Source organism: Mauremys reevesii, linkage group 2, assembly GCF_016161935.1.
Source record: "Mauremys reevesii isolate NIE-2019 linkage group 2, ASM1616193v1, whole genome shotgun sequence".
Lineage (NCBI taxonomy): Eukaryota > Metazoa > Chordata > Testudines > Geoemydidae > Mauremys > Mauremys reevesii.
Window position 1 is genome coordinate 242,570,470 of NC_052624.1, and position 60,948 is coordinate 242,631,417.

General features: G+C 44.9%; 1 protein-coding gene across 7 annotated transcripts; it reads left to right on the forward strand.

The window, feature by feature from the left end:
* Positions 1-19,182: 19,182 nt before the first annotated feature.
* OSGIN2 (oxidative stress induced growth inhibitor family member 2) lies at positions 19,183-60,744 on the forward strand. 7 transcript variants are annotated; one of them, XM_039522322.1, is made up of 8 exons: positions 22,109-22,699; positions 26,712-26,866; positions 33,022-33,158; positions 35,406-35,597; positions 49,727-49,818; positions 54,236-55,086; positions 60,119-60,220; positions 60,622-60,744. In XM_039522322.1, the coding sequence occupies exons 1-8, from the start codon at positions 22,644-22,646 to the stop codon at positions 60,624-60,626; spliced, it is 1,590 nt and encodes a 529-aa protein (XP_039378256.1). In that variant the 5' UTR covers positions 22,109-22,643; the 3' UTR covers positions 60,627-60,744. The 7 variants fall into 7 exon arrangements, with proteins under 7 accessions (XP_039378254.1, XP_039378253.1, XP_039378258.1 ...); XM_039522321.1 differs by having other exon boundaries at positions 22,108-22,699; positions 60,119-60,744; XM_039522320.1 differs by lacking the exons at positions 22,109-22,699; positions 60,119-60,220; positions 60,622-60,744 and adding an exon at positions 19,183-19,201 and having other exon boundaries at positions 54,236-56,103.
* Positions 60,745-60,948: the final 204 nt, after the last annotated feature.

Genomic DNA, 60,948 nt, shown 5'->3' on the forward strand with positions numbered 1-60,948 from the left:
GCGATGGCGCGGAGACGGAGCGATGACGAGGCGAGGGGCCGAGAGACGACCCGACGGACGACAGCCCGGGACCGGGGCCGGTCGGACCGGCGCCTCATTCTGGCCTGTGTTTCTGGCCGGCTGGCGGCCGGCCCGGCCGCCGCCGGTGCCGCCCGGCGGGCCGGCGCGGAGCCGGAGCTCGGCTCGCCGAGCTGCGAAGAATCCGGCCGGGGCGAGACGCCCGGCGCGGACGGCGGCGGGGCGCTCGGCGGGACGGGCGCGGCGCCGCGCGCGGCGCGCTCACGCGGCGCGGCGGCGGCGGCGAGTGGCGTGCACGTGCGGAAGGCGGGCACGGCGCGCGGGGCCGCTGCGCGCAGGCGCAGCGCCGCTCAGCGGCGCCCCGCGCTTGCAGCGCCAGCGTATGCCATGTTCGCCGCGCGTGCCTGTGGTGCGAGGCGTGCGAGAGTCGGCTGTGCTGCGCTGAGCCGAGCGGTGCGGTGCCGTGCGCCGCGTGCGCGCGCGCTGCGCCGCGGGGCGGTGCGGGCGGTGGTGGCTGAGCGACGCCAATCAAGAGCTGCAGCCTGCCGCTTCCCGCTTCTTTTCGAGTGCTTCGAATCTGCAGAGAACACTTAACAGATCTACACCCTTCGCCCAGGCTATGCGCAACGGAGGCAGGCCGGGCGGCAGGCGGTCTCCGGGGGCAGGCCTCCTGGCACGCACACACAGGAAAGCGAAGCCTGCAACTTTTGGCTCAGAGCAGGTGAAGAAAAGGGGAAAAGACCCCTTTTACTTTATTATCTAACTAACTAACTATCTAACTAACTAACTGTAAAAAACTACACTAAACTAACTATGTACACAAACAAGAAGGAGAGAGGGTCGTGGAGGACAAAAAGCACTCCACAGTACCAACTGGCCATCACGTAAGAAAGGAAGGAAGGAGGGGAGGGACAGCTGGGGGTATATATACGCGCCTCGCGGCGGCGCCCACTCCAGGCGCCAGCGCCAGCCCGTGTGTGCTAGGGTAAAAAAGTTCCGAGATGCCGTGCACGCGCGGCGCGCACACCTAACTGGAATGCATAGGAGCAATCACTCGAAGAAGAATAATAGGTGACAATATCTACTGTGTCCATTTTCAGCTTCTTGTTCTCGCCTTCATGAGTCTATCCTCTTTTCTTTTTCTATGACATTCCCTATGCTCCATCATATATGCCAGCCTTGACATGTTTATTTGCTTCTCACTATTCTCTTTGTGCCTTCTTCCACTTTGCCCCCGTGGCATACTGGGGTGCAATCCAGACTAACAAGTAGCTGTGTCACCTCACTCTGTAACCTGGGGTGCCCTTTCCAATGCCTTGCTGCTGTAGCCTCCAACTGGGACTGCTCACGTACAGCCTCCTCCATGTAAGTCACTCTCAGCAATATCTGTGTGTGCTGCAGCTAGCTAGCCACACCTTGGCTCTTACTAGCCTTGGTTATGCTGCAGGGTGACCCCAACACACACACAGTCACAGATCTTCCCTAAAAAATACCTGTGCTGCCTAGCCCTCTCCTGAGCACTACAACTATATTAAGTCCATTATGCCTGTAAGTTAGCCAGACACTTCAGTTTAAACACACTGGATTAGATAAAACAAATTTATTAACTACAAAGATTTTAAGCGAATAGAAGAAATGAGGCATAAAAGTTGGAAATAGGCCCCAAGTCAGAGAGCACCTCTCCATCAAGCATCCTCCTCCAGGTCTTATAGATGGATACTTTGGAGGAGGTTGATGAGTTCTCGCAACTATGTGGGGTCAGAGATAGGGTGTGCATAAATCAGGAGGTACGGGGCAAAGTTCAGCCAGAACCTGAGGAGAAGGTTCTGGAGGAGCTCGAAAAGGGGCTGCAACCTGGTATACACCAGGTAGATGTATGCCAGGGTCTCCCTGATGCTGCAAAAGGGGCAGATGTTGAGGAGAGGAGTGAAACACACCAGGTACACGCCCATGCTCCAGCTGGGAGCAAGGCAACAGGCAGGCTGTGTAGAAGGGAACTCGATGCAGTTTGTTTGCTAAAATGTAGATTTTTGCCCTTGCCTCCTTTCCTGCCAAAGAACGGCCACTCAGTAGGTGATGGTCTGTCAGCCTTGTTTACACCTTGCTGGGGCATCATCTTGCCCTTTGTTTCTGAGGAACTGGTTTGGCCAATCCCCAGACTTATCTGGAAAACATATTTTTAGTCATGATCTCAGCTTATATTTATAACTTCACATATAACACTGCTATGTGCATTGTGCTATATTACCAATCAGCAAATTGAGTTTTTAAATGATACCTTAAAAGGCATACCTTGTACAAACATTATTACAATAGGGTATGAACGTAGAGGTATATTCTGTCACACACCCCTGGAACACCTGAGTCAATTCATAACCTGACCCAGAAAAAGACCCAGGGGGCAAGAAACTGAAGGAGGGGGCACCAGACTGGCTGTGAGCTAATCCCCAGATGGGTGACAAGGAGGCACCACAGCAGTGAGCAGTGAATCCCATGATACCCCCCACCTTTCCTCTCTGGGGTTTTTTTTTTTTGGTTAGGTTAGGTTTCTACCCTGCAAATGTTTATGTATAGGATTAACCTTAAGAACAAGGACCATGTCATCTTTTTTTTTTTTTGGTCTGTGCAGAACCTAGCATATTGTGGGCAATGAGAGAAACAAGTAATACATGTTGATATTATAATAACCTCATTGGTACCATTCTGTAACATTTATAATGAACAGCTCCCCCCCCAAATCCCTGAAATTGACTTTAACATCTCAAGACTTTTTAAAAAAAATAGTTTTTTATTTGCCTTATGATTTTTTGAGCATTTGACGTGCACTTCAGTAACTCTTTCTAGCCTTTCTCAGCAACCATGAGCGCTAGAAACTGAATGTTACTTTTAAATGAAAGCTGAGATTCTCATGTAATCACCGACAAAGAGTCCTGTGGCACCTTATAGACTAACAGAAGTATTGGAGCATAAGCTTTTGTGGGTGAATACCCACCTCGTCAGACGCAGTGAATATTCACCCACAAAAGTTTATGCTTCAATATGTCTGTTAGTCTATAACAGGACTCTTTGTCACTATTTACAGATCCAGACTAACACCGCTACCCCTCTGATACTTGACATCATGTAATCATGTTGTCTCAAGCAGCTGGGGCTTTAAGTAAAACTTCAGGATTCATGATAAAGTAACTGTTGGCAATAGTGGAAAAAGAAGGTCCTGCTGTTAAAAAGATATTCAATTTATAGGACTTGTTTATTTTCAGATAAAAATAACTTTAAAATAGAGGGCCAAATTCTGAAGTCCTTATTCAGACAAAACTCTGAAGTCCACCGGAGGTTAGCCTGAGTAAAAATTTCAGGAATTGGCCCATAAAATAATGTATATTCGTATATTAATGTATAAACTGACACTTCTAGCTATTACTATTTTACTATTAAGGTCTTTTAATTTTTTTACTATTATTATATATTATTAAAGTTAAATGATTGTTCAGAGGACAAGCCCTTTTTCTGCATAAGCAATCAAAGAGATGTGTCAGATGTATAAAATAAGGGCTTTGTCCTTGTTCTATTAAAGTCAAGGGGAATTTTGACATTAACTTCAGGTAGATCAGGATTTGGCTCTTGGGCCCAGATCTGGCACTACACTCTACATGGTGGACCTCTGCACTTGGACAGACTTCCATTGACTCCAGGGAGTTTCCCTGAGGACACATGGTGACACCACTGCAGAGTGAAGATGATTTATGGATTCCTGTTTTTTAAAACTCATGACATTGGCTTATTTTTAATCAGTTCACCACCAAATAAATTGTAAAATGCCAGGTTTACAAAAACAGCAAGATTGTGACGCTTGTAGGTGTAGGCCTTCACCTCAGATGATCCCTCTCTATGAAACTGGAAAACTCAGGAGATCTTATCTCAAGGTCTCGGTCTCACCAAAATGTCTTCAAGTAGTTTATATATAGTAAATACATCTGCCTCTCATTCAACAGCTATTCTTGATCGCTCTCTTGTCTATAGTACATGTACAGTGTGTTCCACTTTGTTCCTAGAGCAGGGATGATACTAAATGACCATCCTTGAGAATCAAGATTTATCAAGATAAAACATGCATTTAATGGGATCGTACCCTAAGAGAATTATAAACTGTCCCAGTTTTAAAAAAGTAGGGAACATGTAACTTGTTACAGTGTGATTCTGTAACAATTACTTTATTATATCCATTATACTGTGACTGGATATAACACAGTTTCTTGCCACACCCTGACAGAAACAGGAGCCCGATCCCACTCCTATTAAAGCAAATATTTTTTGCCAACCCAAGAGTTGCATATTAATAAAACAATATCTTTTAAAATGATACTGCTTATTAGGTTTCTTACTGGCTCAAGATCTATTTAACAGTTAATCTGATTGATTGGCACACATTCTATTGCATGCAATTCATTTTTGTTTCATTTTGGAGAGTGATTGCTGCTAATGTGAAAGAGCTGACCATTAAAGTGTTACTTGCAGCGCTGGTGGAGGCTTTCCAGCGCTGCAATAGTGCAGCGCTGGTGATCCAGCGCTGCTCAGAATTGTCCTCGAGGAATAAGGAGTTATCCCAGAATTCCTGTTCAGCCACTCTGCTCATCAGTTTGCACTCTACTGCTCTTGCCTCAGGTGACCCTCCCTTTAAATGCCAATTTTAAAAATCTCCTTCCTGTTTGCTGCAGCCAGGTGTGTGGAGTGCAATCAGTTAATCTTTCCAGGTGACCATGCCTCGCATGGAGCAATGGCGAGCTGATGGACCTCATCAGTGTTTGGGATATCTTTGAGCAGGTATCAAGGTCCATGCTGGATAGGGGCCATGATTGGGATGCACTACAATGCAGGAATCCCAGGACAACGATGGACACTTCTGAGCAGGCTTGGGGACAGGAGGAGGAGGAGGCGGAGGCGGCTCCTGGGATGGGGAAGACACCCCAGAGTCCCTGGAGGCATGCAGCCAGGCAGCCAGCAGTTGCAGAAGGACAAGCAGAAATGTTTCTGGAGAGGAAGGGGTTATGGCTGCATGCATGCCAGACTAGTAGATAGACATCTTCCAGGATTAACTCCTGTGAAAATGTTGGGAGACTCTTTAGTGAAGAGATAGGAGATAGTGAAGATCACCCTGCAGCTGCATCTTTCAGTGTAACAATTCATGTCTGGAGATAGTGGATACAATGCGACTACTGGACTGAGCAGATGTTCCACAGCACAAAGGCTTCAAAATTTGAGAAAAGAGCAAAGAGGACATGCTGAAAACTGTTCTTCATCACTCTGCTAGAGGCCTTGTGCCCCAATGTCAGCTCAAACCACCATCACCATGCAGTATATGCACCCTGAAGTGCAGGATTCATTAAACAGCACTCCAGACAGGATATATGCAAACTTGTGACTGTACAGTTCACCAACCCACACCCCTGCCCTCTTGTGTTCATGAAATGTTGTGTGTCTGTCTGTCACAATAAAACAATTCTTGGCTTTGAAAACAGTCTTTATTATAGCAGATAGTGAAAGTAAAGAAAGAGGCACTGCAAATCATTTTAGGGATAATAGAATAACAGTGTAAACAGTCATTACTGTTGGCTTTCAGCCTCAAATTCTTCCGAAGCCCTGTGCTGGGCCTCTATTAGCCCTGCTCTCTGGCTGTGCATATTCAGCCTCCAGGACTTGAACTTCACAAATATTATGGAGGCTCAGCCTGTAGTTGAACCGGTCCTTGCTCGTGATCTTCCTGTCTGGGAAAAAGTCCCTGCCTGCATCTTCCTGAACAGGCCACTGTTCCGAAGATGCGTGCATCATGCACCTTTCCAGGCCAGCCTGTGTAAATGTCAATGAAGCGCCTGGAGAACCACTGATGCCAGGTGGGGATCTATCGCCTCCACAGTTAGGAAACCCATTTGTGCAAAGCCATCCACAATGTCCTGCAGTCACGGTCTTTCTTAGCAGGATGCGATTAATTGCCTTGCAAACTTGCATCAAAACGATTCCAACGGTCGACTTTCCCACTCCAAACTGGTTCCCGACCGACCAGTAGCTGTCTGGAGTTGCCAGCTTCCAGATTGCAATAGCCACCCGCTTTTCCACCGTCAAGGCAGCTCTCAATCTTGTGTCCTATGAAAGTGGCTTTGTTCTGCAGCCACTGCTTGTCATCCCAGACTTCCATGACGATGTGATCCCACCAGTCAGTGCTTGTTTCCGGTGCTGAGCATTTCCAGGAGAATGGATATCGATATCATCGTCAGACTCCTCACTGTCACTTTGGAGCTGAAGGAATAGCTCGACTGCCAAACGTGTTGTGCTGGCGACACTCATCAGCACAGTCCTCAGCAGCTCGGGCTCCATTTGCCACAGAAATCGCGATTCACACAGAGAGTAAAACAGAAAGACACTCACAATGGCGCCAAACGTTGCCAGAAAGAGTGAATGCTGGGATGTGAAGCGTTGGCACACAGGAAGCAGAATAACCCGCACACTTCCTTCCCCTTCCCACAATACTCAGCGCCAAAATGGGACGAGGTGCTCTGTGGGATAGCTGCCCACAATGCACCTCTCAATGCAGCGCTGGAAAGTGCTGCAAGTGTGGCCACACTGCAGCGCTGACCCTACACAGCTGCATGACCAGCGCTGTAACTCCCAGCGCTGCAACTTGTAAGTGTAGCCAAGCCCTTACTTTCACCAAAATCAGCACTTCAACAGCTGGTAAAATGAGTTACATTAGTAAGTGCTTCCTTCCCTTAGCCCCCTCCCGTTTACTGTCTCTACATTATTCTTCTTTTTGAGGTTGAGTATGTGTATAGCAGGGGTGAAAGTAAAATTGAGATCTTACTGGTATGGGGCCAGCTCTGCCCTCCCCCCCGCCCGAAGGGGCGGGGCTGGGGTCAGCGTCCCCCAGCCAGACCATCTGCGCTGCCTGGCCCATGCCACCTGGGGCTCCAGTGGCAATTTAAAGGGCCTTTTAAATCGCAGCTCCAGGACAGCTACTTCTTTTTCCTCCCACGTTGGCAGCCGGGAGGGGAGAAGGGGGGGCAAAAGAGGCAGCAACATTAAAGCGCTGCCCCTTCTGTGCCCCCCATTGGCGGCCCTGCAGTGTCATCACTGCCCCTTTTGCACCCCATTGGCAGCCCTGCTGACCCCGGCAGGGCTGCCAATGTGGGGGACGGGGGGGGGCACAAAAGGGGCAGCAACATTAAAGCACTGCCAGGCAGTGCTTTAAGCAGGGTCCTTAAAGCCCTGCCACGGCAGCACTTTAAAATCAGCGGTACGGGATGGTACTGGCACTACTTTTTACTGGTACTACCATCCCATACTGCCTTACTTTCACCCCCGGTGTGTAGATAATTAAAAGATGTAGCTATTTTGTTTTCCCTGTACTATATTTTTAAATATAGGCACCTAGCTGCCTGTCCAGAGAAGCTATAAGGCAACTGCCATCTTGTATTTCAGTTGAGATGCAGAATGTTAGAGTGAATCACTGTCTTTCTCATGCATATTGTATATATATTTCTCCCTTAATCTAAAATAAAAGTAATCTAGAATGAGAAGCACATATGTTGCTCTGTATATATATGAGCAATGAGCTGAATCTATTGTTAGATTTCTCCTACTATGAGAAACCATTAAACAAGACCATATCCTTTATCAACAGTGATGTTAATTATAGCTATATCCTGTGAGGATCCTAGAGTGGGTGGCTAACTGGACAGGGATCTTGCAGTTGTATTAGAGTAATCCAAATACTTAGAGAAATATACTGAACATTCTCTACAAAATATGTATGCTCTATTGCAGAGATTGGCAACCTTTGGCATGTGGCCCATCAGGAAAATCCACTGGCGGGCCGGGATAGTTTGTTTACCTGCAGTGTCTGCAGGTTCGGCCAATTGCAGCTCCCACTGGCCATGGTTCACTGTTCCAGGCCAATGGGGGCTGCGGGAAGCGGCGGCCAGCACATCCCTCAGTGTGCCAAAGGTTGCCGATCCCTGCTCTATTGTATTTCTAAAAAAACCTGAGCATGATGTCAACTGGCATAGTCTGATGGTAGAGCAATGCAGAAAATATAAATTAAAGATACAAAACGGTGTAGTGACTGACATTGTGAACAACACATCATAATGTTTCACAGGATAAACATAAAGGGAAAATCACACAGCATGGGGATATAAAATTATTTAAAATGTATAGGGGCAGACATAGATTTTGAGTGCTCTGATAATCCATTACAAAATACACAAACTCTAACTATTAAGAGACTTACTGGATTTAAACTATACTCCTAATACTGATCAAAAAATGATCTGAAGATAATGTTTATAAACTGACAAAGTCTCTCTGTAGAGCAATTTAATGTAACTGGAGAACTATCCAAGCACACATTTCATAACACAGTTAAATGTTTTTATATTGTTGTTTTGATGCAGATAAAGTATTGAAGGTTCTTTTAAAGGTCATATTGGAAAAGTGCGTAATTACAATACGAAATAAATCTCCCAGACAAAATATATATCTGAAGGCATCATTTGCATATTGTATCTATATTACACATATAACAATCGGTGAGGAGATAACAGTTGAAGAGACAATGTAAGGATATCCAAAACTTATTCATAAAGCAGATTGTAGTTTAGGACAGTGGTTCTCAAAGCTGGTCCACCGCTTGTTCAGGGAAAGCCCCTGGGGGGGCCGGGCTGGTTTGTTTACCTGTCGCGTCTGCAGATTTGGCCAATTGCGGCTCCCACTGGCCGCAGTTCGCCGCTCCAGGCCAATGAGGGCTGCAGGAAGTGGCAGCCAATGCATTCCTTGGCCCGTGCCACTTCCCATAATGAGGATGAGTTTTACATGCTGAAAGGTCCCAAAGCACTTCACAAGTCTAAACTGAAATACAAACTAAGGACAGGGAAAGCTTCCTCCACCACTGAAATGTGGTTACCTTAGGGGCTAAATGAGTATAATGTGAGAATATCACATCCAAAATGTCAGGAGAAATTTCAGTAGACAGACTTCAACTGCATGACCTCTATGCCTCCTTTTTGATCCACCTATTATTTACTGTCTGGAGTCAACTGACGAGCAGACATTTCTAGCTGGGTGGCATACAGGAGATTAAAACTAGAGAGAACGTGAAGCGAAGCTGCCAGGTAAGGAGAAGTGTTCTGAGGAGCTTGTTGGTGTTTGCCATACACATGTGTCACCCTCTATGCATATATCTTTCTTCATGTGAGGGCATGTGTGTACCTAATATAGGCTCTAAATGGATCAGCGTGGGCCTGAGGCAAATTAACATATCACGCTGCACCTGGAGGAAGAGTCAGGCTTCGCTGATCATGAAGCCCATCTCAGCAGGAGCAGGCTGGTTAGTATAATGAGGAAGATTATAGCAGAATGAGAGAGTCTTCAGTCAAGTAAGGTTGAAGGCCAAGGGGGAGAACAAGTCCTGTGATCCTAGAGAAGACTGGCAAGCAGCCAAGGGAGGTATAGAGAAACCAATGGTCATCATCACCACCCTGCCTGCCAGTCAGGTCCTGTAAGCAGGGTGTCATCTTCAACTCAGATTTCTCTCTAGGTCTTGACATCCAAGCCATGTCTAAATCTTGCTGCTTCTTTTTGGGTAGCAGCTCTAAAATACAGCCTTTCTTATCCATCCACACACAGCTAAAATTCTCAGCCAACCTCATCAAGCATTTCAATTACCGCAACATCTCTTTCTCTGGTCAAATGCAGTCTTCCCCAACTCCTATCCATTCAGAATGCTGCTGCAAAATTCATTTCTCTAGCCTCTTGCTTTAACCATATCCTTCTCTTTGCATGCCTCTACTGGCTCCCCTTCTTTATTGCATCAAACATAAGCTGTTTGACTGTGAAGGGCCTTGAAAGTGAACACAATCTCCACTCTATCATCTCTCATTTACTATCAAGCTGTGGATGCTTGCCTTTGATTGGCCCATGATGCTCACTTGTAAATATTACAAGACTACCTAATTATCTACCTTCAAATCCCTTCTCAAAAGTCTCCTTTGCCATGATGACTACAAAAACCTTTACAACAGTTAGGTTGTTGGTGTGCAGCAACGACTACCTATCATGCTGAGCAATATTGTTTTTCTGTACTTTGTCATTAGTCTACATCCATCTGTTGCCATTGCCTTTTATTTAGATTGTAAACTCTTTGGGGGCCGTGATTGTCTTTGTTCTGTGTTTGTGCAGTGTCCAGCCCAATGAGGCCCTGGTCTATGACCAAAGCCCCATGTGTACAGTAATACAAATATTTAATAATATTATTATTTAAAGATATCTTTGGAGCATGTAAAAGAATAGTGGCAGGGTACAGAAGGTTAGAGTATTGAAGGTTGGTTAACTTGCCCCCTCCCCCCCAATCAATCAGTAATTTTCAAGTATGGTTAAAAATAAATTGTGTATCATCAGAGCAACAATCATGATGGGCAAGAAAGTACCTTTACCCACGTATATACAAAAATAAAAATGTCAGTTTTTGTTGTGCCAGACTAATGTAACAAAATAGTTCAGAATTATACAATTAAAGGACTTGAGTTTGCAAATATTCTAGCAGTGAAATGGTGGTTTCAAAATGCAATTAACTATTTTTTTCTTTACAATAAAAGTCTGGTATAAATTTGAGTTCAAATATACTTGTTATTCTACAAAATCAAGACAAATGGTTTATCAGTGTAGTGAATTTCAGGAAATTTTTGGATCTAGTGGAAAAGAAGGAAGCTACAAGCTTACAAAAATATTAACATGAAACTTTCCACTTGCATGAATTCTCTTACTTCATTATTTTTTGCTGTGTTGTTGACTTGTTGATCCCAGTATATGAGAGACAAGGTGGGTGAAGTAATATCTTTCATTTGACCAACTTCTGTTGGTGAGAGAGAAGTTCCTGAGCTCCACAGCTCTCTCACCAACACAAGTTGGTCCAATAAAAGCTTCTAAACTTCTTGTCCCTTTTTGACCTAAGCATCTAGTCAAAGCTTGGGGCCCTGGGCATGTTCCAGTTGAGAGTGGAAAGTGATGATAGTCAAGTATTTCTTTGAGGCAGTTTTTGTTTCGCCTTCCTCTGCAGCGTGGGGCATGGGTCACTTGCTGGAGGATTCTCTGCACCTTGAAGTTTTTAAACCACAAGTTGAAGACTTCAGTAGCTCAGACATAGGTCAGGGATTTGTTACAGGAGTGGGTGGGTGAGATTCTGTGGCCTGTGTTGTGTAGGTGGTCAGACTAGAAGATCATAATGGTCCCTTCTGACCTTAAAGTCTATGAGTCTATGGCCTGGTCCACACTAGGACTTTAATTCGAATTTAGCAGAAAGAATTAACTGCACCCACACCAGGAAGCCATTTAATTCGACCTAGAGGGCTCTTTAGTTCGACTCCACCCCGACGAGGGGAGTAGCGCTAAATTCGACATGGCTATGTCGAATTAGGCTAGGTGTGGATGCAAATCGAACTTACTAGCTCCGGGAGCTATCCCACACTGCACCACTCTGTTGACGCTCTGGACAGCAGTCCGAGCTCGGATGCTCTGACCAGCCACACAGGAAAAGTCCCGGGAAAATTTGAATTCCTTTTCCTGTCTGGACAGTTAGAATCTCATTTCGTGGTTGGACATCGGGGCGAGCTCAGCAGCACCGGCAGCAATGCAGAGCTCTCCAGCAGAGGAGTTCATGTAATCTCTGAATAGAAAGAGGGACCCAGCATAGACTGATCGGGAAGTCTTGGATCTGATCGGTGTGTGGGGCGAGGAGTCTGTGCTTTCGGAGCTGCGCTCCAAAAAACGGAATGTAAAGACCTTCGAGAAGGTCTCCAAAGCCGTGAGAGACAGAGGATACAGCCGTGATGCAACGCAGCGCCGCATGAAAATCAAGGACCCCAGACAAGGCTACCAAAAAATCCAAGCGGCAAACGGACGCTACGGAGCCTGCCACCACTGCCCCACCAGTGACCATGGACTCTGACGATGGGACAGTGTCGACGGCCAGTTCCTCGGCGATGTTCGCGGACGGGGAAGATGAGGAAGGGTTTGTGGAGGACGAGGCAGGCGACAGCGCTTACAACGGTGGTTTCCCCGACAGCCAGGATCTCTTCATCACCCTCACGGAGATCCCCTACCAACCGTCCCCGGCCATTAACCCGGATCCTGAATCAGGGGAAGGAGCAGTCGGTAAGTGCTTTAACCATGTAAACTTTTATTCTTAATATAACAGGAATCTGAAGTATGTGAAAAGGAGGTCTCTCTATATATGGGGATAGAACAGAAATCCTCCTGGGAGATCTCCACGAAGCTCTCCTGGAGGTAATCTAAAAGCCTCCGCAGGAGGTTCCTGAGGAGAGCTGCCTTATTGGGTGCTCCGTGGCAGCACACTTTTCCGCGCGAGGCTTTCATGAGGTACTCAGGGAGCATTGCCTCCCCGAGCACGGCTGCATAGGGCCCTGGTTTGTGCTGGCTTTCACGCAGCATGCGCTCTCTATCTCCTTCAGTGACCGTCCTCAGGGTGATCTCGCTCGGAGACTCCTGCATCTAATTAGGGGAATTACTGTAATGTTACGCCTGGTCCAAAGTATTTTTAAAAAATCTCCGGACAGACGGCATAGCAGAGACTCAGCACGCTGCTGCGTGACGAGCATAACGGAAAGCCAAAGAATCAAATGGACGCTCATGGAGGGAGCGGGGACTGAGGACGCAAGGTATCCCACAGTTCCTGCTGTCTCCGAAAAGCATTTGCATTCTTGGCTGAGCTCCAAATGCTTCTAGGGTCAAAAACAGTGTCCGCGGTGGGTCAGGGCATAGCTAGGCAATTTACGCAGCCCCCCACCCACCCCCAGAAGTGAAAGGGAAAACAATCCTCTCTTGACTCTTTTACATGTCACCGTATCTTTACTGAATGCTGCAGATAGACGCGATGGTGCAGCACTCAACACCAACATCCTTGCTCCCCCCACGCTATGGATGGCTGATGGTACAATATGGCTGGTATCCTTCCTCATCATCAGCCTATTGGCACATGGGGCAGTGCAAAAGGACTGGTAACCATGCCGACTACCATCTGTCAGGTCCCCCAGTGTCAGGTGAACCTAATTTTTCATGGTAGATGGTGCAGTATGGCTGATAACCATCGTCATCATAGCAACAGGGGGCTGAGCTTCATCAGCCCCCACCCTTCATGTGTAAAGAAAAGATTCAATTGCCCCTGGACTAGCAGCAGGATGCTGGGCTCCTCTCCTCCACACTCCTTAATGTCCTATCTGGACTATCATAGAAACTGGAGGCTGCCTTCCACTCATTTCTCACTAACAAGTCACTGTGTCTTATTCCTGCATTCTTTAGTACTTCATCACACAAGTGGGGGGACAATGCTATGGTAGCCTAGGAAGGCCGGGGAAGAATGGAATGAACAGGTGGGGTTGTTGCAGGAGCACCCCCTGTGAATAGCATACAGCTCATAATCTATGCAGGATCTGACACAGAGCAGCTGTGCTCTCTGGTTCTCTGATACAGTGGTTCTCTAGTACACTTGCCCATATTCTAGGCAGGACTGATTCTATTTTTAGATACCAAAAAGGAGGGATTGACTCAGGGAGTCATTCCCAATTTTGGCTTTTGCGCCCCTGGCTAAGAGCAGCCAGGGGCACTTAGGACAGCAGCAAATGGTGCAGTGCAAAAGGACTGGTAACCATGCCCATCTTATTACCAATTTATGGTGTGGTAGATGGTACAATATGGCTGGTAACCATCTCTGCTGTCATGCAAAAGCAAAAGCATGCTGCTGTGTAGCGCTGCTGGACCGCCTCTGTCAGCGGCATCTAGTACACATACGGTGACAGTGACAAAAGGCAAAACAGGCTCCATGGTTTCCACGCTGTGGCGTCTGCCAGGGCAATCCAGGGAAAATGGGCTTGAAATGATTGTCTGCTGTAGCTTTCCCGGAGGAAGGGATGACTGATGACATTTACCCAGAACCACCCGCGAAAATGGTTTTTGCCCCATCAGGCACTGGGATCTCAACCCAGAATTCACAGAGACAGACTACACTGTGTTCATTGTTCGCAAAAATTTATCTTTGCAAGGAATTCACTCCCTTTTTCCTATCACACAGCTTGGACTGTCTCCAGACCCGCCACAGCATCCCCCTCACAGAGGCTGGCAAAGATTAGGCGGCGAAAGAAAAAGACACGGGACGAGACGTTCGCTGAACTTATGGGGTGCTCCCGAGACGACGCAGACCAGCAGAGCCAGTGGAGGGAGACCCTGTCTCTGTACCAGCGCTCACACAGCAAACGGGAGGAAAGGTGGCGTGAGGAAGACAAGCAGGCGACTCAAACACTGCTTGGACTAATGAGAGAGCAAACGGACATGCTCCTGCGCCTTGTGCATGTTCTGCAGGACCTCAGGCAGGAGGACAGAGCCCCCCTGCAGTGTATCTGCAACCGCCCTCCCCCGCCACAAAGTCCCATACCCCCCTCACCCAAAATAACCAGAAGGAGGGGCGCCAGAGGCTGTGTAAACTGTCACTGCACCCCAGCATAGTGCTCAAGTACCCAAAAGCTCTCATACCCTACATTTTGAGAAGTCCTTTCCTTCCCGCCTCACCCAAGCCCCCATCCCAGTTTCATCCCCTAACTGTCTAGTTGATAATAAAAAATACTTTTCTGTTCATTACTGTTTCTGTCATGTTCTTTTAGAGGAGACTGTGTTTGAAGGGGGGGAGGGGGGTTGGTAATTTGACAGGACAATCACCTTTACCAGGGTACAGACATGGGGGCAGGATCAGCAGCAGGTCACACACACACTGCAGTCATTGGGCACCCTGGTCAGTATCGGAGGTGGTTTGCAGGTTCTGTGTGGGTGGGGGGGTACGTGCCTTTATAGCGGGGGAGGGGGGTTACAGATCTCATGCAACGGTCCCTGTCCTGGACCACACAGCCACGCAGCAGAGGAAGCTGTATCCGTCCTCCCCCGCCAAAAGGCCACATCGCCCCCGCACACAGAGTCCCAAAAAGGAGGGATGGCAGGCTCTGTTGAAACATCCAGTCCGGCACTGCAGACCGCTCTGGGAGCAGGAGTCTGTCATTCCTCAAGTTTACAGGCGGTCTCTACATCACTGCACACCCTACCCAGCACAGTCGGTGTCCCAGTTTCAACCCTGTAACGCAAAGTCATCAATAAAGAAACCTTTGTAAAGTTACACTGGAACATGCCTTTTATTTTTAAATGTGTGTTGGAAGTTGGGGAAGCGGGGTGGGCGGGGTATGTAACTGCAGATGCTAGTCAACAGTCACTTGGTAAAGAAACAGGGGCAGGTTCAGCTTCTCTGTAGAGAAACTGAACAGTCACAGGTCACGCTGCTCACTGCTCGCTGGTACTTTAAGAGTTCCTTGTCGCTGTGCAAGGCGCCTGCACAGAGCTTCACGAGCCAGGGCATTAGCGGGTAGACTGGGTCCCCGACGATCACTATAGGCATCTGCACATCCCCAAGAGTTATTTTGTGGTCCGGGAAGAAACTACCTTCCTGCAGGCGTCTAAACAGAGCAGAGTTCCTGAAAACACGCGCGTCATGAACTTTGCCTGGCCACCCGACATTGATGTTGGTAAAACGTCCCCCATGGTCCACCAGTGCTCGCAGCACCATTGAAAAGTAGCCCGATTTCTCAGCAGCTGACTGTGGAAGAGGCGGACGATAAGGTGCGAGGAGTTGACAACGGCCAAAACTGCAGCGGGATCCGTGCTCAAAGTGCTGTGGCGCCCGCGCTGTCACTGAGCAGAAAAGTGCACGAACAGATTGCCCGCAGGCGCTTTCAGGGAGGGAGGGAGGGAGGGCGTGATTGACGGTTCAATGATGACAGTTACCCAAAACCACCCTCGACACATTTTTCCCCCCAGCATGCATTGGGGGGAAATCCCAGAATTCAAATGGGCAGCGGGGAGTGCGGGAACTGTGGGATAGCTTGTGGCTGCCATTCCCTCAACCTGGTTGTGTCCCACAACCAGGTTGTGGGAAGCGGTGCACTGTGGGACACAACCACTGTGCACTGTGGGACACACAGCGCTTCCAGACTTTGGAAGCGGTGCACTGTGGGAAGCTATCCAAGAGCTTCCTTTGTGTCTTGTGGCTGCCATTCCCTCAACCTGGTTGTGTCCCTCAACCTGGTTGTGTCAGACATGTCCTAATAGAGTCTGCCCGGAAACTAGCACCAGGTGGGTGGAGGGTTTGACTGGGTGTTGTTACCAGAGAGGGGTGAAGGTGAGAAAGAACACAGAGAAAAATGAAAGTGAAAGGGTATATTTACACTGCAAAAGACACTTGCAGCAGGAGTCTCAGAGCCCAGGTCAGCTGACTCAGGTGCATGCGACAGGGCTCTTGGATTCAATGCAAGGCTCCTTGCTAGGACGCCACTGTTTCTTCTCTTCATGTTCGTACCGTTGTCGTAGCCTTGGCTGAGCAGTCCAGAAGCTTTATTTTTTTCTCATTCAAAACATTCATAAACAGTTCTGTCAGGCCTTTTCTAGTAGAGTCCTCCACAGACCAGAAACAGATAAAGTGTTCCTTTTCTTGGATACAGCCATCCTAGTCATCAACAAATTTTACTGTAAATGACATATTTTTGCTGTGACTGTCAGGAGTGCAGTCCATTATTATGGCATAGTACTTTGCCAAGCCGCATCAATATGTTATGGAGCACCTTCCTTGCTATAAGGTCAATCAATTCATTTTGATTGTTTTTCTGCAGTAATGGTCATAGCTTCTTTATGAACTACTCAAGGTAGGTTCACACGCATGACATCATCGTATTTCCCAAGGAGCTCTACCAAACCAAGGAATTTTCCATTATTTTCAGTGAACAACTTATGCAACGAGCCCCGGTAAGCCAAATTATTTTTTGCAAGGAACAGGGTAATTGAGATCAGATGCTCAAACATGTTCCTCCAATACTGGGTTTCCACATTAATGCACTGATTTTCTGTGTCTATGCATTTATTGAGCTTGAGCCTGAACTCAACTTCCATCCATTTGGAGTAGGCTGTAAAATGGTCTGGTGACTTTTCATGTTGCTTCAGACCATCAGCTAAGTTATGCCAATTATTATACCTGATCACGACTACCTAAAGCCTGGTCTATGTTGTTCTATTTCAGATATTTTTCCATCAAATTTGCCACTTGCTGCAACCTAGATTGCAGTTGAGCTTTTTGCATCCTATATTGAGCTCCTGAAGGCTTCTGTGGGGCATCTTTTATTTTATTTTATTTATGGGGGAAAACAGACAGTATGAGGGAGAGCAAAAATCTGTTCCTCAGTCTTAGAAAGTCATAGACTCATAGGACAGGAAGGGACCTCAAGAGGTCATCTAGTCCAGTCCCCTGCACTCATGGCAGGACTAAGTATTATCTAGACCATCCCTGACAGGTGTTTGTCTAACCTGCTCTTAAAAATATCCAATGGTGGAGATTCCACAACCTCCCTAGGCAAATCCCTCTTGGTAGCTATTTTCTACTTACTTTACCTGTAAAGGGTTAAAAAGTCCCCCAGGTAAAGAAAAAAAAAGTAGACACCTGCCCAAAAGAGCCAATGTGAAGGCTAGAACATTTTAAAATTGGTAAAGAAACTTTCCCTTTTTGTCTGTTGTTCTCTCTGGGCTGAAGAGACAGGCAGCAGAGATGCTGTGTAAAGTTTGAACCAGATATGAAAACCATCAGATCATATCTAGAACTACTTTTAACAACCCAAATATGTAAGTAAATTAGGAATGTTTAGGAAGATGCTATTAGGTTTATTTCTGTTTATTTTTTAAGACTTGTGGACTCCTCTGGGCTAATCCCTGATGCTTTTGTTTGCTTGTTACCTTTAAGCTATTTTAGGTGCTTAGTTTTTGGAATTGCTTTTTTAAAATCTAGCAAAAGCCTAAGTTCCAGATGTATTTTGTTCCTTTTTGTTTTTAATCAAATTTACCTTTTTTAAGAACAGGATTGGATTTTTGGTGTCCTAAGAGATTTGTCCATGTTGTTTGATTAGCTGGTAGCAACAGCTAATTTCCTTTGTTTTCTTTCTCAGCTCTTCCCCGGTGGAGGGCGGGGGGGAGCTGAAAGGGCTTAAGGGTACACCACAGGGAGGAATCCCAAGTGCTCCTTCCTGGGTCCAAAGGGTTTTTTTGCATTTAGGCGGTGAGAGTGTTTACCAAGCCACGGTCAAAGAAAAGCTGTAACCTTGGGAGTCTAATACAAGTCTGGAGTGGCAAGTATTAATTTTTAAAATCCTTGCGAGCCCCCACCTTCTGTACTCAAAGTGACAGAGTGGGGATTCAGCCTTGACAGCCTCCCAGCTCAGGTAGACAGGGTTGTATTAGCTCTGTTCAAGTTAGCATGCTAAAAAATAGCAGCATGAACCTTGTGGCTCAAGCTAGTCCCTGAGCAATGACCCAGTGCAGTGGGTGGGCTCAGAGTTGGTGGCTAGCTCAGGCTGCAGTCTCCACACTGCTATTGTTAGCAGGGTAGCTCAAGCAGAATAAGTGTGAGCCTGCCCACCCAGGCTGTGAGGCACATTCCCAGCTGCAGAGTATACATACCCTGCTAAGGGTACTACCATGCTACTAGTAATAGAGAGAGAGAGAGAACCAGAGGACCAATAAGATCACATGATTACATAGGTTAACCCTGTGCAAAACATTTTGGTGCAGAAATGGTTCTAAATTATCTGGGACAAAATCCAGCAGTTAAATGTGTGGGTTCCACTCAAGACGCTCCAACAGGGCTAGAGTTGCCAACCCTCCAGGATTGTCCTGGAATCTCCAGGAATTAAAGATTATGTCATGTGATGAAACCTCCTGGAATACATCCAACCATAATTGGCAAATCTAAGCAGGGCCCAAAGAATTGGTCAGTCATGCACAAGCCAGGAATACAGACTTTCTGCAGCCCCACTACAGCTCACAGAAATCTGGTGGGTCACATGTTAGACACCTTAATTTCAATGTTTTTATATCAACACTGGTGTTTCAGGACATAAGTGTTTGGCTGTAGGAAGAAACTTCTCCAATAGGCGGGTTATTCCATAATTGTCCATTATGGAGTGTCTTGCATCTTCCTCTCAAGTATCTGATGCAGGACGCTGGTGGAAGCAGAATGCTGGACTACATGGGTTCCTGGCCTGATGAGGTACAGTGATTGCCATGCTCCTATCTTTGGCTGCCATGGTCCTAACAGAGTTACTACATGTGGGCTGTGGGAAGAAGGGTATTCCTGAAAGTGACAGGTTATGGGGGTGTTACAGCCTGTGTGGCGCAGGAAGCAATGGAGGAATTGTCTATTTTGTATGCATGGGAAAGGGCTGTTAATGGTGTTAGGGGGTGCTGCTGTCTCTGAGAGGTCAGAGAGGTGTTCTTTTCCAGGGGCAGGAGTTGCTCTGTGGGGGTGAGAGGAGTGTTGCTGTTTGGGGCAGGGTGGAAGAAGGGGCTATGGGGTGTTGCTGTTTGGGGGCAGGGTGGAAGAAGGGGCTATGGGTTGTTGCTGTTTGGGGGCAGGGTGGAAGAAGGGGCTATGGGGGAGTTGCTGTATGGGGGTAGGGTGGAAGAAGGGGTTATGGGGGTGTTGCTGTTTGGGGCCAGGGTGGAAGAAGGGGCTATGGGGGGTGTTGCTGTTTGGGGGCAGGGTGGAAGAAGGGGCTAGGGGGTTGTCGCTGTTTGGGGGCTGGGTGGAAGAAGGGGCTATGGGGATGTCGCTGTTTGGGGGCAGGGTGGAAGAAGGGGCTATGGGGATGTCGCTGTTTGGGGGCAGGGTGGAAGAAGGGCCTATGGGGATGTTGCTGTTTGGGGGCAGGGTGGAAGAAGGGCCTATGGGGATGTTGCTGTTTGGGGGCAGGGTGGAAGAAGGGGCTATGGGGGTGTTGCTGTTTGGGGCCAGGGTGGAAGAAGGGGCTATGGCGGAGTTGCTGTATGGGGGTAGGGTGGAAGAAGGGGCTATGGGAGTGTCGCTGTTTGGGGGCAGGGTGGAAGAAGGGGCTACGGGGGTGTCGCTGTTTGGGGGCAGGGTGGAAGAAGGGGCTATGGGGGTGTTGCTGTTTGGGGCCAGGGTGGAAGAAGGGCCTATGGGGATGTTGCTGTTTGGGGGCAGGGTGGAAGAAGGGGCTACGGGGGTGTCGCTGTTTGGGGGCAGGGTGGAAGAAGGGGCTATGGGGGTGTTGCTGTTTGGGGCCAGGGTGGAAGAAGGGGCTATGGGGGGTGTTGCTGTTTGGGGCCAGGGTGGAAGAAGGGGCTATGGGGGGTGTTGCTGTTTGGGGGCAGGGTGGAAGAAGGGGCTATGGGGATGTCGCTGTTTGGGGGCAGGGTGGAAGAAGGGGCTATGGGGGGTGTTGCTGTTGGGGGGCAGAAGGGCCGGGACCGTGACGGGTCGTAGGGACGAGCTCGCCCAGGGCTGTGGGGCTGGCCTGGGGCTGTTCACCCGCACAGGCCGGGATGCTTAATACCCATTTCCCGAGGCTCCAGCACTTGCCCCATCCCAAGCCCGCCTGTGGCCCGCGATCAGACTCTTGCGCGCCGGTTGCTGTCTCGCCTCCCGCGGCCCGGCCCCTTTCCCCTCCCCCTCCGCCGCGTATCCACAGCGGAGACGGCGGCAGTCCCCGCCCAGGCGCGTCCCCATCCCCGCCGGTTCCGGCTCCTCCCCAGTGTGACCTGAGGCCGCCGGGCGGGGAGAAGGCACCGAGCCAGCCGGGCCCCAGTGCGGCGGCGGCGGCGGCAGGAGGAGGAGGCGGCGGCGGAGCAGCAGCGCAGCCCGGACCGGACCCGCCGCCGCTCAGCTCAGCTGCCAGCCGGCTTCCCGCGCCCGCCCGCCCGGCCATGCCGGTGTGGTGCTGCCGCTGCTCCCTGGCCCGCCACCTCAGGTGAATCCCCGCGGGGGGGCCCGGCCGCGGGGCCGCCGGTCTGTGGGGCAAGGCGCCTGCCCGCCCCCGTGCGGAAGCCGCACGCCGAGTCCCGCTGCAGGTTGACAGAGGCCGGGGGGGCGGGCGCGGGGCAGGGAGCGTGACGGGGGGACACGCGGGGAGAGATGCCGAGGTCGCGAGGGCAATGGCCGTGATAGGGGTGGGGAAGTGGGATCCCCAGGGGAATGGCCGTGATGTGGGTAGGGGTGTATCCGGGGGACAAGATGGGGGGGGTTGCAAAGGGTTTGTCTGTGATGGGGTAGATGGGGGTCCCCAGGGGAATGGCTGTGGTGGGGGGCGCGATGGTGGAGTCAGGAAGGGCTGTGATAAGGATAGTGGCGGGGGGCAGGGGTTAAGGTGTGGTTGTGAAGGGAATGGCCATGATGGATGTTGAATCTGGGGACAAGATGGGGCTGTGATGGGGGTAGATGTGAGGTCCCCAGGGGAATGGCTGTGGTGGGGGGCACAATGGTGGAGTCAGGAAGGGCTGTGATAAGGATAGTGGCGGGGCAGGGGTTAAGGTGTGGTTGTGAAGGGAATGGCCATGATGGATGTCGGGGGCAGGTGGGGGGGGTTGCGAGGGAAATGGTAGTAATGGGGGTAGGGGTGTGGAGGGGCAGGGAAGTGAGGTGGTGAGGAGAATGATCATGATGGGGTAAAGGTGGGGGGGTAGGAAGGTGGGGTCACAAGGGCAATGATTGTGATGGAGTGTGGTGTGGGGGGGATGGGGTCGCAAGGGGAATGGCTGTGATGGTGGTGGAGGGGTGGGATGTTGGGGTCAAGAAGGGTTGTGATGAGAGTAGTGGTGTGTGGGGGGCAGGATGGTGGGGTCACAAATAGAATGGCTGTGATGGGGGTAATCTGGGCCAGGGAAGGTGGGGTTGCGAAGGGAATGGCTGTGATGGGTGTTGAGGGTGTGTAGGGAGAGTTCCAAGGGGAATTACCATCTTGTGGGTAGGGAGCAGGGAGATGGTGTTGTGACAGGAATGGCTGTGATGTGGGTAGGAGTAGGGAGGTGAAGGAACAGGGATGGAGTATAAGCCGAATAGGGGTGGGAGGAGACAGCTGTGAGGGGACAGAAATGGGCAATGGAAGGATGTGGGGGGACCAGGTGGGGTGGGGGGAGAATTTGGGAAACATGGTTGTGTTTGGGTATGGTTGGGGGTTGGGGCAGAGACAGGTGTGTATTAATGGGGGTAAAAGACCAGATCTCCAGTAGCCAGCCTATGTTAGTATTGACTCCATCCTCTGGCTCTTCTGGTTGTGGAATCACACATTCTCATATATGTACACAAAAATGGGCATGCCTAAGATTGTGTGCAGAAAATAATGACATGCTATTTTTAAGAATGCAAACTGAGAGTATTTGCTGAATATTTGGTGCTCATTGTAGTTTTTTAACCATAGAATGTTGCTGGTTTTTTTTTAGGGAGCTATTATTTGTATGTCCACCCCTACTCCTATTTTGTTTTATATATATGGAAAAATATATCTAGTGATTAAAGCATAGGACTGGGAGTCGGGAGATCTAGTTTCTGTTTCTGAATGTGCCACAGAAATTGTGTGATTGGACAAATCACTTAAACTCTCTAGCTCTGTCTGCACTGAGCTTTATTTTCAAGCTTCCCTCTCCATTGTAACTTCACTGGTGCTAGCAGTGGTGAGCGCATTAGTGTAGACTGGATGCTGCTGTTTCTACAGCCCTGTCATTTAACCTTGTTCAAGAACATGTCTACACGGTGAGAGATTGTAAGAAAAAGCTCAATTTAGAAAAGACAAGCCTTTGGCTCAATGTGCACAAGGTTTTGGTGCATTTACTCAACTGTAAAGTAGGGATTATAATAATTACTATGGGTATTGGAAAAATTAATGTACGGTATTCTTGTAGTCTTAAACTTTGAATGGACTGAGACAGTCAACTTAGAAATCCTGTTATAAACAAACATTTGTTTACTTATTATTTTAGCACTTGAGATTAAAAGTAAAAGAATTGAAAGGTGGAAAAAAATTATACTAGTCACTACTTATGCTGTTTGTATACTTCTCTTCTGTTTGAACTTGGACAGTGAAAATCAGTGAAGTCGTTTTCACATTTGTTGATTCTCCCTTTTATTTCTGGGTTCTTAGTACTGCAGTGTCTGGGTTTCAAACACTGAATGGGATTTTTTTAAATGAACAACTATTTTCAGTGGACATTTGTTTTAAAAACATTTTTATTGGTGTTAAAGTTTTTAAAAGCTTGCTTTTACAAAATTTACATTTGAGCCTATATTTTAGTGAAGAGTAAAACCTGTGTTTTATCTCCCACCCAAGGGTGGGCTTAGCAGAAGTATTTTTCTAAAAATTGTACTGGAATAGGAATCACTTAAAACTGTCTATTGAAGAAAGAGTGGCTTGAATTAAGTTTTCAGTATTTTAAAATTTATAGCGTTGTGTAAGGCATCCTTCCTACAAAACCATGCCATGGCCAGTTAAATGATAGATGCTACAGAAGAATTTGATATTATTTGGTCTGGAAAGAAAATCTTGACTTAGATTTTATATTATTTATATATAATCTAACTTTTTCCCTGACAACTTTTCTGCACAGATAACTAAAAAATCAAAACAAAAAAACCCTGAAAGTATTAGCTTGCAATAAATAAGGAAGCTAATTTTAAATTTAGTTATCTGAAGAAAATATACTACTAGATGCCTTTGTTATGACCATGATAACATTATTTGGCCCTGACTCTGTAACTGACAAACCATTGTGCCCACTTGTAGTTCTTCAAGATAAGAGCCATAGTCATGTTAGCAAATCCCCCCCACTCCCAAAGTTGTCTATCAAGGTTATAATGATGTATGTTATCCTTGTTACAGAAAAATTGTTTTGGGTTTTGCTTTCATATTTGGTTTAAGATTAGAAAGGAGATGGCATTAGTAACTCTTTAGTTAAGACCTTGTTGAGATTTTCACTTAAAGTAGGACTAAAATTGCTGTTTCACATTGTAATGATTAAACTTAGTCTCCGGAGCTGACACGATAACTCTTCAGAGAACAAAGTAATTTTCTATGTAATATTTTAATCAAATATACTAACTTAAGTAGACGATACATTTTTAATTGGCCCACTTTTGAATTTATCATGTTTTCTTCACATTTCTTTTGGTACCTTTAGCTAAACATTCATAGTCCCTACAAACTCCAAATGTGTCTTTTATGTTCAAATAATACTACAGACCATATACAAATCACTTTTGAAATTTCACAATTAATCTCATAATTATTTTCTTTTAATCAGGCTTTTGAACCTTTGTAGACTGATCATATCCATCAGCTACTTCTGATGTCCCAGGTAGGGCTGTAAGGTAGAGAGAGGAAGCTGGGTGTGAGTGGGGATGTGAGGAGACAGGCATAGCAAGGAAGGCTTTGGGGATTCTAAGGGATTGAATTAAATTTTGCAGAGAGAAGGTTAGCAGGAATGATTTGAATTTGGTTTTATTTGTTAGGTAGGAATTAGAATAGAAATCTGCATATTATGTGTATGTAAAGGTTTATTATGTGTATAGTTGGCATTAGGGCTACATGTTGGTTGCTCGAGATGTGGATGGAGATATATGGAGTGTGGTTGGCTCCGGAGTTAGTTGGAAAGAGGAACTGATGAGTGGAGTGTCGGTAATGTGTTGAGTTGTTTAGCTGCCTTTTTTTTCTTTTCATGGTTTGTTCTGGTGCAGTCCTACAGTCTTAACCGAAAGTTAAGAAAGATTTTTTCTGTAGGATATAAATTAAAAGTTGGATTCAGTTAAATACTTAAAGAACATTGCTTTTAGTTTAATTTTAATGTACTGTTCTGTGTTACCTGGCTGATAAAGAACCAAGAAGAAACTCATCTCAAATAGCTTCTGTCGTGGGATAAACACAGTGAATATATGGTGTTGCATCCTACTACAGAAGAATCCACATTATCATACCACAGTCCTTCAATTTTGTGTGGGAACTTAGTACTTCAAACCAAATGGTACAGTGCAATATATTTGAATCTTAGAGAAGAGTATCTGTATACAAGATACTGCTGCCTAACTAAAGAACATGTTATGCACTTTACATGCACACAAACATGTCTCAGTGACACCTTATTATTTTTAACATTATTGATGCCAAGAACATAATAGGAGAGACAAAGGATAGTTAGATTTAAAGAGACACTGCTAGTTGATTTAGGCCCACAATTTAGTAAAAATATTCTCATGATTTTCCTTTTAAATATTCCAATGTAAAGTTATTTGTTTAAACTGAGTCTGCTACAGTGCTTGGAAATCAAACTTTGCAGCACTATGCAAGTTCATTTGAGAACAAATATGCTCTTGAAAGAGGAGTGGGATGAAACTAATCTATTTTTACTTTCCAAGCTGAGTGAAATGCAAAAAAGCATTTTTTTAAGGAAGCAAATAACTATCATCACAGTAGGCTAGTGATACTATAACAGTAATTGTCAATTTTAGTAGACTCAGTAAGACAGTGAACCTCTTTACTCTAGTTTCTGGGGAAAATAGGTGGAGAGGCACTTACTAGCATTGTCCAGCCATGCCAGAAGAAAGACAGAAGACAATGGATACGGTTTAATTAGTCAGCAACTTTATTCAGTTAAAATATCTGGGAGTACCTGCCTGATTGGGAAGGGGTAATACTGGAGTTTTGGTGTCCCTGTCCTTAAACACAGTCCTAAAAAAGTGAATTATATTTTTAAATGATTTCAAATCTTAAATAATCTGGAGTGCCCTACAATAGCTAAGAACTTGATTTTCAGATTACTTTTAACCTGCCAGTATCCTTTTAGATATACCAATAAAGAATGTGCTCCATTAACACCACAAAATGATTCAAAGAGAGGAGTTTGTACAGTGCTTAATTATTTGTTTAATCTAACAGAAATCCAAGTAGTCTATAAACTTCTTGGGACAAGGATCTGTTTTGAGGTAGTTATCTCACACTTGACCACTGTAAAACAAATAGTGAATTTTTGAATCTAAAAGAATTATATTATTGGGAGTGAATTTAGCAGAAACACTCTATTGAAATTGTTCTTGTTCAATTCAGAACATCTGTGAGTTCATTAGAGAGTCTGTTGATTATTTTTAATAAGGTATTTTTGCATGGAACTGGAGTTGCAATTTGAATATAAATTGTCTCAGATTCTCCAGATGTATGTAATTTATCAGTTACATCAATGTCTAGTAAAACTTTGGAAAGTATTGCATTTAATTTTTGACCGATTTAGGGAAAAAAATCTTTGTAATTTAAATATCATGTTTATAGGTTGATAAATGTCTGACCTAAGCTTTGGCATTGCTGAAAGCCTGGTAGGCAATTATTGCTAAGAACCAAATATTTATTACATTTGAGGTATAAAAAGGGTGTGGGGAAGCAATAGTTTAAATCACTAGATTTATAATTGGACACTGAATTTGAATGAGACACACATTAGATTATATTCTGCAAGTCCTTTTCTTTTGCTGTCTGTATCCTTTTGTGATCTTTTTTGGAGGAAATAGGTTTTTTTTTCCCCATTGTAGCAAAGAAGCAATATTCGGTGTGGGAAAAGTTATACTGAAGAATAAAATTCTGTATGTGAACTGATTAATGTTTGTTTTACTTTTGAGTAATGCAATCAGAGTTTATCAATTCGACAGTTTTAAGGCAATGATCCAATAGTGACTTAATTTTTGAAGAATGTGCTGTAATGCTCAACTGATGTTTTTTCTCAAATAGAAATTACAGTGGCTCTGAAAGTGAAGGACAACTTTTGAGCTCCTTAGTGCAGCATTTTGGTGACAACCTTGGGAGGAAAGATAAAAAAATGCCCTTACTAGAAGAAACCACTCTGACTGGGGACCCGCTCCTGACTGTGCCAATAGTAATAATAGGTGAGTTATTTCCAGAGATTATTTTGTGTTCTCTGGCACTACCATTACTTTTTAAGAACCAGGAATGCAAATCCATTTATAATTAAATAAGTTGGTGTTTGCCAAATGATAACCCATCTCCAAGGTGAAGGTGTTTATTAGATTGATACAATTAGTACAGTTAACAATATTACTATCAAGTTGTCAGGGATTGCTCAGGGGTTTGAGCATTGGCCTGTTAAACCCAGGGTTGTGAGTTCAATCCTTGAGGGGGCCAGTTAGGGAACTGGGGTAAAAATCTGTCTGGGGATTGGTCCTGCTTTGAGCAGGGGGTTGGACTAGATGACCTTCTGAGGTCCCTACCAACCCTAATCTTCTATGATTAAGTCAAATGACTGGTTATCATTTAAATGTATTTGAACTGAAAATGTTTATTTTACTGGAAAATGTTGAGGCAGCAGTGTTTTGGCTTGAATGATGAGTTTGTTGGCAGATACTAGATTTGAGTGCAGTAGAGATTTAGGCCTCAATTCTGCAATCTGATATACTTGAGCACACCTTTATGCGTGCATGAAGTCCTACTTATGTCATTAAGACTGGACTTGGGGAATGCTTTGTTTGAATGGAGACTGGAAGATGCAAACATTGCAGTTAGGCAATTTGTGTACAGTACAGTTACAGTTACTGAGACATAAGTCTATCAGGGTGGATTGATTTAAATCAAAATTGATTATTTAACTCACTGTAATCATCATTTAAATCAGTAAGCAGGAATCAATTAAAATTGGTTTTTAATCATGTTTTGCATTTTACTTTTTACTTATTCTCCTAAACAAAGGTTGATTTTCATTGGTTGGTAATCATAAAACATGGTTTTGCAACTAAAAATTGCCTCTACACTAAACGTGATGTTTCTTTTTGCAAGGAAGATACTCTATATCTATAGACATTTGAGTAATTATATAGCTTAATTTATATTTATTCTGATTCCTAATTTTTATATTTTTTATTATCTTAGAAAACGGTGAATAATTCATTTCTTATTTACTAGCTGATTAATTTTTTTTGCTTGTGATTTGTGTCTCACTCTGGTATGGAAATTTAAATTCAATTAAAAATACCAAAACAGCATTTTAAAAGTTTTTTAAGTAGTTAATAACTACTTTAATGTGCTGTATACATAAACTTTTTTTCTTATCAAAATGTTTTGCATTTAAAGATAACTGATTTATTAAACAAAGGAAGTAATATCTGCAGTTAGTGAATTCAGCTGATTCTTATCATCATGTCCTTTGATACTTCAGACCTAGTAGAACTCATCCTCTCACACCTAGTTTTTATTACTAGATTGGAAAAGAAAACAAGCTTTCCTGCTTTGTCAACATCTATTGGTTTTTAGCTTTGAACTAGTCATGGAACTCAACTCGCTGAATTTAAATGAAGAAAATATTCTCTCTGCACCTGCAGAAGAGCCTACAGCTGTCAAAAGCTGTTTTAGCACTTCAGCAGACTGTGGTTCTAGGTGCTTAGCCAGTGACTTCAACCTGTTGGTTTGACTTTCTTCAAAACTTCAAAACTTTGGCAGAAAACATATACTGCTTAATTTTTTGTATCTAGTTTAAATTTTAAAAATTCAATTTGTGTTTATTTTAAATCACTGATTTTTTTTAATCCATCCTGAACTGTATTTATTCAACTTTTTTTTCTGAAACAGCAATCACTATAGTGTCTGGGTGCTGTTAGCAATTAAAATCATCACACCATAAAACTGATTCTTCACCAAGATAATCAGTTTAAGTTGTTAAACTGTAGACTTGATAAAACAGTTGTTATTAAAGGTTTGTACTACAAAAGTTGACAAATGACAAACTGCTAGAAGAAATAAATTCTTCAGGAGTGGATCCTGTGGATATGTCCATACTGCAATAAAACACCGGTGACTGGCCCATGTCGACTGACTTGGGCTATGGGGCTGTACAGTTGTCGTGTAGATATCCGAGCTTGGGCTGGAGCTTGAGTTCTGAGATCCTCCCCACCTGCTGAGTAGTCAAAGCAAGGTGCATCATTATTAGCCAAACATAGTGCCCAGAATAATATGTTAACCTGGAGATGACCGAGGCATCTATTGCTATGGTGAATTTCATACCCTGCAGGAAGAGAGAGTTTCCTGGCATTCTGCCAGTCATGGTCCAGGACTGCCATGTGGTTCCTGATTCAAAATTTGCACTAGTTTTCAATAATTGTACATTATGCAAATACCTGCGCTAAGTACTGCTGCTGCCTTCAGAACTCCTCTACTTGCCCACATCAAATGCAGCAGCCATGACTTCTTCCAGTGAAAAATAAACGTTTTTATCCCAAATATGTCCGAACACTTTTTTTAATCATATATTTTAGAACTGGAAATCTTATAACTTGATCCCTCAGTGGACAGTCTATTATCTCTAAGACTTCTTACTTGCAACAGGTGCATATTAAAGATTTGAAATAATACTTTAGTAAGAAAGAATGGCAAGTTTGTTCACTGTATTTCATCTTGATCTTTCTCCAAGTGCCTCTGTGCTTTCTCCTGTGCTGCCTCTTGTGACTGAAATGATCTCCCTCATCATGTATGCCATGTAATCTCCCAGTCTTCCTTCCAATCCCTCATTCATTGCCCATCTTTCTTTTAGTTTCCCAATGTTAAGGCATGTCTACACCTGCCATTTAAAGTGCAAAAAGTCCCTTTTTTTGCACAAAAAACATGGGAGCATCTACACTTGCCAGTGACTTTTTGCTGTGAAACTCAGAAGGCATACAGTTCTTACCGGTGATACTTTTGCGGTGATGTCTAAGTGAAGAAACGTTCTTTCTGTTTACACAGCTTTTAGTCTCCGGAGGATATCCCACAGTGCCTAGGTGACCACTGGTCAGCAGCTTTGCTGCTCTGACGCCAGGTAAACAGACCTCCGCTCCTCCCCCTGTAAAGCCCTGGGAACTTTGAAACTCCCCTTCCTGTTTTCTTGGCAAGTGCTCACTTATCTGGCCAGGTGACAATGGATGCTGCCCCTGGCAAATGATCCCCTGCTTGGAGCAATGCTGATCTACAGCAGCTGATCAGTGTTTGGGGCGAGCAGGCTGTGCAGGGACCCAGGATGCCCTGTGATCACCCCCCTTCCCTCAAGACCTATCCTCAAAATGTAGAGAGCTGCACTGTGGGATAGCTGCCCTCAGTGCGCTGCTCTCATCCACGATGGAAGTGCTGCAGATGTGAACACGATCTGATGCCTGTGGAAGTAAGTGAGAACACAAACCAGCGCCTTTCTTTTACTGGTTCCCTATCACCAGTGAAACTGATAGCGCAAAAACTCTGCAAGTGTAGACATAGCCTTAGTGTCTTCCCACTGCACAAATGTAGTAATAAAATGACTAACATGATGTATTCATTACGCAATTATTTTGACCTTATTTTGTCCTTCCCTTAATCTCCCCTGACCTTCGTCTGTCATCTTTCCCTATTTTATGTGTAATTTAGGACTTGATCCTGCAAATCCTTATTCATGCAGATAGTCCTTACTCAGATAAATAGTGCTGTTGGGACTTGGAGAGATTTTTTTTAGGGTAACTTACTTTTAAGTTACTAATTTTTTATTCTTTGCTGCCACAGTATTAGCAGTGCTTTGTGTTCACAGTTTTGTAGCCAGGACTTGGTTTTCCTAGTGTGTTGCGAAATAAAACAAATTATTTGGCATTTATTAAGTAAAAGAAAGGTAAAGAGAAGGGAAAACTCAGAAGATGAAACAAATCTTCATTTAACAAACTCCCTCTTGTTGTAAAAAGTGTTTTACTGGGGAAAAATCTTTCAATAAATGTTTCTAAAATATTACTAAAGGAACACTATAAATTTGAAAATCATACTTCTGTCTGAAAACTTTGCACCTACTTTCATTAAAAGTAGCATCAAATATTACTACTGCTGAGTGATGGACAAAGTCCAAGACAAATACTAAATAGAATTAATCAGAACAGGTAGGGGTATGTTTTACCTTATTTTATCATTGAATTTAACATACACATCTCTAAAAGCAAATATAAATATAAGCGAGGCAATATTTCTTCTCCTTCAGATTGGGACAATAGAGATGGCTCTCCACTCACGGAGAAGCCGATATCTGTACTCCATCCTGTTTCTGATCCCCAAGAGACTGGGCGGGAACAGAACACTTTTGAATTTGATTTATTTTAACAAGTTTCTGCAAATGTCAAAGTTCAAGATAATCCTCCCTTCCCCCTAAATCTTAGATACGTCCTGTGCTAAACAAACACCTTAGCTTTTGAACTCAGTCTATTTTGCCCAGAATGCAGTTCATTCTCCTGTAAACACAAGTTCCCTTAAGTTCTCATCCAAAAAACAATGTTTGCAATAAACCATTTTTACATTCATTGATTCACAAAGATGGCTATTTGCACTACAGTGTCTTAATTTATGATAGTGAGGGTTCTTTTATCATAGATTACTGTTGACCAAGACCCAGTTCTACCATTATGCAGTCAGCCAATATTTATATAACTAGACAAAGGGGTGGTTGGAGTTTAAAATTAAAATGTATATTCTTTATTTATACTGCAGTAATACCTAGATGCCCCAATGAGGATCAGGGCCCCATTATGATAGGCACTGTAGAAAAATGTGATTCCTGCCCTGAAGAGCTTACCATCTAAAATATATATTTTATTTAAAACCATTTGATCAGAAAATCATCTGAGGCCCATCTACATTACAATGTTAATAAAGTCAGGGGGCCCAGTTGTGTTATGTTGTGCACAGGACTTTGTTTTCCCTGTAATTGGTTAAATCTTTGACCCAGTTGTGGGGACATTCTTGTAACGTAGATGAAACCTCAGAGTGTCTCCGTAACTAGGTTTATTATTTAATTATACACTGGTACTAATAATCTTCTATTGCTGTCAGTTACTCCATTAGCTTAAGTGGCAGAGGTTTGTGCAGTGGATCTAAATGTGCAGCACTTGGATATTATAATGAGTGCCATATAAATGCCCATGAGGAAACTAATAATACTGTCTTCAGAGTAAAGTTTCAGTAGTGTGCAGTAAATAAGGCCAATATTGAACAATGAGGATAAAACAAAATATTGAATAGTTGCTCATTAAATGAGCACCATCCATCCTGTATACTAGATGAGGCAGGGATGCTGTGGAAAAAATAACATGTAATCATGTAATTAGAGACTATATCAAATGCATAGGGGACCAAATTAAGGTTGCATAGGCAACCGTAATCCTGGCTTCTCATAACTTTTGAGGGTTGACTTTGCAAACTTAGTAATGTTCTTTTAACATAGTATTTCTATTTGTATATGTGTATTATGCTAATGTTTAGGTGACAACCAAATCAAGGTCCTATAGTGCTAGGCACTGGCGATACATGTAGTAGATGACTGGTTCTGATGTTTAACTTGATTACAGAGACACTTAAATCCCATCCACTTTGCAATTTTCCCTCCTATTGTAACCAATTCTCAAACAACTCCGTTGTAATCAGTTCTACTGATTCTACTAGTTATAGTATTGACAGGGCAGAAATGTCTAATAAATCAGCTTGAAAGGTGATGCAATTGAATTTGCAAATGACACCTTTGTTTTGATTTTGTCACCTTTTGCGGTGAGCTTCTTTTCTACTATTTTTCAAACCAGTTCATATTTGTCATCACTAAATGGCTTTGCTAACCAGAAAGAACGGCAAGTAGACAAAACTCACTATCTATCAAATTTCATTGCCATATTGGATGTATATTGTGTTATACTTTGAGTGACCGAGTTTTTATTTTAATCAGTCCTACATTGACCTACACTGACATACTTACGTTTGAGACTGGCTTAAATATCATGTTTGTTCTCCTATTCTTCTCTTTTTAACCAACTATTCTCCCCCACCACCCAAAAAGCATTCTGCAGGGTTTTTGAAAAGGTCCCCAGTGCTAGGATTTATTGTAATGTGAAGATTTTAGACTGTAAGCTTTTCTGAGTAGAGATAGTATGCTGTATGCATAGCACATTTGGGGATATTGCTACAATGTAGTTATTTTGCTACTTTTGTGGTAATATACATACCTTAGCTGTTGTAATAAGACTTCTTAAAATGTTTGTTAAAATGTTTTAACTTTTGTTTTTAATAGGGAATGGACCTTCAGGAATTTGCCTTTCTTACATGCTGTCTGGGTATAGGCCATACTTGTCTCCTGAAGCTGTACATCCAAATCCCATTTTGCATAGTAAATTAGAAGAAGCTAGACATCTCTCTATTGTTGACCAAGTAAGTTTTCACTAACACTTCATCCAAATGTTTTCCTTTAACAAACCAAACTAGTAAACACTTTTAGTTTCCTTTTATGAGCTTCTTAAGATACTTTATAGTCATTTAAGATATGTAATGCAATTGGCATGCTCTTAAGCTGCAAAGAATTCTTCAAGACCTACACTGTTACTCCTTGAGGGAGGCATGGTATAAGCATAGTAGGGGGAGCCAGCAACTCCCACTGTGGCCTTGAGCAAGTCACCTGATCTCTCTCCCTTCATTTTTCTCACCTGTAAAATTAAGATCATATTTGTAAAGGGGTTTGAATGTGTAAAGTGCTAAATAAGTGATAATTATTAATCCAGAAATTAAAGAAAGCTACTTTATGGGGATCCAGCATACTTTATCTAGTCATAGTTAAAATATTTAACAAGTTGTTAATCAACATTCAGCATCTTCACTTGCACAAAAATAACACTGAATTTACTGGGCTAATTTCAGTTATGCTGTAAAATTATTCATCTCAAAGTAAGTGCTGTTTACATCTGCTTATAGTCTGAATTTAATTTAATGATGATAAGCACTATGTCCATCAGTAAGTAAGTGACTGGGCAGTTAGTCATGTACTGGTATGTATATTTCACTGTAACAGTGTATTAATTCATCTGATATAGGGAGGGAGAAATAACTGGGTAGAGGAAAGAAAATAGGAAGATTTGAACTATGAAGTAGTTTGTTTTTAACATCACTCAGGTGCCAACTTTGTAGGCCTCAATGAATCCAGGTTTGATTTTGGCAGAAAAGAAATTTGTCTTTGCTGCTGGCTATAACTGCTGTGTATGCGTCTGTGACTTTGCACCCACAGGGCTTCAGTCTGATTTTGGAGACTAAAACGTCTCCATGCCTTGTCAACAAAATGGTGTCTGAAGTCTTAGTTTTTCTTTTGGTTAGTTGCAAAGTCCTTTGCTAAGCTGATGTTTCTGGCTTTGAAGACATAGCAGTTAGGTGGATGCTGAAAAAAGAATATAAATATTTGTAGGCTGCAGGAGTGAAGGTAACATTAAATACTTACTGGTACGGGTGCCCAGCTCTGGGTCCCTGGAAGGGGTGGGGCCTCAGGCAGAAGGGGCAGGGCTGGGTGTCAGCCTGAGGCTCCAGCGGTGATTTAAAGAGTTCGGGGCTCCGGCCACTGCCACAGTAGCAGCAGTGGCAGCTGGGAGCCCCGGGTCCTTTTAAATCACCAGCCCCGGGGCACCTGTGCCCCCGCACCTCCCCGGTCGGCGGCCCGGGGTGGGCAAAAGGGGCAATGACATTAAAGCGCTGCTGCGGCAGTGCTTTAAGGATGGTCCTTTGCCGCGGCAGCGCTTTAACGTCTTTGCCCCCTTCGCTCCCCCCGTCGGCGCCCACTTCTTACCGGTACCCACTTTTACCCCGTTAGGAAGTTTTATAAAATGTCTGTTAAAGGAAAACTACATTGTAAAATAGTTTCTAATTCACCTAAAAAGACTAGTAAAAAAGAATAAATAGTATTGAAATAAATTCAGGAATAGCCATTCATACAGGGGCTGACCTCTTGACATGATAGAAGTCATTTAGTCCAACCCCTCCGCAGCAGGGGAGTAAGTATAACCACACAATGATGGAGAGTGTGATTTAGGGAACCTGTTCGTTTTATGGTAACCTCTATTATTTAAAACTATGGCTGACTTGTCCTTTTACTAATAGGACTTAACTGGTAACTTTAAAAGTTGTTGTAAATTTTCTTTATTTTCAAACAATGAGTACAATCCTAATTTATGTTGTTAGAGTCGACTCTTCCTGGGAATGCAAACTATCCTTAATTAAGAGGAACTGTCCTTTATCTTTTTTTAAAAATATCAATTTACTCTGTCCCGCTAAAAGGTTTTCCTAGTGAAATGTATTTCAGTTGAGTTAAAAGGTGTGTCCCCCTGTTTCTTTCTCAAATGTCTCTTTTGATAGTTTTCAAATATTGGCAATTATGTATTAAAAAGCGAGCTCCTATTGAGAGGGACATAAACACCTTTCACAGTTATGGTGATACTGAAACAGTGACAGGTACTTTATCTAAAATTGCTTTGAATATACCATTATAGTAAATATTTTAACTAAACTATAACTAATTACTGAAGTTTTCCTTTGTTTGTTTTTGCAATAGTGATTTCCAGTTGAAATTCTGTCTGCACATTAAAACTATACTGTATGGTAACAGTTGCATCAACAAGAAAATCTCTCTTCTTAATATAGGATTTAGAATACTTGTCTGAAGGTCTTGAAGGACGTTCTTCCAATCCAGTTGCAGTACTTTTTGATACACTGCTTCATCCAGATGCTGACTTTGGCTATGATTACCCACCTGTTCTGCACTGGAAGCTAGAACAGCATCATTATATCCCACATATAGTGCTTGGCAAAGGACCACCTGGTGGAGCTTGGCATGTGAGTAAACTTTTTTCATTTATACAGGCATAAGTTTTCATAGGAAAAAGCCCACTTCTTCAGATGCATCAGCCATCTATTTGAAGAAATGGGTTTTTTACCCATGAAAGCTTATGCCCAAAGAAATCTGTTAGTCTTTAAGGTGCCATTGGCTCCTCATTGTTTTTGTGGATACAGTTTAACATGGCTACCCATCTGATACTTTTCATTTATATTCCTCTAACTTGATAGGTTTGTATTTGAGGGTTCTTCTTCAAGTGATTGCTCCTATGCATTCCAGTTAGGTGTGCGCGCCGTGCGTGCACGGCTCTTCGGAACATTTTTACCCTAGCAACTCCGGCGGGCCGGCTGGGCGCCCCCTGGAGTGGCGCCGCTATAGCGCTGGATATATACCCCAGCCGGCCCGTCCGCTCCTCAGTTCCTTCTTTCCGCCCGTGACGGCCGTTGGAACAGTGGAGTGCTCCTTTGACCTCCACATCCCTAGCTTCTCTCTGTTTCTCGTTGTGTATTTAGTGTATATAGTCAGTTAAAATAGTTAGTAAAGTTAGTAATTAGGTAGATTAAGGGGAATTAGGGGGGCTTAGCCCCTCTTCTCCCGACCGGTGCGGGCTTATGCCCAAGACACCGGGGTTTAAGCCCTGTGCAGCTTGCCAGCGGCACATGCCAATTGGGGACCCTCACAACTCCTGTATGTTTTGTTTAGGAGAGGCCCATCTCCCAGATAAGTGCCCAATTTGCAGATCGTTCAAACCTAGAACGAAAAAGGAGCGGGACATTAGATTGAAGCAGCTCCTAATGGAGTCGGCGCTTACCCCTGCGGTGCCGACACCATCAGCTCCGCAGTCGTCTTCGGCACGGAGCGCACCAGCGGTTCCCGACCGGTCCGGCACAGAGACTCTTAAAAAGAAGCAGCCGGCACCGAGGCCTCAGCACCGTTCCCTCTCGCCATCGGGGAAACGAAAGCCGCAGCAGAAGCCTATCAAGGCACCTGCGTCGGGATCGCTCACCCAGCCACCTCCGGCACCGACTGTGGTGGTGCACAGACCGTGCACGGTTCCGTCGACTCCGGCGCTGCAAGGGCCGTTGAGTCCGGTACCGCCCTGCTCCCCGGTGCCAACCGCGGTCGAGCTGCCTCTCCCGTCGACGCCCGAGACTTTCTCGACGGCGAGAGAGCTCATCGAGCTCACAGAGGCACCGAGCCTCCGGCCCCCGGCGCCGCCGGTGCGGGCTGTACAGTCAGTGGGAAAGCCGGCTATGATGAGGCCACCTTCCCCTGACAGACGGGATAGACGGCGTTCCAGGTTCCGGTCCCGATCCCGGAGACGGTCGCCGGCACGCCGATCCAGATCCCGGCACCGATCACCATCTCGGTACCGCTCCCCGTCTCGGCGCCGGTCGCAGTCCCGGTACCGCTCCGCATCGCGGTACCGGTCGCACTCCCGGAGACGTTCCCGGTCCCAGTCACCAGACCGTCGGTACCGAAGGAGGTCCGGTTCCCGGTACCATTCCCGGCACCGCGACTCGCGAAGCCGCTCTCACCGACATCGGTCGAGATCACGGTCGACCTCCCGGCACCGGCACGGTGGATGGTCCCGCTCTCGCTCCCGGCACCGCGACGACCGGCACCGATCCCCGGCACCGTCCAGGGACAGACCGGCGGCATCGACGGCGCAGTCCTTGAGCGCCTCTGCCCCCCCATGGCCTTCTCGCCAACCCTCGGTCGCCTCTCAGGCGGACAGCGGTGGAGATCTCCGGGCCGACCCCCAAGGGCAGGACCACGGACCGCAGCAGTGGGGCTTTTGGACCCCCTGGGCCTACCACGAGGCTCAAGGGCTCCCCCCCCCCATGCCCTAGGGGCTCCGAATGCAGGGTGCCGGAAGCAACGCTCAGCAGGCCTCCTCCATCATCACAGGGTGAGGCCCCACCGCCACCTGTAGCGGCAGAGCATCCTGTGGCCGAGGCGGCTTCCCACCCCCTGGAAGAACCACCTCCAGAGGCCGTGGTCCAGGGTCTGTCCTCGTCTTCCTCGCCGGACGAGGCGGTGGCGGGGGCATCTACAGCGGACCCCCCTCCGATTGACTTGCGGGCCCACCAGGACCTTCTTCGCCGGGTGGCGCAGGCTATTGACCTCCCCGTGGCAGAGGTCGCTGAGGATGACGACCCGGTGACCAGGGTGCTTGGAGCTGAGGCCCCGCTGTGGGTGGCCCTACCATTTATCTGCACCATACAAAAGAATGCCACTACCATCTGGCAGTCACCGGCGTCTGTCCCTCCCACCGCTCGCGGAGTGGAACGCAAGTACTCGGTTCCTCCCAGCGGCTACGAGTACCTATATACGCACCCGACTCCAGACTCCCTCGTGGTGCAGTCCGTAAATGACCGGGAGAGGCATGGGCAACCCGCTCCAGCGCCAAAATCTAAAGACGCACGGCGCATGGATCTGTTGGGCCGGAAGGTCTATTCGGCAGGTGGTCTCCAGCTCCAGATTGCCAACCAGCTGGCTCTCCTTGGTCGCTACACCTATGACACTTCGGTGTCGCTGTCAAAGTTCTCGGAGCTGATCCCAACAGCCTCCTGACAGGAGTTCTCGGCCCTCCTTGAAGAGGGCAAGAAAGCCTCCCGATCCTCCATCCAGGCCGGTCTGGACTCGGCGGACTCAGGAGCCAGAACTCTGGCCTTGGAAGTGACCATGAGACGCATCTCCTGGTTGCAGTCCTCCACCTTGCCGCCCGAGGTGCAGTACACCCTGCAAGACCTCCCCGTCGACACTCAGGGTCTCTTTTCTGAGAAAACGGACTGTAGGATTCAGACCCTCAAAGATGGTCGAATCGCCATCCGCACCCTGGGTATGCACACACCGGCTACCCAGCGGAGGTCGTTCCGGCAACAGCCATATCGACCATTTACTCAGGCCAGGTCACGGCCTTATAATAGTCGCAGAGGCAGCCTAAACCGCCGTAGACCGTCGGGCAACAGGCGTAACCAGGCCCAGGCGCCCTCCAAGGCCCCTCAAGGGCCTAAGCAGACATTTTGATGGGACGCCCGAGGGCGGCCCATCAGACTCTTTACTGGATCCTTCCCCGTTATTTTGCAACCGCCTTTCCCACTTCCTCCCGGCGTGGTCCCAAATAACAACGGACAACTGGGTACTTCGTACGGTCCAGTATGGTTCCCGCCTTCAGTTTGTTTCGCCCCCTCCCTCACACCCACCTTCCCCGTCCCTCTTCAGGGACCCCTCTCACGAGCAATTCCTCTTGCAAGAGGTTGAGGCTCTGTTGAGCTTGGGTGCCATAGAGGAGGTGCAGAACGACATGCAAGGCAGGGGATTTTATTCCCGATATTTTCTCATCCCCAAGGCGAAAGGAGGTCTCCGACCTATACTAGACCTCTGGGAGCTCAACAGGTACCTGCTCAAGCTCAAGTTTCGCATGTTCAACCTGGGGACCATCATTCCCTCCCTGGATCCGGGAGACTGGTTTGCTGCCCTCGATATGAAGGACGCGTACTTCCATATCGCGATTTACCCTCCCCATCGACGCTACCTGCGGTTCGTAGTCAATGAGGCGCACTACCAGTTTGCGGTACTACCCTTCGGCCTTTCCACCGCGCCGAGGGTCTTCACCAAGTGCATGGCAGTGGTTGCCACCGCCCTCCGCTGTCGTCGCATGCACATCTACCCGTATCTCGACGACTGGCTGGTTCGCGGGCCATCCCGACAGCTAGTGGCAGGTCAAATGGCCGAGATCCTAGCCCTGTTTTGGTACCTGGGCCTTCTCATAAACGCCGAGAAGTCCACTTTAACTCCATCACAAAGGGTGGAGTTCATCGGAGCGGTCCTGGACTCCAGTTTGGCCAGGGCCTGCCTCCCTTGACCTCGGCACCAGACGATGGTCTACATCATCCGGGACCTGCACGCTTTTCTCACGACAACGGTTCGGTCCTGCCTACGCCTCCTGGGCCACATGGCGTCCTGCACGTTCGTGACCACGTACGCGAGGCTGCGCCTTCGCCCATTTCAAACTTGGCTGGCGTCGGTGTACCGTCCGCACCGCGACCCTGTGGACATGGTAGTCATGGTCATGAAGCCAATCCTCGGTTCGCTCAGCTGGTGGCTGGACCCAGAGGTCGTGTGTGCAGGAGTCCCATTCCACCCTCCTCGCCCATCCGTCACCCTGAGCACGGATGCCTCGGCGTTGGGATGGGGGGCTCACCTTGGCGACCTACACACCCAGGGTCTCTGGTCGCCCCGAGAGCTCTCCCTCCATATCAACCTCAGGGAGCTGCGAGCGATCCGCTTGGCATGTCACACTTTCCGCGCCCATCTGCAAGGGCGCTGTGTGGCGGTGTTCACGGACAACACGATGGCGATGTTCTATGTCAACAAGCAGGGCGGAGCCCGCTCCTCCCTGCTTTGCACGGAAGTGATGCTCCTGTGGGACTTCTGTGTAACCCACTCGATTCACCTGGCAGCGTCCTTTCTTCCAGGAGCGCAGAACACGCTGGCCGACCATCTCAGCAGGTCGTTCCTTCACACGAGTGGTCCCTTCATCCGGATGTGGTACTCACAATTTTCCGAAGGTGGGGATTTCCCCAGATAGACCTGTTTGCCTCCAAGGAGAACAGGAAGTGCCACCGGTTTTGTTCTTACCAGGGTCGCTCCCGAGGCTCCCTGTCGGACGCATTCCTCTGCTCCTGGACGGATCACCTCCTCTACGCCTTCCCTCCGTTCCCATTCATACACCGGGTGCTACTCAAGCTTCGGAGGGACAGGGCCCGCCTCATTCTCGTCGCTCCGGCCTGGCCACGGCAGCACTGGTACACTCTGCTGCTCGAGCTCTCCGTTCGGGATCCCATTCCCCTTCCGTTATGGCTGGACCTCATCACGCAGGACTTCGGCAGACTCCGCCACCCGGACCTACAGTCCCTCCATCTTACAGCTTGTTCCTGTGTGGTTGACCCACGCGGAGCGGGACTGTTCGGCGGCGGTGCAGCAAGTCCTGATGGAAAGCAGGAAGCCTTCCACTCGCTCAACCTACCTCGCGAAATGGAAGCGTTTCGCGCTCTGGTGCGATCACAGAGGCCTTAATCCCTTCCTGGTCCCTATTCCTACGATCCTGGACTACCTCTGGTCCCTTAAGGAACAAGGACTCGCGGTCTCTTCCTTGAAGGTACACCTGGCAGCCATGTCTGCCTTTCGTCCATCCATAGGAGGTCGGTCCCTCTTTTCCAACCAGATGGTTTCCCGCTTCCTTAAGGGCCTGGACCGCTTGTACCCGCCCATACGACATCCTACCCCGTCCTGGGATTTGAACCTAGTTCTGGCCAAGCTTATGGGAGCACCCTTCGAGCCCCTGGCCACGTGCTCCCTGCTCTATCTCTCGTGGAAAACGGCCTTTCTCGTCACTATAACGTTAGCAAGACGAGTTTCCGAGCTCTGTGCCCTAATGGTTGGTCCACCGTATACCGTCTTCCACGGAGACAAGGTGCAGCTTCGACCACACCCGGCCTTCCTCCCTAAGGTGGTGTCGGCCACCTCAACCAGGACATTTTCCTTCCGGTCTTCTTCCTGAAGCTGCACGCCTCACCTCGTGAGCAACAGCTTCACACCTGGACGTCTGCAGGGCCCTCACTTTTTATATAGAGCGGACGAAGCCCTTCCGGCGTTCGCCCCAGCTGTTCGTAGCGGTTGCTGATCGCATGAAGGGCGAGCCGGTCTCCTCCCAAAGGATTTCCTCCTGGGTGACTGCATGTATCCGGACATGCTACGAGCTTGCTCGTGTGCCAGCACGCCACCTCACCGCTCACTCTACGAGAGCGCAAGCCTCGTCTGCTGCCTTTCTGGCCCATGTACCCATCCAGGACATCTGTAGAGCGGCCACCTGGTCTTCTGTCCACACCTTCGCTTCCCACTACGCGTTGGTGCAACAATCCAGAGACGATGCAGCCTTCGGCTCAGCAGTCTTGCATTCTGCCACGTCTCACTCCGACCCCACCGCCTAGGTAAGGCTTGGGAATCACCTAACTGGAATGCATAGGAGCAATCACTCGAAGAAGAAAAGACGGTTACTCACCGTTGTAACTGTTGTTCTTCGAGATGTGTTGCTCCTATCCATTCCAGACCCGCCCTCCTTCCCCACTGTCGGAGTAGCCGGCAAGAAGGAACTGAGGAGCGGACGGGCTGGCTGGGGTATATATCCAGCGCTATAGCGGCGCCACTCCAGGGGGCGCCCAGCCGGCCCGCTGGAGTTGCTAGGGTAAAAATGTTCCGAAGAGCCGTGCACGCGCGGCGCGCACACCTAACTGGAATGGATAGGAGCAACACATCTCGAAGAACAACAGTTACAACGGTGAGTAACTGTCTTTTTTCTTAGTATGGGTCTGATTTATAAATGTTAATGAGAATTGCAGCTTCAGCCTTCTGACATACCAAAGCCTAAATGTTTGACAAGACCCAAAATGAGAGCCTAAAATATATACAGGAAATTTAAAATGTTGCGGGATTCATTTGCTAGCGTAAATAACTCTGTTACTTCAATATCATGATTATTTACACCAAAAAATAAAGACTGTTCAGCAGTAAAAGTTAGGGGACACTACATTTGTGTGGAACATAGATAACTTTGGGACTGAAATGAGAGAACATTTGAGAGGTTTTGTTGCAGGTACAAAGCAGCTCCACAGGCCCTGTTACTCCTGCATGTGAATTTATTAAAATGGAAGTGTTCCTGGTATGTTTGCATATTTTTATGCTCCACTGCCAGATTACACACAGAATTTTGATTAATAAAAACCAGCTACATTGCTGACCTAACTGCTGCAAGTCTGATTCAGAATTTTAATAGTGATATCCTGGGATTCTGTAGTTTGTCTGCATCTTGTAATAGATGAGTAATTTACAAAAAAATTCTGTAATTTTAAAAGGATATAATCCTTTTAGGTTAAATCCCATGTTTGGTGGTTGCAGGTTATTTTTAACTGTTAGAAAAGGTAAGGGTTGGGTTTTTGTTTGTTTGTTTTTGTTTTTTTCATATTGTAAATGTATCAAATGGATTTAAAATTATCTATATCCTTGTAGCTTTGTGAACCCAAACAGCATGGTACTAATACATTGGAATTAGAAAGTGAAACTGTCCTTTCAGTTTTCAGTCTTGACAGAATCCCTTTTAGGCATTACTGAACTTCAGTTTTGATTCACTATACTTCATATCCATAGCACAGTAGATTAGTCTTAGACTTTTTAATTTTTTTTATGTTTAAAAGTTTAAAAAAAAAACTGTTCTGAGGATCTTTGAAAACCCCTACTGTAAAGGGAAGCCCTATCTTTTACGGAAGATGCTTTCTGTGTCATCAGTAACGCTATGTTTTAGTCAACGGGTATTTTTAGTAAAAGTCATGGACAGGTCATGGGCAGTAAACAAAAATTCACAGCCTGTGACCTGCCCATGACGTGGACTATACCCCTGACTAAATCTTGGGAGTGCTGCGGGTGCATGTGGGAGGTCGTGGATGCTTTGGGGGGTGGGGAAAGTGGACTGGAGGGGGGCCACAGGTCTTTGGGGTGGGGGCAGCCCGGAGAGCGCTTTGGGGGGGCAGGAACAGACAGCAGTGTGGGGCACCACAAGTGCATGGGGGGGGCACAGATGCTCGGGGGGCAATCAGGGGGGTGCTGCGGGTTTTCGGGTGGGAGCAGCCCAGGACCCTCATTGGTGCTGAGGGGCGGGGAGGGGGTTGGCAGGGCTGGCAGGCTCCCTACCCAGCTTCTCGAAAGTGGGGACATGTCCCTCCCTAAGCTCCTAGCTCCACACGCTGCCAGCTCCGCAGCTCCCATTGGCCAGGAACCGCGGCCAATGGGAGCTGCGGGGGCGGTGCCTGCGGGCTGAGGCAGTGCGCAGAGCTGTGAGTTGAGGGAGGAGCATGTTGCTACTTCCGGGGAGCCCCCCCAAGGTAAGCTCCGCCCAGAGCCCTCACCCCCTCCTGCACCCCAATCCCAAGCCTGAACCCCCTCCCACACCCACACTTCTCCTGGTACTGCTGTGGGGGTGGTGTGGCCTGAGATTGGCCCAGGAGCTGCCTGAGCTGCTCGGGCAGCCCTGGCTGCTTCAGAAGTCACAGAGGTCACAGAAAGTCAAGGAATCTGTGACCTCCATGACAAAGTCGCAGCCTTAGTCATCAGTAGGTGACAAGGACTGCAGCAGATGGAAGAAGCAGTATAGGCTACCAGAAGACAAGGCTGTGGCTGTTGCTTGTTCCAACATCCCTCTCCCTCCAGACCAGGGCTTTAGGTTGAAGTCCCTGGCAATGTATTGATTATCACAGCAGGTCTGACCTAGCTCAGCATCTGCAGTTTCACACTTGCTCTATCAAGGGTGAATACACTGGTTCACCAGTGACCAAACAGCCTTACGCAGAGCACGGTATGTTTATTTTTAGGGCAGAAGCATTACAGAGAAAACATATCTTCAGCAATAAAAAGTCTAAATGCATGCTTAAGCTTACTAGCTATCAGTCATCTTTTCTATAGAGACCTTTTCAGGTTCCAGTTCTTCAAACCCTTCAGCAGACTTTTTTCCCCTCTTGGTTAAAAAGTCACGTCAGTTTGCTGGATCAAAATGAGCCTCTCCCCCCAGTCAGTTCATGCTGGCTCTTTATACCACAAGCTCTTTCTTTGTTTCCTGGGTCTCTTGAACCTGGTCTGTATCAGTATATGCAATTCACCCCAAAGGGTGGTACTTTTCTCGATTTATTTACCTGTCTCAGCATCTGCAGTAATTCCCCCACCTTGATTCTAGTTCCTAGATTGGAGTGGGCAAACTTTTTGGCCCGAGGTCCACATCTGGATATGGAAATTGTATGGCGGGCCATGAATGCTCACAAAATTGGTGGGGGGGTGGGTGAGGGCTCTGTCTGGGGGTGTGGGCGCCGGGGCCAGAAATGAAGAGTTCAGGGTGTGGGAGGAGGCTCCAGGCAGTGGGTTGGAATGGAAGAGGGGGTGAGGGTTCTGGCTGGGGGTGCAGGCTCTGGGGTAGGGCCAGGGATGAGGAGTTTGGGGTGCAGGAGGGTGCTCCAGGCTGGGGGTGGAGAGCATGGGAGGGGGCTCCAGGTGTGGAAGGAGGTATGGGCTCTGGGATGGGGCCAGAAATGCGGAGTTCAGGGTGCGAGAGGGGGTTCTGGGCTGAGGCAGGGGATGTCTCCCCTCTGACTCCTACACAGAGGCGCGGCCAGGCAGCTCTGCTGCATGCTGTCCTGTCCGCAGGCGCTGCCCCTGCAGCTTCCATTGATTCTTGGCCAATGGGAGCTGCAGGAGCGGTGCTTGGGGCGGGGGCAGCATGCTGAGTGGAGGCCCCCTGGGAGCATAGGAGCTGGAGGGGGACATGCTGCTGCTTCCAGGAGCTGCGCGGAGCGGCCCCTGACCCTGCTCCCCGGCTTACGCGCCGGAGCGTGGCAAGCCCCAGACTCCGCTCCCCAATGGGAGCTCAACGGCTGGTTTAAAACAGCTGGTGAGCCGGACACAGCTCACGGGCCATAGTTTGCCCACCCCTCTCCTAGATAGAGCTTGGTAACCCTCCCCAGACATCCAGCATGCATTCCCTGGCTCAGAGGTATAGATAACATTTATAAATTTGATACAGTAGTCTCAAACACATGCCTGTGTTTGTCATATCTGTTAAACGGATCGCCAAACCTTTTTATAACCTAGATAGCGTAAATGTCTTGCTGACCACTTCCCTGCTCATGTGCTGTCATATGTTCCACTTCCTCTTCTGCTAGCAATTGCTAACATTCCTATGTCAGCTATAGCAATTGCTTATTTTACTAATATTACTTTTACATGTATTTCATATATATTTATATATATTATTATTTTTGCTATCTCTGTAATACAGTTTAGCAGCTAGAAACAAGCAAGAGAGTCAGCCAGCTCTTCATAAACCACAAGCAGTAGCTCCAGACCACTTATTTGGGAACTACTGCTAGCAGCAGCCTAATTGCTCAGGGCAGATAAAATTGATGAGCTGATATTTTGTTATCATTGATTGTGGTAACCTATTCATTGTCAGACTTGCAACACTCTGTTTACTCTAAATTCTGTGCCAGGAAGCAAATTTTAACAGAAGAGGAACAAGAAATGCTCAACTTAGTTCAACAGGGAACTTGCCTGCTGGCTATATTATTCTGCTAGTAAATATGGCTGGATAACTTTTCTTTTATTAAGACTCTTTTCCATATCTCACCTCATGTTCTTTTAGGATACTGTAGAACCCATTAACTAATTAATCTATTGTTTAAATTCAGGGATGCAATGGTTTTCTGATGTCTAAGCAAAATTTAAAAGTTCATGCATGTGTACACACCACCAACCATCAATTCAGTACTCTCCCCACCCCAGGTGATCATGTGATCACAGCTAAAATGGTTAACAGAGAATTTGAAGTTAAAAATATAATTCATGCCGGTCAGCATCGTTTCATGGAAGGTAGATCTTGCCAAACAAACCTTCTGTCTGTCTGTCTGTCTGTCTGTCTGTCTGTGTCTCTCTCTCTCTCTCTCTTTTTTTAAAGAAGATTACTGTTCTGGTTGATAAAGGCAAATGTGTTGATATGTTATACGATTTCTCCAAGGCATTTGACTTAATACCATGTGACATTTTGATTTAAAAATATGCATGATATGAAACTAACAGGACACAAATTAGATGGATTACAAACTGGTTCACTGATAAATCTCAACATGTAGCTGTTATTGGAGTCATCAGTGATGGACTGTTTCTAACAGGGTTCTCTAGGGAACTGTTCTTGGTTCAGAGCTATCTAATATTTTATCAGTGATCTAAACAATGATATAAAATCTTTGGGAGTTAGGTTTGCAGAAGACACACGGATTAGTGGAGTTCTAAATAATGAGGAGGACAGGTTACTGAATTGCCTGGTTAAATGGTCACAATCCAATAAAATATATTTTAATATGGTCAAATGCAAGGTACTGCATCTGGGAACAAAGAATGCAGGCTGTGCCTACAGGGTGGGAGACAGTGTCTTGGAAAACAGTGACTTGGAAAAGCATTTAGGAGGTCATTGTAGATAACCGCCTCAATATGAGATCTCAGTACAATGCTCTGGTAAAAAGGACTAATGTGATCTTTGGACGTATAAAAAGGGGGTTATCAAGTAGAAAAAGGGAAGTGTTCTTGCCTCTGTGCAAAGCGTTGGTTAATTCTGATGTCCGCCCTTCAAGAAGGATGTGGAAATATTGGAAAGAGTTCAAAGAAGGGCCACAAAAATAATCCAGAGACTAGAAAGCAAGATTTAGGATATAAAGTTAAACGTGTTCAATCTATTCATTTGATCTCACTCTGTCTAGGTACTGACGTGTGGAAAATGTATCTAATAATGTGGGAGGCTTTTCAAACCCGCTGACTAAGGCATAGCAAAGATCTAATGGCTGGAAGTTGTAATTAGAGAAATTCAGTGCTGAAATAAGATGCATTTTCCTGGCAGTAAGAGTGTTTGACTATCAAGACAGTTTACCGGGAAGCTGGTGGACTCAGGATTGCTTGAAGTCTTTAAGATTAGATATCTTTCTAAAATATATGCTTTAATCCATCTTCTGGGAGAAATTCTATGGCCTAAGTATGCAGGAGGTCTGGCTAGATGGTTGTGGTGGTTCCTTCTGGTATTGGAATCTGAATCCCCCTCTTCATTCTCCCTTCATGGGCCATAGGGACAACGAGAGCTCTGCATTGCCCTTAATGTGCTCATAATATTTACAGCTCTGTATTAAGACTGAGTATAATCAAGTCTCCGCTTCAGTCATTCATCTGCAGGAATCAGGAGGGAATTCTCTCTCCTCCCCCTCCCCCCAGTGAACAGTTAGCCAAATTAAGTATTCTGGTTGGGGTTGTTTTTTATGGGGTGGGCTAGTTGTTGTTTTTTGCCCCCCCTCTTAAACATCAGGGATTCACTCAAGCTGGGACAGGACATCAAATGGTGTGAACCAGTGCTTTGAGGTGGTACAGAGAATCCTCTTTCTTGGATGGTTGGCTGGTGTGTCTTGCTCACATGCTCAAACTAATCTCTAGATCTTAGGTTGCTCAGGTCAGACTGGCAGGGATCTTGGATGGGTTTCCATCATGTTCTGCAGCATGGAGTGTGGATTGCCTGCAGAGATCATCTGTACAGATCTCACCTAATCAATTGCCTGCTGTTACAGGGGCCTAGGGCATTGATGGTGCCTCAGTTTATCCTGTTCTGTGCCTGTAGCACACAATAGTTTAGTCTCCTGACGACTGAAATGCTTCTCATAATCCAAGTTATTGAGCTCAATATTTAATGACCTGTGGTATACAGGTCAGACTAAGGCCAGAAGAGACCATTAGATCATCTAAACTCTAAAAATAATGATGGTAGTGCCTTACGTCATTTCTTCTTTGATTATATGAGATTTGGGATCTGTTTCTCAAAGTACTCATCCTTTTATGGAGGGCACTGTAGAGTGCAAAAGATTATTATGACTAAATGTGGACTCACTTGTCATTTTCATTAACCACCACTTGAATTAATTTCAACTTTCATTATCTTATTTTTGTATGTAAAGTGGAAATAACTGTTGAAAACTACCTTACAAAATGGGATATCTCAAAAGGTAACTCTTGGCAATAGTGTGTCTATAGGAAGAGCAGTGCTGTTGAAAGGGAAGACAAGGTGCTTGTTTTTTCAGGGACATCCTTAAACATTTTTGCAACACCTTTCTCACTTCCTAACATTATAAACCTGGCTGTTTCTACCCCGTTGTTTTGATGTATCCATATATTTATCCATAATATTGGCCAAGTCACATCTGTCTCATAAATTCATTGCATATGTCTCCACTGTTCCTCCGTTCTAAAACACGTTGAGTCCTTTCACACTTCCTGATTGAAGATTGTGCAGGTTAGACACTAACAAGATGATTTTGCTTCCCAGAGCCATGCAATGCACTTTCTTCAACGGGACAAATAAAAATATATGGGTAAAACACTTTCCCAATGGAGTAATGCCCTGAATAGAACCTCTCTCGAGTACCCAAAAGAGAGAGTCTATCTTCCAATGTCATTCTGTAAGATTGCTATCTAGAACTGATTTTATCTCATCCTGTTTTTCTGAGAGGTTTCTTATTTTTTAGTATTTGTATTACAATAGCATCTAGAAGCCCCAACTGATACTGAGGGCCCCAGTGTGCTACGCATTGTACAAACACACAGTAAAAGACAAGCTCTACCCCAAGGAATTTACAACCTCAATACTCAAGATAGACTAATGGTGGGAGGGGAAACAGGGGCTTCTCTGCTAGTCCTTAATATTTCAGTCCACAGTTTCTTCTGAATCTTACCATGTTCAACACATTTAATGCTCCACTCTTTTAGGTAAAAGGATCCCTTTTTATACTTGGCCATTTATTTTCTGTTGATTTTTTTTGCTGTAATATTTTTCCCTATATGTACATCTTGTACAGAGTCTGATCATCACCCATTGAAATCATCGAGGGTTTTTTTATCGTTGATTTTGATGGGAGCAGGATGAGGTTTACAGTTTTTGTAATCCTGTTTCCCTCTTCTTAGGGTCTCAAACTTCCCCTTACCTGTGGGACTTCTGACCTTATCCACTGTATTGAGCCTGTTAATTGTCTTATTCATTAAAGTCTTGAACATGAGATATAATGTAATGGTGCTCTGTAACACCCCCATTTTGTTTTCCACCTGTCCTTTCCTTGATTGCTACCAGACACTATTTAGCTAAAGATTTAGGACTTTGTATTTCATATTTTATTGGCCTCCCAGCACTTCATGTTGTTCTTATTTTTAGTTCCATGCTTGCAATATCTTGCTTTTATTTTCCTTTACAGTTGTACTTTCCTCATCTGTAATTCTTCTGCTTTTCTCCATTAAATTTATCACTCCATACTTTATTTCCTAATTATAACATGAAATCTTCTTTTATTTGCAGTCCACATACTGATACATCATCATCCTTTTTATTTCTGGATAAGTGCAGTGGAACCATGTTAGCAATATTTAGAAGAAATGTACTCATATAAAATAATTTTAAAATTTACCTGATCCATTTAGTTTGATATTTTTTCCCCCCATTCCATAGACTATGGAAGATTCTATGTTGACAATCAGTTTTGGAGACTGGATGGAGTTACCAGGACTGAAGTTTAAGGATTGGGCAGCTAGTAAACGCAGGTAAAGACACTAAGTTTCTTAAAGTGATAGATGCAGAAAACGTGACTGCTGTAAATAGAATTTTTTTTTTTAAATTTGAGAACGGCTAGATAATAGTTCTAATGATTACAGTGGCACTTCTCGTTCCTTGAGTGCCTTAGACAATGGTACACTTATTTAACAAGTGGAAACTGGTCATTATAGTTTCACCTGAAAATTTTTTTGATTATAAACATGTGTACAAAAAGCAAATTGGTTAACTTGCTTTGTATTTAATCTTGTTGTTCAGGGTCTCTGACTGAAAAGTTTTAACACGTGCATGTGGTCATTCACTTGTTTTCTCCTGCTATTATGCCAAAAATGAAATTAGTCACTCTTGTCTTTTTCTTTTAAACCTCTTTGTCTCAGAAGTTTACGTAATGGAATTCCAGGGCCATTTTAACGTGGATCTGACAGTGGTTATTCAAAACAAATATATTAGTTACTAGTGCCCATTATAAAATACGAGCTAAATGATGTATTTAAAAAATGGATTGTATTTTGTAGACATTTCTGGAGCATCAATCATCTCAGTGCTTAAGTGATACATATAATATTTGGAGTAGTTACATTGTGCTGATTAAAATCCCCACCTTAAAAAATGAACCTTTAGTATTATCTTATTTTCTACAGCCTTGTTTTTTAATTAAAGAGCACTTTTTAGCACATTTAATTCATGCTATGCTTATAAACCAGTCCTACAAGTGCTATTGTGTTAAAGTGCTTACTACCATGAAATCAATGGAATTACTCATGGGAATAAACACTGCACGGTTGTGTTTGCAGGCTTGGGCTCCTAGATGGAAGGTGTAAGAATTATTAATTATCATGATAAATCTGTTTTAAGAGGTTTTAAAGAAAGATTTGAAGGAAGAGAGTGATGAGGAAAAGGAGACTTACGTTTATAGAAGGCAGCATGAAAGAGCACAAAAGAGTGGGAATAAGAACTGAACATAGGAGTAAAAGTTGAAAAGTGTATGAGAAGCAGAAGAGGGAATGGTAGGGGATACCAAGAGAAATTAGATCAGATATGTAGGTGGGGGGAAGACTGTGGTGGGGGCTAATAGGTGAGGCTAAGGAGCTTGAATTTAATACACTGCAAGATAGATAGGACCCTACCAAATTCATGGCCATGAAAAACTCAGCATGGATCATGAAATCTGGTCTTCCCCCATGAAATCTGCTCTCTTGTATGCTTTTACCTTATACTATACCAGTTTCACAGCAGAGACCAGAGTTTCTCAAATTGCGAGTCCTGACCCAAAAGGGAGTTTCAGAAGGGTTGCAAGGTTATTTTAGGGGGGATCGTGGCATTGCCACCCTTACTGCTGGGTGGCCGGAGAGTGGCTGCTGTTGACGGGGCGCATAGGTGCCAACTTCCCCATGGGTGCTCGCCCTCCCACCGCCCCAGCCCTGCTGCTGGCCCCCTTCTCCAAAGTCCCCGCCCCTTCCTGCCCCCATTCCACCAAGTCCCTGCCCCTGCCCCACTTCCTCCCGGAAAGTTGTAAGCGTTGCCAAACTGCTGTTAGGCAGTGGGAAGTGCTGGGAGGGAGGGTGAGGAGCAGGGATGTGGCGCGGGGGTGGGGGGAAGGCAAGGAGGAGGGAGCTTGGCTGCCGGTGGGTGCTCCAGCCCCAGAGCATCCCCAGAGTTGGCGCCTATGGCTGGGCGCCTACTTCTGAAGGCAGCAGCCCACCAGCAGCAGCATAGCAGTAAGGGTGGCAATACCATACCAGGCCATCCTTCCTTCTGTTTTGCTGCTGGCGGCAGCTCTGCCTTCAGAGCTCCCAGCCGGCAGCTGCCACTTGCCCAGCTCTGAAGGCAGCGCCACTGCCTGCAGAAGCACAGAGGTAAGGGTAGCAGTACCACAACCCCTCCTACAATAACTTTGAGACCCCTCCCCCACCGACAACTCCTTTTTGGGTTGGGACCCCTATAATTATAATGCTGTGAAATTTCAGATTTAAATAGTAAATTTAATTATTTCAGCTGTTTTAAAAATCCTATGACTGTGAAATTGACCAAAATGGACTGTGAATTTGGTAGGGTCCTAATTGTTAAAACAAAAACAGCAGCAAGGTTGGGTTCACACATAGAATGAGGAGGATTAAAAAGAAATATTGAACAGTTGCTATTCAGTGAGCACCATTCATCCTGTATACTGAGTGAGGTAGTGGTTGTGTGGAAAAAATAAGATAATGTAATTAAAGATTCTGTCATGCAGTTGCAGAAGGGGACAAATTATGGTTGCACGAGAAACCTTATTTTTGGCATTTCTAACTTTTGTATGCTTGAGATTGCAACCTTAAAGTTCTACTAATGTAGGTGTTTGGGTTTTTCCTTCTTCTTGTAATTAACGATATACGTGGATCCTAAGAGAGCCTTCATAAAGATACCTGAAGACTTTTTCTTGGATGAGGGAGAAGTTAGTCCTAGAAACCAAATAATTTGAGACAGATGGATGTGCAAGTGTAGGCCTAGGAGTCCACAGTTCTTGAGTTCTAACTTCAGCTCTGCCACTGACTTACATAGCCCCACACTGAGTAACAATGTCCATTTCCTCATAAAATTGAGCTAATACTTGCCTTCCTACCTACTTCAGGTGTTGTAAGGATTGGTTAGTGTTTATGCAACACTCAGAGGAGATAAAATTTAACACTTTTGTAGTGCTCTAGTTTTAAGAACTTTTACCAGTGGAGTAAGTGCAGGGTTATGTTGCACTGATTGAGGGCTCAACACTGCACAGAGAAAAATGCAGCTTTTGGCCTGAGCCATTACGTTCTTAGTTAAATCAAAATCTCTCAATTTAAATAAACATGTAGAAAATATATTATACAATATATATTTTATGCAAAACACTACCCTTAATGCAGTTAGGGTTGAGAAGTCAGAGTTTAGGTTGAAAGCTTAACTAGCTCTGACATCTGGTACTTGGGCTTTAAAATGTAATCTTGTTATAAATTGTCTTAACCTATAACAAACTGGAATTTATATAGTTTTATAGCACAGCCTTCAAATTTGATTTGAAGTCTCAATGAGACCTACAAAACATAACAAGTTAGAAGAAAATCATTTCAGTGATGTTAAAAGTTAGGAACTGAGTTTGTTGTCCTCTTGTTTCAGATGATCTAATGACTAATGTTGAATTACTCAAAAAAAGCCATGAAAATTTCAAGTTGCTGTCCATCTTTAAAATTAAAGAGCTAATTTTCTTCAAACTTGACTTGTTTTGTATACCAGAAATCAAAAGTTGTATGCAGTGTTGTTGTAGCCATGTCGGTCCCAGGATATTAGAGAGAGAAGGTGGGTGAGGAAGAACTATTTCCACAGCTACAATGATCAACATCCCCCACCACACACCTTTTAAGACCCATGGGTCCTACACATGCATATCACGGGTGGTGTACATCATCCAGTGCAGTAAATACCTCAGTAACCACCATATGGGTGAAATCAGACAATCACTACGCTCGAATGAACTCTCACAGGAAAATGATAAAACTACCCTGTCACCTGTGGGTGAACACATTTCACAAGTTGATGACTCTGTCTGACCTATCAGCCCGCATCCTCAAAGGAAACCTGTACAACACTTTCAAAAGATGATCCTGGGAGGTTAAATTCATAACTTGCTACACACTAAAAATTCTGGTCTCAATAAAGACACTGGATTTATGGCTTTTTACAACAATATGTAACCCACTAATTCCCTGTAGTCATAGGACAAAAAGGGGGTGTTAACAGTCCCTTAGTTTAGCGTAAGTAGTTAGCACATATTCTATCTGTTCAATCTTGGGACTGGTCTGCTTAAGTCGATGTAAGTTACACCCCTCAGAGGTGAGAAAAAATCACCCCTCTGCATGACGTAGCTTACGTTGAGCTAATGTGGTGTCTACACCGTGCTATGTCTCCCGCTGACTTACCTTCCGCCTGTTGGGGAGGTTGGAGTACTGAAGTCAAAGGGAGAGCGCTGTATGATTTACTTATTGTGTCTTCACCAGACCCGCTAAATCAGTGCCGCTGCATTGATCACAGCAGTACTGATTTAGCATGCCAGTGTAGAGAAGCCTTTGTATTTAGCTGTGACACTCAGTACCTTTCCTAGACATGAAGAAGAGCTCAGTATAGCTCAAGAGCTTGTCTCTCTCACCAACAGAAGTGAGTCTAATAAAATATATTACCTCACCCACTTGTCTCTCAGACATCAAAAGAGCAGTTTACAGTCTTGTCTTCAAACTCCATACAATAAAACATATTGAACTCAGTGTAGTTATGTTGAGAGTGAAGGGCTGAATCAACCCTGCTTAAATTTGAATCTGTACATTCAATATTTCAAATGTGATGTTCGACCCATCCATTGGAGCATAAATGTTAACTGGAAGCCTTTTGTTTTTGTTTCAGAAGTATAAAGAGCGACAGAGTTATGCCAGAGGAAATAGCTTGTTATTATAAACAGTATGTTAAAGTCATGGGCCTCCAGAAGAACTTCAGAGACAATGCTTACATAACATCTGTTTCAAGACTTTACCGAGAACAGGATGATGAAGATGAAAGCCAAGTGAGTGAAGATATTTCAACACAGCATTTGCAAATGGAAAAGGAAGATGTACAGACATCACTGATCAAGAGAAACTGGGAAGTCAGAGGTTATCAGAGAACAACAGATGGCTCTCAGGTGCCCTTCTGCCTCTTTGCTGAGAATGTGGCTCTTGCGACTGGAACTTTTGATTCTCCTGGCCGACTACAGGTTGAAGGAGAAGAATTTCCCTTTGTGTTTCATTCCATGTCTGACTTTGGAGCTGCCATCAGCAAAGGAAAACTACGTGGGAAAGTAGACCCTGTCTTAATTGTGGGTGCTGGACTCTCAGCAGCTGACGCAGTACTGTGTGCTTACAACAATAACATCCCTGTAATTCATGTGTTTCGTAGAAGGGTTACTGATCCAAGTTTAATTTTCAAACAGCTGCCTAAAAAACTTTATCCTGAATACCATAAGGTCTATCATATGATGTGTACTCAGTCACATGCTGTGGACTCTAATCTGCATTCTGCTTACACCAGTTTTCCTGAGCACCGTGTACTTTCCTTCAAGCCAGACATGAAATGTGTCCTACAGAGTGCCTCTGGATTGAAGAAAATCTTCAAGTTCTCCGTAGCCTTAGTACTGATAGGTTCTCACCCTAATCTGTTCTTTCTAAAGGACCATGGTCAGGGGATAGGTCATAACCCAAACCAGCCAATCACATGCAAGGGTAATCCTATTGAGATTGATCCATATACTTACGAGTGCACTAAGGAAGCCAATCTTTTTGCGTTAGGCCCGCTGGTTGGAGACAATTTTGTACGGTTTTTAAAAGGAGGTGCACTGAGCATTGCACGATGTTTGGCTACAAGACAAAAGATGAAACATCAACTAATTGTTGAAAGAGGCGGGGTTGGGGATGGTGTCCCCTAAAACATGCAGTCATATAAACGTTCATATATGGAATTACAGGCATACTCTAACAAGCAACTCATTGACAGCTAAATTAATTAGTAGCCTCTTCTTTGTCATGTATACAAGTTACGCTTGTATTGCCTGGTAGAGGATGCGGACACTTTTGAAAAGACAGAAGTGTGGTCTGCTGTTTTAAGTGCTCTGTCCCACAACTGGAATTTCTTCCAGACAGACAGCGAATGAGACTAACTTACAGTGACTTGCCTGTGGTCTCTTGCTCAAATGAAAGCGCACACTTACTCTCTGGAAAGAGAATGTCTTGCCCGAGCGCTGGTTTTTATTCTTAGTATTTCACCACCCAGAATATACTTATCTTTAAAGTATAAATCTAAGTTAAGTTGTCAGAGCAGAAAGCTTTCCTTGTGATGATCTTTGGTCTCAAAGCAAGTGTGCGTATTTTGAACAAGGATTATATTTATTTTGCCATAGTAATACTGGCATGTGTATAAATGTTTATTTAGCCCTTAGTAAAACAGTCTTTACAATACACAAAGAGGATTTCTATAAGCAGAAAGATTGGCTTAACAGTTAAACCAGATCCATCATAATTTGGTACTGGGATAAAAGAGAGGACAGCATTCCTTTAAGCGTAGCTGCTGATTTGACAATCCACTAATGTTTTTGTCAAGCGTATGCCTCCACTTCCATAAGTGCAAAACGACCATAATATAGGGATATTATAGAGATTTGTTCTCTATTACACTGCTATGTAACTTTCCAAGAATATTCTGGTTTATAGTAAAATAATAAAGTGCTGATGTAAGTGCTCTTACGACAGTGTCAATATAGTGAATACCTAATGTACTTTTGAAAAAAAAATCTGTTTGAAAAGGAAATATTGTTGAGAAGTAACTGTAAAACTTGTAAACAATTTTTCTCACAATACCACTAAAGAAGACTGGATAGGATCTCTTATCTGGTGGAGATAGGGAGCAGACACTCCCATCTTCCCTTATTAAGTCCAAGCACTGGCTCCTGCTCTTTTCTAAGGTAATGCTTAACATTACAACTAGGATGTCTCTAACCACTCATATTTCTTTTTTAAAAGCTATGGTCTAACGCTGTCACCATTCAAAATGACTGACCCTGTATAGAAATGTTCTTGCAAAACCATCATTCTCTGCTTATGGGAGTGATAAGGATGCAAACTCAAGATTATAAATTGGCACATACTAAATTTCACACCTCTGGGCTCTAAGGTGACACCTAGAGTCTCAAGCCCAAGTATTTAGATAGATAAACTACTGTAGACACTACCCAATGTTTATTCATTGTAGCTGGAGTAAACAATAAATTGAAAGTTTTTAAATAATAATTTTCAGAACTAGTTTTAAGTACTCATGTGTACCCACTTTGGATAGATGTTCAGTTTTAGTTCAATCCATTACCAGGCACTTTAACTTAAATCTAATGTGGTAGAAGACATGTTGTCTAATTCAGTTCATTAATGTCTGCTCTTAAGTGTACTGTGGAGTATATGATGGTAGCTGTGGATTAAAAAGGCCTTTAGGTACACTAATAAAATGAAGCTCAAACCTCCAAAAGATCACAATGATGGACAAGATATAAGAACCTGAACAAAATACAGAAAAGAGCTGTGATAACTTATACTTAGAGACCGTGCATAATTGGTGATATACATATTCTGTTATCTCAGGGATAGGCAACCTATGGCACGTGCCAAAGGCGGCACGCAAGCTGATTTTCAGTGGCACTCACACTGCCCATGTCCTGGCCACCGGTCCGCGGGGCTCTGCATTTTAATTGAATTTTAACTGAAGCTGCTTAAACATTATAAAAACCTTATTTACTTTGCATACAACAATAGTTTAGTTATATATTACAGACTTATAGAAAGAGACCTAAAATGTTAAAATGTATTACTGGCATGCAGAACCTTAAATTAGAGTGAATAAATGAAGACTCGGCACACCACTTCTGAAAGGTTGCTGACCCCTGTGTTATCTCAACCATGTGACTCTTGAGTTGTATTAATTCAGTAATAGGCACAAATAGATTGGATAGTGCCCAGTCTGTCTGTGCCTACTAATAATCTTGGGGCTTGAACCTGCAAACATTTGGGCTTGTTAGTATAGCTATGTAAGATCTGGACTTTTGCATAAGGGAAGCGGGGGAAGCACTGAGGCACAAGCATTCAAACCACAGTATTTTCAATTGAAGGCTAAGGAATCTACATTTTAGAAACCTAGTTGTATACAGTAACTCCTCACTTATTTAAAGTCGTCCTGGTTAATGTTGTTACATTGCTGATCAATTAGGGAACATGCTCATTTAAAGTTGTGCAATGCTCCCTTATAATGTTGTTTGGGAGCCACCTGCTTTGTTCACTGCTTTCAGAAAGAACAGCCTGTTTGGGGTTTGGAACCAGGGTGGACCAGCAACCCCCTGCTCCCCTAAGTTCCCTGTGTGGCAGCCGCCCAGCAGGCTATCAATTGCTGGCAGTCCAGCTGTCCCTTCCCCCACTGCCATGTGCTGCTCCTGCCGTCTGTCTTGGAGCTGCTTCTGGGAGCCTCCTCTTGCTGTGCAGGGGGCAGGGAAGAAGGGGGCTGATGTCAGGGTGCCCCCTCCCCACTGCTCCTGCCCCCCGCTTACCCCATCTCTAGTGGGGGACGGACAGACATGACAGGGCTCAGGACAGAGGGAGCTTGCTGGCAGCAGCTGCTGTCTCAACTTGCTGGCCTAATTAAAAAGGCAATGTACTTGACAGGGCAATGTGCATCTCTCACACACATGGTGTGTGTCTCTGTCTCTGTCTGCCATGCTGTCTCCCCTCCCTCCATTTGTGCTGCCTTGTAGACTGTGAGGCAACATTAACAACGTGTTAACCCTTGAGGGCTCAGCCGAGTGCTAGTTCATCATTTAGCAGTAAGGCATTCCCTGGAAAATATCCCATCCTCTGACTTCATCACCTCAACCAAGCATCACAATCATCATTGCTGTGTACAGTATTAAATTGTTTGTTTAAAACTTAGTGTGTGTGTGTGTGTGTAATATATATAGTCTTTTGTCTGGTGAAAAAAATGTCCCTGGAACCTAATACTCCCTGCTTACATTAATTCTTATGGGGAAATTGGATTTGCTTAACATTGTTTTGCTTAAAGTCACATTTTTCAGGAACATAACTACAACGTTAAGTGAGGAGTTACTGTAGATTACAAATTTAAGCAATTTATAAAATCAGTTCAATAGCATAAATAATGTGAATAAACGCAAAATTTTAAAATAATTGCTTTTGTTCCCAGTCATGCCCCCATGATTTAAATTTAGCCATTTCTTGTTTCATTACTATTTACGTAAACTATTAACTACTTTTGTATATGGAAAACAAAGAGTATGTGAGTAATTGGTTTCAATTTTTATTTTTTTTTGCATAACCAAACATGGAGTAGACAAGTATAATCTTCCCCCATCATTTTAGCAGGACTTAAGTATAAATTTTAAACTATAGTATACACAATTCATAGTTATCTAACTAAGTGATTTTGATTTTATTACATAAGTCGCATACATTAGGTATGTGCTAAAGATTTTATTAAAGAACCTAATTGCGCATGTAACAAACTTGTAATATTTTTGCCGGGTGGCGAGGCATATCCAAAATTGGAGGTGTTTCAGACATTTATGGTAGATAACTCACAAAATAATATTACCGATTATAAAAAGCATTTCCATCTTTCATGCACAAATTTGATTTTTCACGTTCTTCTAGTTTAATAATTAAATGGGACAAAGGGACTGACTTAGTCACAAAAGCAAAAAAATGTAGAAGACAAAGACTGGTCCCATCTTTAACTGCAGCAGCTACTTATGTATTATAAACACACAACATGATGACAAGAGTTAATTGCAGAGCTTTTTACTGAGGGTCTTATATTGTTGTCCATTGCTCTAGTTTTGCAGCACCTCCCAAAGAGTTAACAGTGATCTCTTCCATTCCTGACAGTGTTCCTAGGCATTCAACTAAGTTTTGAGTGTAAGTCAGTGGGCTGGACAGAGCAGTAGTTTTCAGTATGTGTTTCTAGAATTTGAAGAATAAATGTTAGCTAGCCAGTATGTAAATAAGCCTTTTTACTGATTGAAGCAGTACTAGGAAATCTTCCTTTTATGCTAGGAGCTGCTAGTTTTATATTTGCAACTGGCTTTTATTCACCCAATGAAAAAACTGTTAACTTTCAATTATGCAGACTAATTTTTGGTGTTTTCAGAAGACCTGGACTTATTTTACAAATTGATAATTAAATTGCAGTTAACTAGGATAGCACTAACCTGAATTGTGTAACAATGCAATTTATATTTGTATAGTTGCCTTTGGTTCAGAAATAGGTTCTAATCCAAAGCAATACTGGATATATCTTCAGGCTAAATTATAGCTATGAGGTTTTTAAAATAATTTGATCTCTGCAAGTGTCTTGGAGCTAAACCTCAGAATTGGCATACCAGACCTCACTAATGGTGCACTTAGTATGTGACTGTTAAACAGTGGTAATTGTTTAAAGAAAGGCACTTGTGTAATAATAAACTATGGGGAGAGTTTCTTTTGGGGTCTAGCAGATTGGCTTATAACTTGAAACCTGAGGTCTGACAGGTGGCTAAAGCTTTTATACTACTGAGTAACTGCAGAATTCTTGATTCAGATACAACATCTAAACTTCTCTTGAATTTTACCAAGGTGTTCACCTAAGGCACTGATTTCCACAGGTTGGTATTTTACATTATAAATGTTGTGCCCGCTAATCCTGACTGAACTGCACCCTCTTTCTCTACAGACCAGAAGCAGTTCATGTGCTTTGAAGGGAATGCTGGACCTACTCACCTGGCAACCCACCAGAAGAGTTCATTTGAAGTTGTAGAAAATTTAAATCCTAAATGTAATCATTCAACCCAGTTTTGAGATTAGAATGTTTTTTTTTAGGCCTGTCACCTTAAAGGGGCTGGGGGGCGGGGGGAATTGAATTGATTTACTGGTAACCTGCTCTCGGATAAGTAAACTGAATACAGCTGGATAGGATGATTTAGTGTAATCATAACTGGAAGAAAGAAAATGAGCATTCTTCTGGATAATCTTCACTGATGGCAAGCAATGAGCAACAAGAGGGAGAGAAAGTAGGAAAGATTCCCCTCTGACCCTGGAGGGTTTAAATTGGGACCAGAGATTGGAGTATCGCCCTCCTGAAGGAAGTCTCTGCAGATGCTTGCAAACTGAGTTTGTAGATCTGGCAAAAGTGGAGAGAAGACCATACTGCAGCTTTATATCTCTCTCCCTACTCAGGCTGAAGTTGACCAGCATGTTGCCATGCTCCATGACAAATAGGCCTAGATGTCTTTGGATACTTCATTTCTGGAAGCCTTGCATTGTCTATTATGTAACAGTGAATGCATCTAGTTCCTGAAGCTGCAGAAGACTTATTAAACTTTGTTTTTCACTGTGGAAGAGTTTCTCAGTACTACTTGATTTAGATATATTTTTAGAGTCTTGCTGACATGTATGGTGTGCTGTTTCCACCCTGGTGGCTGATTTTGAACTGAGCTGACAAAGGGGAGCACATTACCTCAACTGGGGAGAGAAGGAGCATTTATGTTTAATAAAACTGGGAGA

What these genes read in the sequence shown, in the direction of transcription:
- OSGIN2 (XM_039522318.1), top strand. Translation starts at nt 22,644, where the DNA reads ATGCTGCTGTTTCTACAGCCCTGTCATTTAACCTTGTTCAAGAACATG. An exon ending in TGTGCCAATAGTAATAATAG is followed by an intron (nt 26,867 to 33,021) that starts GTGAGTTATTTC and finishes TGTTTTTAATAG; the next exon opens with GGAATGGACCTTCAGGAATT. An exon ending in CACCTGGTGGAGCTTGGCAT is followed by an intron (nt 35,598 to 49,726) that starts GTGAGTAAACTT and finishes CCCATTCCATAG; the next exon opens with ACTATGGAAGATTCTATGTT.